This window comes from Misgurnus anguillicaudatus, chromosome 18, assembly GCF_027580225.2.
Source record: "Misgurnus anguillicaudatus chromosome 18, ASM2758022v2, whole genome shotgun sequence".
Lineage (NCBI taxonomy): Eukaryota > Metazoa > Chordata > Actinopteri > Cypriniformes > Cobitidae > Misgurnus > Misgurnus anguillicaudatus.
Window position 1 is genome coordinate 10,427,679 of NC_073354.2, and position 68,138 is coordinate 10,495,816.

Here is a 68,138-nt window from a genome sequence, read left to right on the forward strand (position 1 = left end):
CTGTTCATTTTTACTGTGCGCACCATCTGCATTATTTAGTAAATCACGTGATGCACAAATGCCTGTGAAATCTGTCCTGGCTGCAATTTTCAATCTTGTGTCAGGGTGTGGAGCGTGCAGCAGGATGCAATGATCTGGCACTTAACTGAAAGTTGCGTCATTACTCCACCACTGCATTTAAGACACCTCAATGGTCCTTTAAAATGCTAAAAGTATGAATGATTACAGCACTTCTGTATATGTGCTTGGTAATAGCTGCCATTAACAACAGAATAAAAGATGCACACGTCTATTTTAAATAAAACTGTTTACCACTGCTTTCTGTGGGCGATAAACTTAATCTGCGGCAGGCAAACAAGTACTGTAAGAGGTTTATGAATAAGAAACACTATATAATGAACTCATTTGGAAATCTAAATGTTGATATATGGATTTTACAAATATAAAAATGACTTCATGGCATGTTTAACATATTAAGTTCTGATATACTAAATCTATTCAGCCCAACACGATGCACAGGAATTTTTTCTTGTATTCCTATGGCTTACATAGCTTTGCATTTAAGCAGGGTTAAGATCAGAGGTTTGATTACCAGGGAACATGATTTAACATACCTTAAAGCAAAACACCACCGTTTTCAATATTTTACTATGTTCCTACTTCAACTTAGACAAACAAATACATACCTATCTTTATTCAATGCATGCAGTTAATCTTTGTACAGCGCGTTGTGACTGTGTTAGCATTTAGCCTAGCCCCATTCATTCCTTAAGATCCAAACAGGGATGAATTGACTGCAGAAGCCACCAAACACTTCCATGTTTTCCCTATTTAAAGACCTATTTAAATTTGTAGTTATATGAGTAAGTATGGTGGCACAAAATAAAACGTGGCGATTTTCTAAGTGGATTAAATATGGGAACTATATTGTATGGCGGAAGAGCACTTAGTTTGACCTCGGGCGCAGTAATATTGAGGGAAGTTTGAGAAAGAGGGGGAGTAGTCAGGAGTGATGATGTTACTGCACGCCGAGGTCGAAGCTTGCTGCAAACTAAGCGCTCTTGGGCCATACAATATAGTCCTCATTTTTTATCTGCTTAAAAAAATTGCTACGTTTTGTGCCACCATACTTACCCGTGTAACTACTCATGTAACAGTCTTAAAATAGGGAAAACATGGAAGTGTTTGGTGGCTTCTAAATTCAATCTTATTTGGATCTTAAGGAATGAATGGGGCTATGCTAAACGCTAACACATTCATGACGCGCTGTACAAAGATTAAAGGTGCAGGGTGTAATTTTTAGAAGGATATTTTGACAGAAATGCAAAATAATATACAAAACTATATTATCAGGGGTGTAAAAAGACCTTTCATAATGAACCGTTAGTTGTTTATTAACTTAGAACGAGACCTTTTTATCTATATACACAGAGGGTCCCCTTTTGTGCTGCCATTTTTCTACAGAAGCCCTTAAAGGACTTTTTTTATTAAGTTGTCTTTGATGATGAAATGTTTGTCCGGTGGCGGCTACCGTAGCTTCTCTATGTGTTTCGAGGGGTGAGTTGTGGACTAAGCCGTTGGTTGCAATTCGCAACCTCATTACTAGATGCCGCCAAAATGTACACAGTGCATGCATTTAAAAAGATAGGGGTGTTTTAATTCATCTAAGTTGATGTAAGAACATATTAAACATTTTTAAAACGATGGTGTTTTCCTTTAAATGCACTGTAGGTCGCTTTGGAGAAAAGCATCTGCATACTGTAAATGCTAATTTTATCTGCATTACATTCTTGTGTTACTAAGGTTACGGGCATGCAAACAAAATTCTCTGCATTTCATCTCATTTGCATTAAGCTACTGATCTAAAAACCTGATTCAAACTGAAGAAAATAAAAACCATTTTATTTTAAAGACACATTCGTCAGTTTGATCAGTGGTAAAGAGCTCGGCATGGAAAAGGCATCATTTCAAAAGTCATTTCCCTTCTGGTGTCACATAACACCAGACTGGTCATGTTTAAACAAGAACCTCTTGGAAATTTCCAAGCACATGTTTAACGTCAAAGACTAACTGACCCATCACTGACTCATCTAGTTCCTATTAATTCTTTATTTCAGAGTGTCTGCTTTGAAAAACCCTGGCAGATGGAGAAGTGAAGTTCATGTGAAATTCATAAATGTGAGAAGAGAGGTACTTGTCTTGTTGGGTGAATGTTCAGACAGCATCTTCTAGTAGACCACCAGTGACCCTCTGTGGAAGTAACATCATAATTGTTTCTCTATGTGTGATTCTGAAGACTTTAATGCATATTATCATCTGGTTCTTTACAGCTGCTTTTTCTTTTAGCAAGAGTTTGTCTATTATCTTAATAACCTAGATTCCAGACTTTCCTCCTATTCTCCAGCTTCTTCCCAGACAGTGTTAGACTTCTTTTTGGGACACTTAAAGATCTTTAAAGTTGATACTTTTTCTTCTCTCTTCGAAAGAGAAGGCAATTACCTTGCCCTGTTCGACAAAACAAGTCTTTTAAACAGATGAAGGTTATAAAATCTGATATTTCAATGAATACATTCTGTTTGCGTCATTATAGTTAAAAAAAAAAGATTCTGGATTTAGTATCTTCATCGTGACAAGGCTGAATATCTCAACATTGTGGAAACATCATCCATTATTTTATAATTATCTAATACACAGTCAAAAGCCAACAATTCAGAAATAATTGGTATTGGAATTCTCCCATACATCACATATTTCTACTTTACAGAAATAATAAAAAATCAGGAACTGCTTATTTATGATTACTGGGGCACATCATTCAAAACCTAAGCCAATAAGTATCTAATAACATCCAGCAACATGCTATTATAGCTTTATAATGCTCAGATTTCTGAGGTCTAGAGATCTGATGTGCATTGAATGTCTGAATGAAAGTTTGCCAATTTAGAGCTGCAAATGTGTGATTGTTATGCACGCACTGTGATGATGAAAGATGTTTGTTTTTATTACTGTTGCCATGTTGTCTCACTTGATATATTTTAAAGTGGCAGATCTTTCAGGTCATTTTTCTTATGAATATTTAAGTGTTGATTTGCATGTGATTCTGAATATATCAGGACATTGCCAGACCAATGAATGCTATGCCATTACAGTTTATTTATATATTTAGTATATTGTTAACATCAAAGTTGATTTACATATTTTCAAGTGTCTTAACATAATAAAATGTTTCTGATTTGTCATGTTATGTATGTATGCTGTTGTTAAAACACTTACAGTAGTTCAGACAATGATTATTGCCTTTATTGGAATAGGATAGTAAAGTGAAGCAGGAAACAATGGGAGGAAAGAGAAAAGTGTGAAGCGGATGGGAAAGGATCAAACTTATGTCACCCTTGATGTTACCGCAGGCGCAGAAATCATAGGAGCATAATGCTTTGATCCAGATACACCTAAAATATAGCTCAAAGTATGAATGTCTCTGCTCTGCCTATTTTCATATTCACACTTTGTAGATTTGTCTTTACAACCACAAATTACAATCCTGTAACTTTTATTGTCTGATAAATGTGGGTTATTGGGAGATGAAAGGACCATATAAAACAGCTTCACTGTATAGATGTGCAGATGCTTCTTGAAAGCTGTTATAAAATGTATCCCTGCAGCCCACAGCTAATGCACTTCTGGATACACTTAACATTTTCCACCTGCATGTGGTTAAAAAGGACTTTGGGATCTGTCTGGATTTCTGACCAGAGCAAGAACGAGGAGAACTGAAGAATAACAAATGGAGATGATCTCAGGGGAGCTGTAAAATCCATCTAGTCACTAGACATCTTTGCTCCAATCTGAACCCGTGTCTGACAAAATATGCTGTCAATTGAGTATTGAGTTCTTAAGGGAATCTTCAGGTTGGTGCACTTTTCTCTCTCTGACATTAAGACTGCATGATCATCTCTGTATGACTCAAAAGAATATTAAATCTACTGAGTAACATAATGTGGTATGATGTGAATATCAATAACTAAAACCCTTTCATTCTCATAAAGTACATAAAGTATTCTCACACCTGTTAGTAGAAGGCGTGTGGCAAAAAAGACCAAATATGTTTTTTTATGTTTTAGGAAACAGTTATCTATTTTTTTGTTTGCTGGATTTATAGTGATTTTAAAAACGTATTTTAATGTGACCCTGCTTATTAGCCTGCTTTCTATGAAATGATCCTATTTCATGTAAAGAACATTCTGTGAAAATATAACCTTGATATCTTTAATATTGAGTGAGTGTTTCCTTCTCGTGTCATTAAGAATTTAAATTAAAGTAAAATCAATCTTTGAAAGCTCCTAATCTCATGTTTGTGACTCTATCTGTGACATCCAGGCTAAAATCTCGTAATCTAATTGTATGATTCGGAGAATAATAATTGAATTTTACTTGTTGATTTCATTCACATTGATTTGAATCTTTGTCATGGCCAACATTTAAGATGTCAAGGTTATATTTTCACAGAATGGAGTTAGAAAACAGTAAATCAAAATCTTTATAAATTGGGTCACATTTACATAATACTAGTCTATTACAAACTGGGTTACATATGTCAGCAGGCCCACTGTTAGCAACCTTTGTGCATGGACCCTTAATAAAACCAAAAACATGTCAATCTGCCAATGTAACAATTGTGCAATAACCAATAATTGTACACAGAGAATGTCCTACTCATCATTTGAGTCATGGGCCTTTTTATTGAAATGGTGGTGCTTATATGGAAAGATGTTGTTGCTACAGTACAAACTTTATTTTTACATTTATACATTACATTTATTTATTTAGCAGATGCTTTTATCCAATGTGATGTACAAATGAGACAACCCTGTATCACGAAATTATGTACCTATAGTGACGTAATTTTGTGAGTGTTTTCCGCCTTTTTTGCGTGAACATGTCACATATTTCTGTTTACGTGTCACTGTCACGTATTTGTTACTCAACTGTTCTGTCCTATTTTCAAATCATTGACGCTTCAGTTTAGAGTAGGTGTTTGCGTCACTTTAAGTATTGGTTTCAACCTTTTATCATAATTTATTTTTTATATTTTATGATTTTTAAACCATTGTCTCCTGGCGTTAGGGTTAGAATTGGGTTTGGGTAAGGATGTCAGTTTATGTAAATCTAACCCTAAACTGAAGCGATAATGGTAAGAAAATAGGACAAAACAGTTAAGTAACAAAAACGTGACAGTGACACGTAAACAGAAATACGTGACATGTTCACGCAAAAAGGCGAAAAACGTGTCAGTGTCATGGAAAACCCTCACAAAATTATGTGAATATAGGTACGTAATTTCGTGATACTGGGTTGAATGAGAATATAAGACTGATCTGAAGAGTTGTAATTCATAATGTTAGACTAAACAGTCATACAAATGTGAAGGTAGTCTACACCACAACTTTTTCGATGTGCGGCCCCCTGTGTGCGGTGCATCCCTTCGTGGCCTCCTTAAAGAAAATTGATGACATAAAATATTCTAAAACTTAAACAAAACATATTAACTCTTTCGCCGCCATTGACAAGATATCTCGTCAATCAAGAGAAAACGCTTCCCCGCCAATGACGAGTATTTCCGTCTTTCCGCAATACCGCTATTATCTACCTTCCGCAACTTTTGAAACCCGGAAGTATTGCCCTATGGCAAGCAGCTGCATGTCCGTGTCTGTTTTAAAGATCGCTCTGAATGGGATCTCTATGAAAAGTCTGTCACAAAAATTGAATTATCACTGCTTTTTGCTCAAAATGTGGTGTTTTTGCAGAAACCTACTCATATTCAAAAGCTGATTATAAAAGAACTGCTGAAGGTAGGATGAAACAGTTTTTTTTTTTTTTTTTTTGAAAGCAGAGGGTCTGTTCTTTCATTTGTTATATTGTATGTTTATATATTTGAAGAAGAACATTTTCTGGAAGGCATTTAACTTTTGTGAAAATCATGAAAAACGCTGGCGCTGGCTGGCAACTTTTTTAAAAAACGCTGGCAGGGAAAGAGTTAAATGATCAGTGGCGGTTCTAGACAAATTTCACTAGGGGGGCCAAGGAGGGGCCAGTGTTTTACCAGAGGGGCACATAAAAAAATGGCAAGAAATTATATTTAAAGATTATAGGGGCGGTTACAGGAATTAGTTTAAGACAGGACTAGGCATTAGTTTAATTAGGAAATATAACTAGTTTTAACAAACAAGCCTTACTAAATACATTACTTGTGTGCATTTTGAAGCAAAACAAAGAGCACTGATGTATTTTAAGATATGGCATTGCAAGTTGTTTTCAGTTTGGTCAGCTCTTACATTTATTTTAGTCTAGGACTAGTCTAATCCCTTTCCGGGAAACTGCCCCATAAACTTTATTTTACTTTACAATCATATACATTTTTATTTAATACAAGAGTGAGTGCAGGTGCAAAAGGGGAGCTGGGCTCTTTTCTAAAGCCCCCCAACCGAAAATCATGCGAGCCTACTCAATAAACTTTATGAAATGCAACCTTTTATAAAGACAAACGTTTGTTTTAGTTTACATATAAACACACATTGCTAGACAGTTAGGGACCACAACCTAATCCGTATTTAAAATAATATTTATTTAAAATTGTAAAAATTTTTATATGTAACATTTAATTATATTCCTCCAATTTTATGCACGTATATATAAGAGCATAATTACAGCGCTTTTTACAATGTGTAAACTTTAAAAAGTTAGCGAGATGTTGGTTTTACCGGTTGTTGATGAGTAACAGCTGTGAATGATCACCGCGCTTAAGCAGCCACGTCACAGGAGAACAAGTGAACAGTGTCCCAATATTGTGAAGTGAGCTAGAGTCCTTACCAGTGGCCAAACCTGCATACACATTCACAACATCGGGAGATTGGGAACGAATTGAGACACTCGCCGAGCAGCACCCGCAGCCGGCTACCGTGTAGAACGTTGCGTCACATTAGTTCCGCTTTTGGCGCTCGCGTGTAAAATCAAAATAAATGTATACTTTTTTATTTGGTCAGCACGGGGTGGCCACAGGGGTGGCCAGGGACTTGTCTACAGAGGCACGGGCCACCCTTGGCCTCCGTGTAGAACCGCCACTGTAAATGATACAATGTAGTGCTGTTGGTTATTAGTCTTATTTTCTGAGGTTTAATTACACAGAATTTATGATAGATTAATGTATTTTATAAAATGTCCTAAAACCTTGAACCCCCCTGCCCTGGCACCATTTTGCGGCCCTCCTGGTGTCCACAGATCCAGATTGAGGACCAATTGGTTCTGAAAAAAGTTCTCCGCGATGGCATATAAAAAAAATTTTGGTCCCCAAAGAACCTTTTAGTCATAGATGCTAAATTTATAACATAGAAATACATAGAAACTACACTGGCCAGTAAATCCTATGCCAACGGTGAATCACAGAAAACCTTTTTACTATTAAGGACAATATGCAACATTATATGTTTATAATTCAATATGTATATGGACCAGTTCAAAAGATGTAAACAACACTGGTCCAGAAGCACTTCCTGTTTCCGTTTTTTAACACTAGATAAACATTGGGATAAAATAAACCAACAGAACATATAAACCTGAATTAACTGAAGTTAAACAAACATCTTAAAGATAATAATATATGTAAAATAAAAAAATAACTGTCACAAACTGTAACAGGAAGTGTTTCTGGACCAGTGTTGTTTACATCATTTGAACTGGTCTATACTGTATATGATTCAGTATTGTAATATTATACACTCCCAGAAAATGGTACAAAAGCTGTAACGGTAGGCTAAAGAGGGCAAATGCATATCTGTACCTAAACTGTACATATATAGGACTTTTTTAAATGGTACCATCCTAGTGACAGCTTTTGTTCTATTTTTAAATGCAATTTTATGCAAAATAAATATTTACTTAAATACTTTATTTTTATATTGTTTATATAAATGAGGACAGAGTTTTGGCTCCCCCGGTAATATTTTACCCCGGGCGGGGCAACTATAGGACAGAACACATTTCTGGGTTAAAGTGACCCAAATAATGGGTTGTTTTGGCCAAACTGCTGGGTTATTGTTAATCAACCATGTTGAAGCAACACAGCGGTTGGGTTGAAACGGCCCATTGTTTGGGTCACTTTAACCCAGAAATATGTTCTGTCCTATAGTTACCCAGCCCGAGGTTAAAAACAACCCAATATTTTTTAGAGTGAATGAGTTAAGTACACGAACATTTAACATTGCTACATTCACAGAGACATATTGACATTACAACTATGAACTGAAGCTTAAAAATATTAACTCTGAATGTATGACCCAAAAACAGAAGCCCAGTACGCCACCTGTACCGAGCCAGTATCACACTGAGACAAATAGCAGAGAATTGTCTCACAGCCACATATCCCCACCACTTATCCATACATCATTGTCTGCTCCCATTTACCTTAGATGGTGGGGAAGCTTACCGAATCTGTAATGCATTAACAGGTTACTAAATATTTATGGTTAAGGAATTGATTCAGGATCAGTCTCTGGTTCAAGTACATCCAACAACATTAATTATTTACTATGGAGAGTTTTTTATATATATAATTGTAAGCACTACATGGCAAGGAATTTTTTTCTATGCAAAGACATTAGGACTGGTTTTACAGACAAGGCTTAGCTAAAGCCAGTTTAGGGCTTAAAAAGATCCTATAACATTGCTAAAAACAACATTATTTTGTGTATTTCTGTAATACAATGTGTTCGCCTAGTTTGTGGTTTAAAAAAACACATTATTTTCCACATACCGTACATTATTGTTACTCCTCTATGCCCTGCCTCCCTGAAACGCGTTGATCTTGTACAAAACTCATTGTTCTGAAACAACCTGATCTCACGAATTTCCGTGGCATAGTCTCGGAATTTTGTGCTAATTTTTCTGTGGCATTCTCACGGATCTCCGCATTTTTCCGTGGCCCTGCTACGGACTGTCTTTTTCGTGGCATTCTCACGGATTGGTTACTCAACTGTTTTGTCCTATTTTCTTACCATTTTCGCTTCGGTTTAGGGTTAGATTTACATGAAATGACATCCCTACCCAAACCCAACTCTAACCCCTACGCCAGGCAACAATTGTTTAAAGTTTAGAAAATATAAAAGAATAAAGCAGAAAAAATAGTATAAACTAATAGTTAAAGTGACATATTAACGCAAACACCAAATCTAACCCTAAACCGAAGTGAAAATGGTTTGAAAATAGGAAAAAGCAGTTGAGTAACCAATCCGTGAGAATGCCACGAAAAAGACAGTCCGTAGCAGGGCCACGGAAATATGCGGAGATCCGTGAGAATGCCACGGAAAAATGAGCACAAAATTCCGTGACTATGCCACGGAACTTTGTGAGATCATGTTGTCTGAAAAGTGCAGTGTCCTCCGATTGGCTTGTGATTGGTCTGAATACCTCTGACGTCAGCTGGAAATGTGACGCTCCTTACCGTATTTGGAGGATTCTTTTTGTGTTTTGATTTTGTATAAAATAGAATTAAGATGTGTAAAAAGTAATACAAAATGTGTTGTTTAAATAATTACACAGATATGTGAATTTTGGGACGCATTTAGTGTGTTGTCCCTAAACTAACACTGATGTGTTGTTTTTAACACATCCGTTCTAAGAGTGTACAACATTTATTTTACAGGATGATTTTACAGTTTCTTATTAATGATTTCATGTCCGGGAGCCAATTTGCATGAATAAATTACTCCTCTGAAGTCTTAAAAACTCTGCATAACATAAATGATTTAGAGAGCGAGTTTGCATAACTGTGTGCCCAATCAACTAAAAAGACACTTTTCTTGTTTACACATCAAAAGCTGAGCTGTGATCTACAAAAAAACATTCTGATGCCCTTTGAAGCCCCTGCTGAGAGCAGAATAAAAACAAATAAAAACTGATTAAAAACTATTAGTCAAGTCAGATGTCTTTGGGTTTCATTGGGCACAACAAAGATTTTTCTTTAAATTTCTTTACATTTTTCATTTTCAAACAATTCTGTGAATTGAGGCCAGTTAGAAAATAAGAGGATGAGAAAATATAATGACTAAAACAGCCCAGGTATAGCTGAAGAGTAGAAAGACATTTATATAGTTCTCAGTATTCTGCTTGCGTTCTTCAGACTATATGAAACTCCTCTTTTGTTCTTAGAAACAGGATGAAACAGCGGGGGTCTCTTTGACATCTTTTGCAAACTCACTTTAATAAGCCCGCTGGCTCTAATTTTACTCTGAAAAGAGAAATACAAGCATTTTACTTTTGTACTTATTTTTGGCTGCCAAGGGCAAGGGAGACAGCCGTCAGTGGATTCACATTTCAAAGCTAAGATCACTGTAAAATTCACTCTACATCAGTACCTTTACCCCGAATTTCTTTGAATTCTCTGTTTTGTTTTTTGTTTGCTTTCTTGTTTGTTTTGGCTGATAACTTTCTGTTCTTTAGTAGATAATATTTTACAGTAGCTTCTAAGACTGATACTTTGGTTTTTATTTATTCAATGTCTTTTTCTTTAAACGTATTTCATCATCAATGCCACGCACCGTGTGACAAATGAATATTTACAAGCTCAAGGTATCAAACTGATTTACTTACACAAAATTAGGTTACCTTAATTTAGGTTACTCCCATATTTTGGCTATAATGATAATTAGGTAATTTTGACCGTTTTTTCTTGTGCCATGTTCTCCATTTATGGATTTACAGCGACATCTTGTGGACGTAGCTCATTTAAAACACTTGGGTAGGAATATATATGGGTTTAGTATGGATTCATATGTATACTTGGATTGAAATTTTGTAATTCAATTCTCATCTTGATATTATAAAGTGGCTTCAAGCGGAGCAACTAAACCTGGAAAACTTCATGTAGTACTGTAGTTTTCATTTTTTTGATATGCACAATTTAATTTGGGTGGACACTGTACAATTTTTAAGTCCATTTTGATTCACACTGCAGGACTTCTGACACTGGCAGAATTTTATCAAAGGAAACGTTTAATCAAACTGGTCATTAATTGGCTGTCTGTGAATGTCAAAGGATTCTCAAACTTTGTCTCTGCTAAATCGTGACCAGAATCATACAATGGTGATATCTGCTATTTTTAAAAGGAACAACGTTTAGCATTATAGCACTTTTTGGTCTTACATTCTAAAATCATTGTGGTTTTCGTTATTGATGGTAGATCAGGATTTTTTTATGTTTTATATACACTCAAATAAAGGTACACTGTAAAAAAAAATCTGTAGAAATTACAGTGTTACTTGCAGCTGGTTGCCGGTAAATTTAAATCTACGGTAAGTTACCTGCAACCAGCTGCAAGTAACACTATAATTTCTACAGATTTTTTTACAGTGTACAAAAGTTCTCACTGGGACAGTACCCTTTCAAAAAGGTACACCTTTGTACCCAAAGATATTTGTACTTCAAAGGTACATATTGACAGTTCAAAGATACATATTTGTACCTACATGGTACATATTAGTACCTTTTTTTAAAGGGTACTGCAGTGACAGCTTTGTACCTTTATTTTTGACAGTGTAATACCATTAGCATTTTTAAACGTTTTAACATACAATTATCTTTAATAGGCAATTGCTTACAAGTTGGTGACGGATGAAAATCTAAAACACAATAAAACAATTCACAAAAAAAGACTCCTCCACAAGAGTATTTCCTTATTTAACAAGAAACGTATATTAAAAATATATTTAAGTTTGAAAAAGTTATCTGAAGCTTGGTGGTGATGATGTTGAGGTTGAGTGATCATGGTGTAGTTCGCTTATAGCCTAAGGAGTTGTGCACACCAAAACTTTTGAACGCGGCTGAAAACGCCTGGACAACGCTGAATGCCAGCTGTTTCTTCAGCTGAGATGCTCAGGCTAGATGTCTCGCATGGAACGTCCGCATTTGGTGGCCATCTTACCACAGGGCGCTCGCTCACTCGTAGCATTGAGTTTTAATGTTGCAGGTACTTTTAAATGACCATAACTTTAGCCTTTATACATATCTATGGCTGTAATACTTTAGCTGTGAGACGGTTGGTTTCTGTGGTAATGCCCCACCCTTCCTCCACTGTGATTGGACAGCCGTGTGAGAACTGACATTGACGAGCAGAGCTTTTCACCCAAAGTTGAACATTTTTCAACTCTCGGCGCTCAGCGCTGTGTCCGGAAAAACCGCAGAGCGCCAGTTTTCAGCGCGGAAAAAAAACGCTAGCTGCTGGCTTACTTGAAAAACGCAAAGCTTCCATTGGAAACAACTGAAAACGTCCTGGCCAAAGCTTTGGTGTGCATGCCCCCTAAGGTCAGATTTTTATAAGTAAATGCATTTAGGGGCTGGACAAACCAAAACTTTTAAACGTGGCTGAAAACGTCTTGAAGACACCAAATGCCAGCTGTTTCTCAGTTGAATGCTTTGGTAGCTCTGATACTTCAGCTGTGAGCCGGTTGGTTGCTGTGGTAATGTCCCGCCCCTCCTCCACTGTGATTAGATGACCACGTGAGAACTGACATTGACGAGCGGAGCTTTTCACTCAAAGTTGAATATTTTTGCACTTTCGGCACTCAGCGCTGAGCACAAAAAACCCAGAGCTAGCGGAAAAAACCCGCTAGCTGCTTGCTTATTTGAAAACCGGCGAGTTTCCATTGGAATCAATTGAAAACATGCGCAGGTCGCAGGCGTAAAAGCTTTGGTGTGTCCAGCCCCTTAGGGGTTGTGCACACCAAAACTTTTAAATGCGGCTGAAAATGCCTGGACAACGCCAAATGCCAGCTGTTTTTTTAGCTGAGTGCCAGCTTTTTCAGCTGAGCACTTTGGTAGCTGTGATACTTTAGCTGTGAGCCGGTTAGTTGTAGTGATACTTGTCCCGCCCCTCCCCCACTGTGATTGGATGGCCGTGTGAGAACTGACATTGACGAGCGGAGCTTCTTACCCAAAGTTGAATCTCTTTTAACTCTCGACGCTCAACGCTGAGCGCGGAAAAACTGCTAGCTGCTGGCTTATTTGAAAAACGCCGAGCTTCCATTGGAAACAATTGAAAACATGCGCCGGCCACGGGCGTAAAAGCTTTGGTGTGCACGCCTCCTTAGACTACAAAATTCATAAACCTGTATTAATTTCTGAAGATTATCTTGATGGACATGTGTAGGTATAATAATCTCTTATTCATTAAAAAGCTTTTTTGCAATAATCCAAAGGCTATTTTGTTGAGGGACCAGTGTGAAGCTAATTTCTGGCTTGGTCTACAAAAATACATCATCCCTGCAGCGCTGTATTGCTTACTATTAGACTAATATTTTCATAAAGATGCTAAAACTGTCTTGTAATAAAATAATCAATAGGGCAAAATATGTGCTTAGGTGGTAAAAATAGATGTACTGTAAGGCTTGCAGTGTAAACAAGAATTTGCTTATGATCTCCATTTGCATTCATGTACATTTATATGATTGTTTCTTATGTTTATTATTTTGTGTAAATTACTAAAATTACTCTTTGTTTTATTACTTGGAAAACTGTTTATTTGTTGAAGTAGTTTTTCTTATATCTGTTTTTAATTGCAATAAAAAATCTCATAGGCTATAGTTAGAATTATCTAACTCACTTAAATCCTTACACTGTGCAGTGAGTAGTGAACAAAAATAAAATGTACATAATAACTCAATATAATATGATCTCAGTTATTTGTAAGCAGGAAAGTTATGAACATCAAAAGGTGTAAGAAAACCAGTGTAACCTGGGAGTAGAAATTGTTACTTGTAAGTTGTCAACATTGTATTGAATACAATAAGAGGTTTGTTACAACTATAACTGTAACAGTATTGTAATTATGTGATATTGACTTTATGGAAAATATTTATAAGGTTCAATTTGTTAATGGCATTTATTAAACATGGCATTTATTAATCTTAAATAATTTTATTATTTATTGTAATAGGCTGTTCTTTGCCAAAGCTGAAATTTCTGTTGACTTATTTCCTCAGACAAGACTTTTATTTTGTAGTGGAAACAACCGGAAACTAGTGAATAGCGGAGACTTTTTACAGTACAGCAGAAGCGATGGCTGAAATATTGCTTTATCTCTCCAGCGTCAGTATTACAGTGACACACGGTATGGACGTTGAGAAGGTAATTTAATTACTTGGCTAAAATAAATCACGCGTAATGAAAAATAGTGAATTAAAAGAAATTTCTACTAAGTTGTGTAGGTTTTTATTATTTAGACAGAATAACCATCTAACGTTAGTGCACGATTTAATTTTTGCTTTGATGTTGTGTTAGGGTATTACAAGTAATAATATTAAACGATTTAGATACAAAATTATAAAATGCCACCTGTTATTTAAAATAATAACAATAACTTATTCACATGTTTTACATCAGATATTTAATAATAAGATATTTATTCACAGCATAATGTTGGTTTGTACATGTTTTAGGTTTAGAATCTTCTTATTAATTATTAACAGTACAGTAGTAAAAAGTGTGATGGGATGCCACAACTGTAATTTCCAAAAACTAAATGGTCAAAAGTGCAAAAAGAATCTAAAAGACTCCTTTGCCCTTACAGTGTTTGAAACAAATATCCTACATACATTTATTATGATTGTACAGTAGTTGTGTTTACAGTAACTTGGAGGAAACTACTGCTACCATGATTTCCTCTTATATACATGACACAACCACTTAATATAGATTATTAAGTTATTCAGTACAGATTGTGTGTGTTTGTGTGACTGTAAATAGAGCTCTGGGAACGAGAAAGAATATGAATGTGTGGAGCTTGGTGATCTGGAGAGAAAAGAGAAGAGCCCACGTCGAATTATTCATTTCTCCAGTGGAGAGACCATGGAAGAATACAGCACCGATGATGAGGAGGATGACAAAAAAGGGCATACGAATAAAGACCTTTTGCCTTCCATAGATACAGTATGTGTGCGTTTCAAGTGAAAGACTGAATAAATATATAGACATTTTGTGAATTAGGGAAGAAAATAAAAAATCTAAATAATCAGAAATGTGTTAAGCACTAAAATATATCATTTTATTTTTCAAGTCCAAGCTCACTTGGGGTCCATACGTCTGGTTGCAGATGTGGAGAGCAGCTACATCCACTGTCTCTGGTAAATCATGGATACTTGTATTAATCCCCATATTGAAAGTATTTATTTCTTGAATTTGTATTGTATAAAGTATCAATAAATGGTTTCATGGGTTGACATTTGTGTCGTGGCAATAGGCAGTAAAACAATTGTCCTCAGGCCACTGTGAATGATGTTAAATGTTCACATTTACAAATGCAGTGTCTCAATCATCCTAATATATCCGGCTCTTTCATATTTAAGCTTGTGACTACATGGGTGAGAGAATAGCATCACTTTTTGGCATCACTTCTGCGAAGTACCAGTATGCTATTGATGAGTACAGCAAGTCAAAGAGGGAGGTATGACTTTATTTATATTCATTTTACTGTATGTAAAAGACATACAGTACAGTATTGGTCAAACATGTTTTGACTATTGTTGATCATAGAATGAGCAGGAAGAGGGTGATACTTATCTCTATGAAGAAGCAGAGCATCTGTTTCAAAAGCAGCAAAATGAAGATGAAGATCTGAAGACCAACCAGCCGGAGATCAAGAGCACTCAAACAAACGTTGAGCTGACTAATGAGCTGGACATTCAACCTTTTTTAGTACCTAGTACAGTCCACATACCTGCTTTTGTTACAAGCACTTAACTACAAGTATTTCTGTGGATTTTAAAGTTACCTGTCCTTGAATGCACTTACTACATGAAGTTAATCAGGCATAGATTTTGTATCTGTATGTTACCTTGTGGTTTTGATGCCTAAATACTGATTTATACTGATAATGGTGCTAACGTGAAGATGAGCCAATTCTACAGACGTGGACCAAAATGAAGTTTAGGATAACGGAAATGCTACAACACTAAAATGTGTGCTTTTATTCACAATTTATTTATTTGAAAATTATTTATTAAAATCAGGCTGTATGTGTAATATGTGATGTAATTGTCTGTATTTTTAAGTTTTTTTTGTTACTACGGTATGTCACATTTAACATGAATAAACTACTGTAATGTAACATTGTTCAGCTGAATGAATTCTTGTGTTTTGTTTGGGTAGATGCTGTGCCTGTGTGCTCTCTCCCAACAGATACTGTTTTGTCTTTGGTAACAAAGGTCTCAATGTCTGAAGACCAGTTGAGCATAAGCACGTCCTCAGCATAGTTTTTCATTGAGATGGCAACATTCATTAGGCAATGTTACTAAAGAGCCCTAGTTATTATCTTGAGAAAGCAACTTTTAAAGGTGCTATAAAAAATAAATGTATTATTATTATTACAGTACATAAAGGTATATTTATTATTAATGCTTTATCAAACGAGACTTAAAATTTAAAAAAAACAAGGTGATTTAGGAGACTACAACACAACGTTTCAACAAATATACATATGAGCAGGAGATTTATTTTCTATTAGGTATCCCTGTTTTGTATGGCAAAAGTTTTTTTAACAACTGTATCTGTTTTATCTTTTTAATATTTTAATTAGGACATAGAAATAGTTTCATTGTAGAAGGCTACAGTGTACAGCAGAAGGAAAATTTCATTATCTGAAGAAAAGGTTTTTAATATTTAAGTTCTCCCACCATCTTCAAACATCCACATCTAATTGCTGGAAATCCCAATTGTGTATGGCAAAAGTACTTTCTTTAAACAATGTTTCTATTTTCATTTAATGATAAAATATAAAAAGATTTATTCACAAAAATGAGTCGCAAACCTCACAAGTAACATAAAGTCACCCAGCAGCAATGTAAAAGACTGAGAACATGTCAGGATAAAAGCTATGATTAACAAAACTGAGGTGTGAAATCTTTATTGTTAGTAGTTTATCTAGTTTCCATTTGATGGAAATAAAAGTAAATTAAAAATAATATTTTATGTGGAATTTGGGAGAAATGTTGTCAGTAGGCCTAGTTCACAGACTAAATAAAAAAAATTGTTTTTCCCAAACAGATACCTATAAGTAGTTAATTTAGAAAAACTGAAATTGAAATGATCCAGAGCTATATTACATCTTTAAGTTACATCTTTTAACCACCAGGGGGCGCTCGCATAAAACTTTCCGTTCAATTTTTGTGATACACAAATGCATTTGTATAATACTGTTTTTATGTCAAAATTCAAAATAGCTGAGTAAGCAACACTGGATATAGTTTGACTTAGTATTCCCCAAAGAAACCAAATAGACCAACCTCATGATTTAAACCAAAGATAATAATAACTTCTTGTGTCTGCCTATATGCTAACCAAATCCAAGGAGTTTGAAATAGTAGTTTTTCAGAAAACTCTAAATGGTAGGAAAATGATCATGATGGAAAATCACGAAAAGTCATGTGATGCATTCGAATGAACAAGCAATCAGGAGAAATTATTTTTGTTTAGGATGTAAAAGTTTAAAATTATGAAAGAAATATTGAACTGTTGGTGGGCTAGGTCAATAGGTAAGCGTAATGTCAATACACAAAAATTTGCCAAGATACAGTCAGTGTCATATCCATGCTCCTTGTCAAATTCGTATAAATTATTAGTATATACATAAATGAAAAACATTTATATTTCAAGATATTTTAAGAACAATTATCAAACATCAATAACAATTAAAACATCTTTAATGTTTAAAGGTGCAGTGTGTAACTTTTAGAAGGATCTCTTGACAGAAATGCAAAATAATATACAAAACTAAATTATCAGGGGTGTATTAAGACCTTTCATAAACCTTAGAATGAGATGTTTTATCTACATACACAGAGGGTCCCCTTACATGGAAGTCGCCATTTTGTGCAGCCATGTTTCTACTGAAGCCCTTATTGGACAAACTTTTTTGCTAAGCTGTCTCCAACAATGACATGTTTGTCCGATGGCGGCTACCGTAGCTTCTCTATGCGTTTCAAAAGCAAGAGGTGAGCAGTGGACTGAGCCGTTGGTTGCAATTCGCAACCTCACCACTAGATGCCAGTACAATTTACACACTGCACCTTTAAGAAGTTAACAGTAAATCTTTAATGGTTATGAGCTTAGTAAAAAATATATTTTTCGCTCATTATTATTTTCAAAGCAGGCTTATGCAGGTATTAGCCTAATCTCTTTGATGAATACAGAATGGACATTCTTGAATATTATTATTATTATTATTTCCATGGTTACAGTATATAGTCATGAACGTTCTACTTGCTTAAGTTTACTCTATTAGGTCTGTCACGTTAGGGCCCTTATTTTGTTCTTTGTTTTGTGGCAAAGAACACCTTTGTAGAGAAAGTTCACAGAAAGACTTGCGCCATCTGAACACCTGCCACTGAAATAAACAGGAATACTAATCTGTATATGGCTATTCCTGGAATGTTAAAGGAATATTCCATTTTCTTAAAAGAAAAATCCAGATAATTTACTCACCACAATGTCATCCAAAATGTTGATGTCTTTCTTTGTTCAGTCGAGAAGAAATTATGTTTTTTGAGGAAAACATTTCAGGATTTTTCTCATTTTAATGGACTTTAATAGACACCAATGATTAATACTTAACTCAACACTAAACAGTTTTTTTCAACGGAGTTTCAAAGGACTATAAACAATCCCAAACGAGGCATAAGGGTCTTATCTAGCAAAACGATTGTCATTTTTGACAATAAAAATAACAAATATGTACTTTTAAACCACAACTTTTCGTTTAGGTCCGGTCCAGCGCGACCTAACGTAAATGCGTAGTGACGTAGGGAGGTCACGTGTTACATATATAAAACGCACATTTGCGGACCATTGTAAACAATAAACTGACACAAAGACATTAATTAGTATCAGTTGACATACAACAACAAAGGAACGGTCCTCTTTCAACACACTTGTAAACAATGGGGCGGAGTTTCGCGTTCGTCCTCTGTGACCTCTTGACGTGATGACGTATTGCGTGAGGTCACGCTAGCGCATGACGACCAGATCTAAACGAGAAGTTGTGCTTTAAAAGTGTATATTTGTTATTTTTATTGTCAAAAATGACAATCGTTTTGGTAGATAAGACCCTTATGCCTCGTTTGGGATTGTTTATAGTCCTTTGAAACTCCGTTGAAAAAAAACTGTTAAGTGTTAAGTTAAGTATTAATTGTTGGTGTCTATTAAAGTCCATTAAAATGAGAAAAATCCTACAATGTTTTCCTCAGAAAACATAATTTCTTCTCGACTGAACAAAGAAAGACATCAACATTTTGGATGACATGGTGGTGAGTAAATTATCTGGATTTTTCTTTTTTAAGAAAATATAATATTCCTTTAAGTTTACTCTCATCCATTCATTATAAAAACTTTATGATCCACTTCCAATGGAAAAATCAAGTTTAAACTATTATTTTTCCTCAATTAATATACTGTTTCAAAGCCCTATATGGACGTGAATGGGGCTCATGATCGGTTTGGTTACAAAGATCCCTTCAAAATATCTTCCACATCAGAACAAATAAATTTATACAGGTTTGTAACATGAGAGTGAGTAAATGATGACAAAGTTTTTATTTTTGGTTGAACTATCCCTTTAATATTACTGCACTGCACACCTGTGTGCATTATATTTGTATGTCCTCTAGAGGGAGTTCAAATATTACAGATATGAGTAGTAACAAACTGACTGTAAAGTAAACACAAATGATCTGTCGTGTGTTAACCTTTGGTTGTACAAAGTACTGTATGTGTTGACTGTGTGCACAAAGTGATCATTATCATCTGTTATACTCTGTTGCTCTTTAATCTTTCTAATGAAAGCAAACTTCAGGTTACACATCTATAATGGTAGTTTAAAGCAATATGCAATTGTGTATCTGGGCTGATAGCATCTTTTGTCATTATTCAAAGGATGTTATTTGCAGAGCAATCTGATTTAAAAGGTGCAATGAATTGAGCTGGAAAACACATCTTGTGTGCTTCAATAAAAAAAGGAAATCTGACAACGGCATTAACATGGTTAACGACACAAATTGTGAATATGTGACCCAGGAATAGTGCAGAATCTATTTCTTATTTATTTTGCAATTCAATTTTTTACAATAACAAGCAGTCAAAACTAAGATAAATCAGAAGGCTTTAAACCAAACTGTATACTAGTACGTAATCATCTGCATACATCATTTCATTTGTTGACATCATACTGTGAGTTTAGTGACTGGTTTTGCAACATCCCCCATTCTCTGTGATTTGGTTCACATAAAGATTTATTTCTGAATTATCAGGGGGATTCTGTGTTATTGGTTACTTCCGTCTAGACTCATATTAGTAACTGTTCACCTTTTCCGCTGTGGCTTTGCTTCAAAGTGGGTGAGTATTTTTTTTTTAACTATAGGAAAAAAATAGATACTCTGCAGTTACTCTGTGCTGAAAATAGTCCTGCAAAGTGAATGGCACTCAATGCATGATTAGGACTTTATTTTACTCAAATCACTTGATAGATATAGTAATTTCTCTCTTTTTAATATACTGTAACAATAATATAATATTTTACACCATAAACATTTTTGTTTTGATGCCTAACATTTTTTATTATAACCAAGTTGGCTTTATGAGTTCTTTTAACTTGCTATTTTAAAATGGCGTTTACACTTTTATTTATCAGATTAAGTCAAATTAAGCTTATTATTAGCCAATTTGTTTCGACCTAAAAAATTTAAAGCTGCTAAAACATGTTTACAGTGTATAAGTGCACATTTGATGACAGTTTATATCAACTGAAAGCTGAACAGATGAATCCCAAAGCTTTACTTGTACTGGAGAAACCCCAAAAACTGGTTTTAACAAAAGACAGCTTCCATGTGCCAGTTAAAAACTGCAGCCTGACTTCAAATAGCACAACTGGCTCAGACAGATCTGCTGTGATGGGGATTTCCACCACCCATCCTCTTTCCTGTTGCTTTGCCCAAAAAGCCAGATCTCCTTTTTCAGCGGTCCAAAGCCACAGAATTTTCCTAATCATTAGTATTTAGAAGACTGCAGAACAGATTAAACTCTATTTAATCATTAGTAAACCATACTGCATTGCTAGACTAACCTCACTAATCAGAGGCGTCAGACTGGGGGTAAAACCAGTACTTATTACCAGTGCCCCAAGGAGAGAGAGGACCCTTGGAAATCTGGAATATATTTTTTTTACCTAGATATTTTCATTTCCTAATTAAATTTCATAATGAATGTCAGATGAAATGTAAAGTATTGGCTGAATAACTGACTGACTACATTTTGTATAAGTAAAAACTATCTAAAGTACGGTACCACCCCCAACTTCTGCGATGCGGTTGAAATGTCTTTCTCAGAGTAAAAATGGAAGGGGGCCCATCAGGACTGCCTTTGCATAGGGCCCAGGACCTTGTGCTTCGTCCTTGTCACTAATAACAAGCGTGTATGTGCTTTTTAAATTTAGCTACCAGAAAAATGCAGCTGAACAAGATTATATATTTCTGTTCCACTGCGTACTAAACATTTCTTGCATCATTACTGCTATAGCAATTACTCTACCTTTTAAAAGTTTAATGTCACCTACTCGTCCATCTGCATGAATAACAGGAAACTTGACAAAAAGCAACGACACACACTGTAAAAAGTGTTTCTGTGTTAAAAAAATTCATTCTTGTTTTTTTAATCAAAATTTGAGTTAAAATAACATAAAAATATGAATTATTTGAGTAATTATAAATGAACACTTTATTCAGTAAATTCAGCTTCATTTTATCATGTATAATCCACTTAAATTTGTAAGAAGGAAATTAACTTGATAATTTTGTGTTGAAACTACATAAATGATTTTAGTAAACATAGCTAACTAGGCAGTAGACTCGTAGTTCCCAGCATGCTTTGCATTGGACTGCATTTGGACAGTGGAATTTAAATTGAAACACTATGTGTTTTTAACAAAAAAAAAGACTTTTAAGTGTTTAATGTTCATTTATCTTCGAGATTTAGAAGAGTTTTTGTTTCATCTTTGAGTTGTTTAGAAGACTGGTGCTTGTGCATAGACTGCATACTGAAGTATGTCGCACTTTCCAGCTGCCCAAAACTAAACTGGGTGGGCGTACACAGAAAGATAAAGTCTACATCAATGTTTATGTAAATTAAACTTATACTAGAACTATTAGTTAACTCAACTTAATTTTGTTGCGTTTGTATTAAGTAATATTAGAGTGTTTATTATACTTAAAAAAGGCTACAAGTTGACTCAACTTAAAACATCTAATGCAGCCATTTGCCTCAATTTTTATAAGTTAGATTTTGGTATTACTTTTTACAGTGCAAAAAATCAATCAAAACTATATTTTATTTTAGCAGGTCAACGTAGTAACCCTTTGCATATGTGTAGAAAATGTACTCTTGGATGCTTTAATGGAGTTCACATCTATGCTGGGCTCTTATTGGCTGCTTTTCATCTTTTAGTGGTGTAATTAGGGAAAATGATGTGTTTGCACAAATATGGTTTTTCCACATAATTCCTTTCACCTTAAAAACTTAAGATGAAAAGGTTTTCAAACATTTTGGTCAAGTAAAAGCTAGAGTACATGTGAACTTTTGGTATGGAGAATTCTTTTCTAAGCATATAAAGTGAATAAAATTCCCATAGTTGCATTAAGGAGGATATATCTAGGGAGTTTTTATCATTAAAACCACCCTAGCAATTGCACATGAACACATTTCAAAAAACCTAGCAATATGCTAATAACCCCTCTGAAGACCTTAGAAATGCCCTGAAAACCACACACAGCCCAGATTGTGCAAAAATCTAGTTCATAACTCTGGTGGTCATATATGGTCTGGTCTATTTGAATTTGTGTATATGCATATACTATACAGCCTTTATCTGTTTATCTATAATTTGTTGACATGTTATAATGAATTGTCAATTTGTTGCATGCTCTGAAACGCAAGCGTGTGATACGCGCTCTGTTGAAGCTGTGAGAAAGCTGTGCTAAAGATAAAACACTGTTTCTCCCTGAACATTGGAAAGTCCCTACCAGACGTTGATGCTTTCAGAGTGCAGGGTGAATGTGGTTCTGCAAAGACATCAGCAGCTCTACATACGGGCGCAAACCACAAAGCCCAAATGAGTAGGCATGGTACTTTAAAAAAATGGCACTTGCTTGTACTTAAAAAAGAGTAAAGGCATTTTTTAAAGATTTTGGTCTCCGTAATTTGGGCTAACCATGAATATTCTTGTGTTTTTGCTTGTGTTTTACATCTACGTTGTCTCTTAATTATATGCATAATATGTAGCATGCAATAGATACCTGTAGGGTCAAACAGCACATCTACCAAAGCTAAATTGAGAAAATACTGGCTAAAAATGGTTCCTGAACATCTATTTTGCTCAGTGTACACATACCAGACAAATGAAAACTTCACATTAATGCTCCTTGCATATAGGTGTGGTGCACTGTGAACACCAGCTCCTGACTTTCCTGTCTTTTGACACATAGTCCTTGGCCAGTGACGTCAAACTTAGTCCCTGGAGGGCCACAGAGCTACAGAGTTTAGCTCCAACCAGCTAGTAATTCTGAAAACCTTGACTAGTTAAATCAGGTGTGTTTAAAGGTTTTTAAACTCTGCAGGATTATTGCCCTACAAGAACTGGGCTGCGTTCAGCCCCGACAAAACATTGCACAACGGTTTTTAAGCAGGAACGGTGGTGCGTTGAACACCTGTTCTAATAACGCAAGAGTTGCAACTATGGCAGCTGAGAAGGCCATTCTTTGTTCTTTTTGAAAAGTTTCTGGAGCCTGAGGAAATCAGTATACATTAAATATGTTTAATACTGCAAAATACAGAGTTACATTACCGCCCTTGTCGTCAAGAAAAAAGAGAACATGCCAACTTGGACCCATAGTGCTAGCTCTTGCCAGTGTCTCTTTAGTACCGTGTCGTTTAATTACATGTTGCTGCTGATTGGACTGACATTTTTGACACACCCACCTAACAAGATAAAACCGTTTTGAGCTTGTCCACTTTCGACCACATCAAAAGGTACTGGAAAATGCATTTGACTGGATTGCTTTGCTGTGGTGTAGACACCTGTGGTCGAATGTGTTCGAGCAGCCAAAAAAGACCGCCTATACTTTCCACCTACTGATCTAATGTGATGTACTGAGCACAATGTTTTTACATCGGTCGTGACTTCTAGTGCAAACCCACAGTGTTTGGCGCTGTCTTTAGGCTGTTTTTGATAAGTGGCTACTGTCTTTTATTTTTGTTTTAGTTTCAAGTGTGTCTTTTATTACATCAATTGCTCTGAAATATCTAAGAAGACCTTACGTGTACATGTACAAACCTTTGTGCAGCATGTTTACTAACAACACAAGCAGCAGTACTCTTAGATAATACTAGTGCGCGTCAATTTAAACCCATCATTTGCGTTTTAATGAAAGCAGAGGGATTCGCCCATAGACCATCCCCTCAAAGTAAACAGAACAGATGTCGAAAGTGCACAAAAGAGATGAAATAAAACACCTTGGGCCAGATTTACTAAACGGGGCAAATTAGCGTGAGAGGACAATTAAAAAAAGCGCAGATGAGAGTCAGGGGCGTCATGCACCAATTTTTTTTAAGGGGGCACAGTGTCAACAGCTCACAGAAATTTGTGCATACACAGACATCAAACGAAATATAATAGAGATTTCAGTCCTTTCCAAGGCACTTACATTTCTAACAATCTGAAAACCCCTGCTTTCATGCAAAAACCTCCAAAATAAAAGTGATGACTAACTTTCATATCAAATACTATTCAATCGGAATAATGACACATTTGCATCATATTTACATCTGAAACGGCATATTTTATTTATTTAAGTCTTAATGGCTTGTTTAATTGTGTCATTATGCATTTTGCACAACAACTGTATCATATAAAATTAATGTAATTTTAAATTCATAAAGAATATAAACAACGAAAATGACACAAGCTATAGCCACGTGATTGATTTTAATGTTCAATAATGATTTAAAAAAATATGTTTAGATAAAATTATTAGAGGAACGGATTTTTGCGTTGTGAGCATGTGAGATTCCGCACCCGCGTGAACTCTGGCGAACTTTGGCGTTGTGCCAAGAAGATGAATCTCTACTAATATAACGTTGAGACGGTCACATTTAAAACCATACATTTTCTACACAGAGGAGGTTAATTGCACATTACCGTACTGGGGTTTGGAAATGTTGTGAGCGTTTCTAACACGTTTTAATTGCTCAGATAGCCAAATGCAGCAGCAAGCCAGCAACAGCAGAGAGCTCGTGAGCACGCCCAGACGCTGATTGCGTCTGCGACTGCGCTGACTGCAGCGCCAGCTGCCGCCAGAAAAGTAATGTAACAAGATCAAAACACTATCAAAACGGCGAAAATCTCCGAAAAGTGACAAGAATGCAGCACAGAATGTATAATATTGTGCATATTAAACAGATTATAAGTCAAATAACAGATTAATGGACGCTTATTTGATTTTGAGGTTGGATGCAAAATCCATTGGCTCAAAAAAACCAAGGGGGCACGTGCCCCCTCAGTTTGAATGGGCATGACGCCTCTGATGAGAGTGGTATCTGCGGGTTAATTACTAATGACGCGCAAATAAAATAACACAGGAACAATGTCAAATGTCTTAAAATTAGGCACCAGAGCAATGTTTGCAACCATGATATAAGCTGAATAATTGACTCCGGTCCTTTGAATTATTAGAAAATAACACACACCCACGGTGTAATTGGCAGTCCGCTTCGCGCCGTGCCACATTACCATCTTGGGTGTGCATTATTTTCTTATAATTCAACAGCCGTTGTCAATTATTCCTTAAATAATATGTTGCTATGGCATTCCAAATAAACTGTTAAATGGTAAAACGATCCTCTGCATTGTATCTGTGCTCTCTGTTAATTTTTATTGTTATTAATAATTGCAGCCAGTACAAGCGCAAAGTAATTTAAGACATGCTTTTTTGGCACAAATATCAGTCATAACACATGCGCAAACATTAGTTAATTGGGTTGCGCAAATCTTTTATATACTCTCCTTCAATAAATGTTGGGTCTGAAAGGGAAACTCTTAGAAATGCATATGCAATAAGGTCAGTCAACTAGTTACCAGTAAATCTAGTAATCTAGTCAATCTGGCCCCTTGCAACGGGAATCTGTCCCTCTCATCCACTTAATACCATAAACTTTGCCCCAGATCAAGAAGAACTGAGTGAAAAAATTTAATGTGATTTTCTTGCACAAGATGCATGTGACCGTCAAAACAAGAGTCGAACAGCAAGAGGCAGATCTCTGACCTCATCCATGACAATATCTTCCTCTATTATAGCTGTGGACACAGGATCATCGGCAAAGAAGAGTAAAAAGTGTCATCCTGCAGTATGCCAACAGGAATAAGTTGTTATCATTGTTCAAAACAATTAAATAAGGAAATATATACACAGTTATATAGTCATAAGTTTACATACATCTTGTGGAATCAGAAAAATGTTGATAATTAACAAAAAATAGAGAAATTGCAGTTGGTTTTTAATATAGTGCTGCCTTGAAAAAGCTATTTAACATAACAGAATTTACAACACAGACTTATGTAAGGAATAATTGACGACAGCCCATTGATTATTCGAGAATAATGCACACCTAAGGTGGTAATGTGGCACGACGCAAAGCGGAGAGGGTGTGCATTATTTTAAAATAATTCAAACGACCGGAGTCAATTATTCTGCTTATAACACGGTTACCCAAAAACATTGCTCTGGTGCCTATTTTTGACAAGTTGTTGTAAAAATAATTAACACTCATGGAACATTTCTCAGCCAATCAAAATAGAGCATTCAACAGACCCGTGGTATAAGTGAGGAATAATTGACCACGAGCCGTTGAATTATAGGAAGAATAATGCAGACACAAGGTGGTAATGAGGCCACGAAGCGGAGTGGCCATTACCGTGGGTTCACACCAGCAGCGCTTGAGGCGTTAAATTCGTGTCTACTGCATCTAGTTTGCCGCTTGAACATTTTAAGTTTACTCGCTTCATTTGCGCATGAAATTCTAGTCATCAAGACATTCACTACCACGTTTAGCGCATAGACATTCACTATGCGCTAAACGTCTCATTCGCACAGCGAGACCTCCAGACGCGGGTCAACGCGTCTTCACATTGACTTAACATTTAAATCACCCGTGCTTGACGCCTCTACCGCGGCTGGTGTGAACGCAGCATTACATCTGAAAATCGTCTGTCATGTTGTTTTTGTTAGTCCGTTATTACAGTTAACTGCGAAGTGATATGGATCTGTAATGCGGTCAAGAGAGCTGCCTGGAACTACGTTCACCGCGCATTTCCCAGAAAATAATTGCACACCTCAAAAAGTTCATCAGCCAATCAAGCGATTCAAGCATTCAACAAACTCATAGTATATCTGAATTTACTAAACAACACAGGTCCAAAATTTAAACACATTAATATACACTCGTATCATAATATAAAACCCCCAATCCTAATTTTTATCTTCATCCAAAATCCGAGATGACCAGACATGGATATTTTACAAATTATTAATATAGTGCTCATAACCATCTTTAAATAATATCCTCCATTAAAATGACTAGAGACTGGACCCGGAAACAGTATCCTTATGTCATGACTTAACAAGCGAATTAACAAGTGGTTGTTATAGTTGTTCATGAATCTCTTGTTTGATCTGAGGCAAAACATACAAACACAAAAAATAAGCACATTTGTTGAATTTACATGTATAAGGTGTATATTAATACCTCAAGCGTATATTAGGACCTTTTTAAAGGATATCATGCCAGTGACAGTTTTCGTACCTTTATTTCTGACAGTGTACCACTGAGCTAAAATAGCACCCTTTAGATATCCAATGAGGACTCACATGATTACATGAGTAAATGAATGACCTCTATTCAAGCTATATAAAGAATAAACAGATGTCATTGGTTTTGTTTTGGCTGTATGCTTGTTGTTCTGTGAGATACTTGTTGAAGTAATTTATTTTTAGATCATTCTTTAGCTACTAATGCTGTTTAACAATACAGACTGGTGTGTGTGGTCATACCACATATATATGACTTCACCCACAGAGGCCTATTTGTTAGGGAAATTCATGAAGCTTTTGTATTGCACTAAACACATTCTCTGTCCAGTACACATGACCCACCATTGCACATCATGCAAGCATACTAGGACAGAAAGACTTTGTTATAGTAGATAATCAATGATTTCATTTTAAAAAAGTATTTGCTTTCAAAGAAAGTGTTACTGAAAAGAAGTCAATGTCATCATCAAGAACTCCCCTTATTTTTTGTGGTTCATGCAACTGCTGATGATGAATAAATCCTCTTTTAAAAAAAAAAACGCCCCAAGGACAGCTAGGTTCCTCTTACATAGTGTCACATCTAGCACAAAAAAAGAGACAAGCGTCTTGTTTCACGTATTGGGGGAAATATACGGTGTATGTAACCACAGCAAAGTTTTGTGGTAAATTCTCCTGGCAGAAGACTAAAAACCCCATTCCTATACCTTTGCACACCTTGCAAAGCATACTCAGTGCCTGCTTTTTAATTGACTGTGCAAAAAAACTTTAAGATTTGAACTTGCTACTGGTGTGAATATGTAACAGGAGTAGCAGATGTTGACATCAGAAAAAAGCATTTGCTAGTTTGAGGTTTGGTTCAGCGATGTTATAATATACGTCTCAGTCGTAAAAGCAAATACACACACACACACACAAGGGAATTTCCCCAGAGTAGCTGAACAATTGCAGATGTGTAAATCCCCACTCCATATCCTTTGTGCATCTCCCCTTTAGACTGGAGCACAATATCCTCGCATCGGCCTGCCTTGGAAGCAGATGGCAGCTGATCAAAAGCTAGTTTTGCCATTTTATCAATGTTAGTTTATACTGGAGAAAACACCCTTGATCAGTGCCGTATTCTCTATTTGCACTAGTACTGTTTTCACTTCGCTCTCTGCAGATTTTCATATATTTTGGGATGCACTTTGTCACGCACCTGGGCCAGACACAAAAGGGAAAGTTCAGGGGATTTTATAAAAGAGGAACTACACCTAAAGGAAGCAGATGAAATTAGCAATAGCACTTTTCTCTGTTTTTGGTGTGCTCATAAGTTTATGAACTAACACATGCTGTGCTGTTAATTATTTATATGCCTATTTTTAGTGAAAAAATCTAATTAATTTAAGTTTTACATTTGTCTTCACCTTGAAACAGCACAATTCTTACTGTATGTTCATCTTACTGTAAGTATTTTACAATATTAAAGTAAATTTTTAAGTATCTGTACTTTATCATTGTTTCTCATTAACGTACTTCACTACATATTTTTATGTAATTATTAAATACATTTAATATGAAATGTAGCGGAGTAAAAAGTACGATATTATGCTTTGAAATATAGTGAAGTACAAGTTTTTAACAAAAACAAAAAACACATAAAGTACAGATACTTAAAATTCACTTAACCGTAAGCAAAGTACAAATACTTCACTGTCCACCTGCGGTTTGGGAATTTGGTGCTTACTAGACTTTTTTATATGTAAAAACGGGATAATTTTGGGAGTACAATAGCATGGACAGTTAGTAGAAGACTATCATCGCTTATATGTTTTAAAAAATTCTACGAAAATTCTGTGATACATTCTGCAAACAGATAGAAACCCCTCTTTTTAATTCCTTCAAACTACCTTTTTCCCTTCCAAAGGTTTTACTTTATAAGTGTTGCACATACAGAAGTGACCATGCATCTATTTTTGGCATGGTGACTTTTGTCCATGTATAGTCTACAAAATTCCAACATGAACAACTTCATTAATGACTTCATGTTGAGTGCGTAAGGGGATTTTTGGGATATCCATGATTCACTGCCAGCGCCTTAACCAAGCACTTCAATGTCAAAACATAAATGTCAACATGTTCACTTAAATCCTCAAATAAAGGCGTTCATCTTAAAACCGAACAGCGATAGTATGTTACTTCATACTTGACTCCACCAAAGCATAACAGCATTTGTTATGTTACATGCTTGAAACTTAAGATCCTTAAGAGAGCAAATATAGTTTCAATGTTTGGCTGTCATGGTAAAAACAAATCCATGGACTATCAAAGACAAGGTTTGGTTTTCAAGCACAGTTCAGGTAAATGTAGGATATCAATTAGGGCTGCACGGTTACTGAATTTAATTCAATTTAATTTATATAGCACTTTTCACACTTGTTTAATTGTTTCAAAGCAATGTGTCGTGAATCACATACTGATTATTTAATACGATTACTCAATGACTTTGAAAACATGAATTTATTTAAAGGGGCCATGGCATGAAAATCTGACTTTTTCCATGTTTAAGTGCTATGATTGGGTCCCCAGTGCTTCTATCAACCTAGAAAATGTGAAAAAGATCAACCCAATAACTTTACTAAGATTTGGTAAACTATTCTCTACAAGCACATGAAAAAATAGGTCGTTGAAATTTGGCTCTCCTTATGATGTCATAAAAAGCTCTTAGTGCAATTGAGTTTTAATTGCAACAAACCACCATCATTATGATCAGTGTTTGCACTTCATCTGCTCATTTGCATATGAAAGGACACACCCAAAACTGCACATTTTTGCACACACCTACAAAGTGGCAATTTTAACATGCTATAATAAATCATTTATATGGTATTTTGAGCTAAAACTTTACATATGTGCTCTGGGAACACTAAAGATTAATTTGACATCTTAAAAAAGTCTTGTGCCGTGGCCCCTTTAAGTGTTGTAGGCGTGTCAAAGCAGTGGTGCTTTCGAAGTGCCTTACTGTACAAACACATTGGTCCAGCAGCATGCAATTTATATTTTAATCGAACAATAACTCAATTATCTTGTTTTTGTAAGTGTTCGAATCAAAAATTGAAATTGAAAATTTAATATCAATGGGATAATATTTTTTAGAAACTGTTTTCAGTATCTTCAGATATAATTATATATATACTGTTAATGCCAGTTGTTAAGACATGTTTAAAAATAGGTCTACATTTAAAAATGAACTGCTGGCAAATTTAACAATCTTGTGATTCCTATCGCCAGGGATGTTGCATTAAAGCTTTTTGAAAACTGATGGTCTCAACATGGCAGCCACTATGAGGGTAGACTTACTAAATGTACAAAAAACACTCTTTTAGGCCACCAATATGTCTTGTGTCTATATTGTTTTAATACACATGAAGTTCATTCACTGTTTTGTCTAAGATTATTATCTTATAAATAATAAATATAAGGGGAAGTGGTGACAGGGGCTTTTATTTCAGAGCATAAACAAACCCCCTAGAACAAGGTGCTTACGAAACAATCATTGATCTGTGACATTCTATTTATAGTCATCATTTTCCATTTATAGTTCACGTATTATTTGGACACTGTTAGGATTTTTCTGGTATTTAAATGTGTCCTGACAAAATTTTATTTGTGGAGGCAGTGAGCTCTTTTAAAGTGGTATTTGTGGAAAGGCAGTGCTGAAGGAGGAAACAGCACGTACATACTCCCACAGTTAAACTCTCTAAAGATGAATTAGGTCAAGGGAATTTTACTGTGATAGAAATGGCTCTGTTTCTCACCATTCTAACATTTTATATAAGTTAAGCTCCTCTTGAGCTTTAACCCCTTCCCATAACTTTTTTGCAATCTGATCAATTTTGTATGCAAGTTTGTTGGCAGCAAACTGACCAAGATCATGTTTGAGCTGTAAAAATGCATGGGTTCACTGAAACATGGGGAGCGATTCAACTATTAAAACAAATGTTTTGCTTAAACTCAATTAAACATGAGTGGTCTTAATCAAAACTGTTGGGAGTAGTTAAAAATTTTCTTAGTCAATTTCATATGTGGTGCTAGTACGTAGAGTTAAAGTCCCTTAATGCTTATGATGCTAAAAATGCACACAAATAACCTCTCACAGGCTATTAATATCAGTATGACTAAGGACCACACATAAATTTCACATTATGTTGCACATGCAAACATGGAAATATTTGTTATGCTATAACACAAATAAATCAGACATTGAGTATCCCACTTTCTTTTGGGCAGAAATCTCCACAGCTTAAAGCAATGTGATTTCTTTGCATAAATGATGTGCTTCTAAGAATCACAATCTAAAGGAAGTGAAGATATGTTTGAACCATTTTCTTTGAAAAAGTATTCTTAAAGATAAGACAGAGAACATTCAGAACAATGTGGTCACATTTTGTGGTCACTTTAGTGGCAGAAAGTCTTAGCTGAATTATTTGTAAGAAAAACTCAAAAGCAAAGGTTCCAAGTCCCAAGCAAAATGACTTTATTCGCTCGAGCCAACAAAGTGAGCCCCTCAAAGAGGCGCTCAAAGATCATCTGTCCTCCCAACATCTGACTCCTTTCTTTATACCCTGGACTTCAAAAGCACTCTTATCCAGACGTACACTTGGCCTTGGCCTACAACAATTAACTTATTGTTCGGTTTAGTAAAGTACAGCTGGACTTTCTTAGAAAAATGAAACCTATAAACAAGAAATGAAACTTTTAGTGCTTCTCTGTGCTCTGTGAGACAGAATATAGGCTATAAATATGCACAATCAATAATAAAACCAATGAAACCCACAAAAACTACCATATCACATTTTGTTGTTTACATTTTAAGAGCATGCAAGTTAGGAAAATTGGAGATGCCAAATTGTCCCTCCCACAATGTGTATGGATCAACTTGTCTGACGAAAACTTGTGTATGGATTAACTGGTTCTCGCCATGAATATACCTGTATGCTGGAATGGCGTAAAGAAATAAAGGAAGAAGAAGAAGGATTTCTAAGAGTTTTCTCCTTTACACTGGATGATTTTTATTTGCTACAAAATATGATTAAATTTATGAAATATATTGTTCAATCATAATTAATTTACTTGTTCGTTTTAAGCAAACGTTTGTCAATTATAAACTTGGGCCTACATTTATTGATTAAACCCAGTCTGTAAAAACCCAATTTAAGTTCTTTTTTTTTGTGATTTACCGTTTTATACACAAAACCATCCTTGCTAATGTAAAGAACATTCTGTGAAAATAACCTTGATATCTTTAATATTGACTATAATGCCATATCGAAAATTTAAATAAATGTTGCGAAGTCTATGACTGAAATAAAACCTTAAAAGTGACAATTATAAGAAAACAAATGTAAAAAAAAAACTAGAACAAAATCATAGTATTACAAGCTTAATTTATTTTATTCTTTTTTCCTCATTTGTCTCATTAAAGCGCATTTGCACATAGATATGTATATAAAGGCTAGATGGCTCAAGGCGGAGTCCCTAACGGCATCACCTGGCGGCCATCTTACGACAGGGCGCTCGCTCACTCGTAGCATTGAGTTTAATGGTGCAGGTACTTTTAAATGACCATAACTTGCTCAATTTTCTACCGATTTTCAAACGGTTTGGGTTTTTACAAACGTTATTAACGTGGCTATAATTCTGGATGCTTTAACATGTTTCATGAATTTATTTTTTATTTTTAGTATAGGTATGCAGTGTCATAGGTACATCTTTGACGTTTATAACAAACCAAACCGTTTAAAAATCGGTAAAAAATTAAGCAAGTTATGGTCATTTAAAAGTACCTGCATCATTAAAACTCAATGCTACGAGTGAGCGAGCGCCCTGTCGTAAGATGGCCGCCAAAATGCGGACGTTGCACTCAATTGGCCAGCAGCGCGGACGAGCCATCTAGCCTTTATATACATATCTATGCATATGCACCCTCGTCGCTTTGTTGACCCGGAAGGACAATGAACGCAGCTTCCGGGTCATTCTGCATGTCGCTGTTCACTCATGATTGTAACTGTTTTTTATTTTTACGGTTATTAAATTTCTCATAAACATGTCCCGGGGTTCCAGCGCAGGATTTGACCGTCACATTACTATTTTCTCTCCGGAGGGAAGACTTTATCAAGTAGGTAAGTATGGAAGAGTTTATTTAACTTTATAAACTGTTGGTGTAAGTGCACAGTCATGTCGCTGTAGTGCCGCTCGGATCTCCTCTCTCTTATATCAGCGATAGTGTTATTATCCTTTATCTCTCATATGAATATATCGCCCAAAATCTTTTATTTTGTTTTCTTATTTTTTTTTATTTAAAGCATTTATGGTGTGGCATTAGTCTGTTAGCGTTAGCACAGAGTGAATGATGGATGGATGAATGTACAGTATGTGCAGTATGTGTAAATTGCGATTATATTGAATTTTATTTAAGTTACCCTTAGGATGCCCAAACACTATAATAAGCTTTTACAGCCTGTCTGTATTTTGTTTTTAATAATACGTTTAGTAACTAAGGTTAACATACCATGATATAAAGGTTTGGTAGGTATGTAATAACTTGTGTTGTCATTGTAAGAGTTAAGTTGGTTTAAGTTGCGGTGGGATTTTAATATGTTCTGTTGTTTGGAAACAGAGTGTTGCAAATCACACTAAACTGCATGTATTAGTAAATTAAATGCATTGCTTACTGAATAACTTTTCTGTCTCATTCATACAGAATATGCATTCAAGGCCATAAATCAGGGTGGTCTTACGTCAGTTGCTGTTCGGGGCAAGGACTGTGCGGTAGTCGTCACACAGAAAAAAGTCCCAGTAAGTGTAGTCTCGTGTTTTGCATTAAATGTATGTATTTGTCAGAGCTCTAGTCCAAAGTTTTATCAGTATGTGCTTTCTCTGGGGCTTGACTTTGGCACTGCTAATTCAGTGCTGTCAATTAAAGGGATAGCTCACCCCAGAATACAAAATGTGGCATTAATTACTCGTCCTATGTGATTCCACACCTGTAAGACCTGAAGTCGACCATCTTAGGAACACAAATAAAGATATTTTTGATAAAATCCAAGTGCTTTATGACCCCCGCCCCCCTAACAGATAAGCAACTACCACTTTTAGGGCCCAGAAAGGCAAGCTGACAATGTTAAAATAGGCCATGTGCCGGTAGTGGTTCAATCAAAACATTTGTGCAAAAAAAAACAAAAGAAAAACTCCATGTGCACTGATAGTCAGCACCATGTTCATGCACCGTGATGCTCTTGTGAACGTGCAGCGGAATACAACACCAAATAGAAGAAAATATAGAAAAAAAGTTGTGCTTTTTTGCGCAAAAATTATTATTGTCGCCTTATGAAATGAAGATTTAACCACTGCAGGCACATGGATTATTTTAATGATGTCTTTTCTGCCTTTCTGGGCCTTGAATGTGGTAGTTGCTTTTCTGTCAATGGGTGGGGGGTCAAAACACTCCCAGATATCATCAAAAATATCTGAATTTGTATTGCGCAGATGAACATGTGGGTGTGAAACAACATTAGGGAAACGACTGGGGTGAACTGTCTATATAAGCTGCAGGAAGAAATTTTATATAAATATTATTGGACAGTTCGGTTTCTGTGGTACATATAAACTGTGATGTCTCTCGTTCAGGATAAGCTTCTGGATGCATCCACTGTAACTCACTTATTCAAAATCACAGAGAACATCGGCTGCGTCATGTCAGGAATGACAGGTACAGAAATGACTTTCCCTTATGTCACCCTGGACCAGAAAATGTGTCATATAAGGATCCGTTTTTTTTTAAGCTGAGATTTATACATAATCTCAAAGTTGAATAAATAAGCTTTGTATTGATGTATGGTTTGTTAGGACATGTCTTACCCCAATTATGCTTAATAAACTGATAATGTGTGAGGTCATGTACATGCGTAAAACGGTTTTCTTTTATCTGGGAAAGCCCATAAACGGGGTAAGCAAAAAACAAAACGATCGGCACAGGTAATTTTTTTGCTCATTACCCCGATTACGCATGGCATGTAAACACCTTAATCAGCTTTCTCGCAGTGTTGTTCATGTGCGCATGTCTAAGTATACTGAGCCCCTAAGGTGACATTGGAGTAAAAAAATCAAAAGTCTAGTTTCATGTGCTCACGCGAAACGTTCATGTGCTCACGCGAAACGTTCATGTGCTCACACAAAACGTTCATGTGCTCATGCCAAATGTTCATGTGCTCATGCCAAATGTTCATGTGCTCATGCCAAATGTTCATGTGCTCACGCGAAATGTTCATGTGCTCACGCAAAACGTTCATGTGCAGAATTTTTTTTAAAGTTTAGTTTCACGTTCGCACGCGATAGATTCACGTGCGCATGCATTAGATTCACGAAACTAAACTTAAATTTTTGCTCCATGTCCCCTTAGGGGTTCCGTATAAGTAAGCGCAAAGTAACGCATAAAAGTCTCAGCTCGACTAAAGCAGGTGGCAGAAAAACTGTGAAAATTAAAGCTGATGTTATGTTTATAGGTTCTAACAGTATAGCCTAAGACAGATATGGTGTCGGCTTTTTGAACGACTATTATGTACTATAGGCGATGACGTCACTGCCTTTGAGAAATCTGACAAATCTCCACAATCCATGTAAACGCAGTTTTCTGCATAGCTTGCCTTGTTTATTTATTTGCATGTAAACGCATAAAAACTGTTTTCTATAATAAGCAGATTTTTCATAGTTATCCGCTTATTTTGTGCATGTAAACGCACTCAATATTTGGTAAAGACTTTGAAAATCTGGAGGTGCATAAATATTGAGAAAATTGGCTTTTAAAATTGTCCAAATGCAGTCCTTAGCAACTGCATCCACTAAAAAGAGTATATTTACGGTACCAATTTTACAAAATATGGAACATGATCTTTATTTAATATCTTAATGATTTTTGGCATAAAAGTAATGGTCGACCGATATGGATTTTTCAGTGCCGATACCGATTTTTGTTTCATCAGCCTTAGCCGATGACCGATACAGGCTGACGATTTGAGTCGATATTTGGAGCCGATACTGCTTTTACTCACTCAATTTACATCATAAAAATGACACAATGATGATGCCAAATGTTACAAGTCTCAATTTTAAAAAAGTAACATTTATTGAGCTTAAAAAAATATATTTAACAAATAGTAAAAACAGGTGAGGGTGCTAATGGAATCTTTCGATGTTGTCATGGAAGGGTTGGTTGTTTTAAGTCACATGACCTGCAATCGCTTGCGCTTCCAGCAATCTGTCTGTAAATAACACAGCAGCCACGTATCGGCCGATGCGGATACACATAAAACTCGCAAATATCAGCCCGATATATCGGCTGGCCGATATATCGGTCTATCACTACATAAAAGAATAATTCATAATTTTGACCCATAAAATGTAATGGCTATTGCTACAAAAATTCCCATGGAACTTAAGACTGGTTTTGTGGTCCAGGGTCAGATATGTGACATCCACAGTTCCCTTACTATTATACTTTATGATGTCTGTATTAAGCATGCTGTTAGAATTGACACACTAACTGATGTCTTGTGTTTTACATTCAGCTGACAGCAAGTCTCAAGTGCAACGTGCTCGCTATGAGGCGGCGAACTGGAAGTACAAGTATGGATATGAGATTCCAGTTGACATGCTTTGCAAAAGAATAGCTGACATCTCTCAAGTTTACACACAAAACGCAGAGATGAGGCCGCTCGGCTGCTGTAAGGATATACACTATGGGACAACAAGTGTCAAGCTCTTAAAATTATTATTCATATTAAGCTCAATCTAAGCATTTGTGGTATTATGCATTTTGATTAACCTTGAATTAGTGCTGGGCGTTTGACGGTTTCAAGGCCTCTGGATTTTTTTGTTTATTTTGTTGTTCATTATTATTTTTAATGAAAACACAACAACAACAAAGTAGTACAATGACAAATTTTCTTAAATTAAACAAGGAAGCTTTCTCTTGGGCTTTTTAATAATTTTTGTCAATCATCATCAGGTTTGTCACGTTACATGTTTGACCATTGCACTTACCTTCCGTGTCTTTTGCAGCCTTTTGTGCATATGCGCCACGCTTTAGGATGCTGTGTCTAAATAGTTGTAACATTTACATGAGTGTGCAGCTTATAAATGTCATTTACAGAACAGTGGAACCAATCAGAAGCCCCTGCAGGCGGGGCAAGCGTTGCAAGCTTTTGTTTACAGTAGCAAGTTGCAAGCATGGCAACAGTTTTTGATGAATGTAGCACTACTTTAAATGGGGTGATGATCAGTGAATGTTAAAAACACAGTTTTAAATGTAAAGTTGTATAAGAGATTATATCAAAGTTAATATGCAACATTATGCATGTGAACATTTTAGTTTATTGAAATAGGTATGCAATACATAAAGTAGGTTATTTAGCTATTTTTTCATATTAAAATAATTTTAAATTTGAAAATTTAAAATGTATATAAAGTTTCATTATTATGGGTAACCGTGGTCTACAAGGAGAAGCCTCTGAAATAAAAGTAGCTAAATTTGACCAAAATTGGTTCAGTAATAAAGGAAAATTAAGTCCTCCTGAGTGCTAATTGAGTTTCCAGAATACAGCTTCAGGTCAAAGTTGCATCAAAATAATTCATGTGATTATGCTTCATAACTTCTCTGCAACATGATAAAGCAATAGTCACTTTCACACATACAGTCTTTACTGGTAATTTACTTGTAATACATGTGTGAACAGAACCTTTCTGGTAAATCAGTGCGGCCAATTTACCAGTAAGGGAGGATGTAAGATTACCAGTAATTTACTGATAAACGCTATGTGTGAACAAAAAATATAGATTATCTGCATTTAGAACGAACAACGTCAGACCTCGCTGACAGCTTTGGGCCAATCAAAACGATTTGTTAAAGGTGTTGCGTTTACCCCTGCACTGTTTACGGATGTTTCCACGCACACGTTGCTTTAACATCGAGCACACCTGAAGTTAACATCCACATTTTTTCACCAAGGTTGTTTGGAACAGCTTGCCATCTGTTTGCCGAGTTGCCGACGTCCTTAGCACACCCTCTGTGAAGCCTAATGTAGAAAAAAGTACTGTTTTTAAGACGCAGGTTTCATTTGACGTCGCTCAATGAAATGTTGTTTGGTCACAAGCAACTTTGCGACTGTCAGCTTTTGGCACATATGTGAAAACACCAAAATACGGATTGTGGATATGAAGTCATAAACCGCCATTGTTTACATGTAAAACACTGAGCTCGCCTCGCGCCACAGATAACTTCCCCTTTCTCTTTGAGTTTACCGGTATTGTGATACTGATGTGTGAAAGATGTCTTACTAGTAAAAGACTCAACGTCACTGGGTGTGTAAAAAGCACATTTTTGTATTTACTGGTAAATTCATTCTTGTAAATTCATGGTAATTTACTGCAATTACTGTGTGATCGAAGCTAATGAGAATGATGACACAGCAATCATTATTAATTTATTTTTATTGATACAAATATCATAACTTTCCATTCATTTTTTTTTCATGTAGCATTTTTTGCTTTTTCGTGAAAATAGCATGCGACTGTTCTTTGGAAATGTTAGGCAATGACACTTTCGCAAGCCACCAAATGTAACTGTGTGATGCGTGCGTCAGTCTGGCTAGGACAAATGTACTCTGCAATAAAAGACTAATGAATTACAGTTAGGTTATAATCTTTAATCTTTAGTGAAGATACATTTATAAACTTTTATATGGTTCCATTAACATTGTTACCGTATTTTGTCAAGAAGTTACAAGGCATCATGATCATCACACCCCTCTTCCTTGTAGGCAAACATACTTGCCTCTGTATAGATAATTATAAAACTTTATTGTTAATTATCTTGAAAACTTTAGCCAACCAGCCCCTTTATCGCATATTTTCAAATTCATCTTATTAAAATATGTACAAATGAGCGCTGTCAAAAGATTAATCGCGATTAATAACATACAAAATAAAAGTTTGTGTTTGCATAATATATGTATAAAATACACGCATGCATGTATGAATTTAAGAAACATTTAATTTAGATATATTTTTATTTATATTTATAATAAAAATATATACATGTAAATGTTTCTTAAATACAAACATTAATGTGTGTGTATTTTTATTTATAAAATAATTACACATGGTACACGCAAATAAATGATGCAAAAACTTTTATTTTGTATGCAATTAATCGTGATTAATCTTTCGACAGCCCTAGTACGAATCAACACTTTTTTTTCCGGAAGTCGATAATTTCTCAAAATTTGTGGACTAGTGATATTGTTTGTGTATAATTTTTATAGACTGGTCCCCTTTACATACTTTCCATATTATGAAATACTGAATCTGAGTTTTTAAGAAACAGGTAAAAAATATCTTTATGACAAATAAAATTGTCGCAAATGCTGTAGATTAAGTTTAACTTGCATTACACCTTGAATATTTCTTGTGTCAACCATCGACTTGTTAGCAAGACCCACATGCAAACCTTAATATTGCATGTTGGTTAATGTTTTAACTTGACATTCAATGTAATTGTAGTTCATTTTGTAGAGTCTATCAAAACCACTATATTTTAATAATGAAAAGCATTTTTGGTTTATTGTATTATTGTGTTGTTAATGGCATGTATTGATTTATCTCTTATGTTTTTAGGCATGATTGTAATTGGTGTAGATGAGGAGCTGGGGCCACAAGTATATAAATGTGACCCAGCAGGTTATTACTGTGGGTTCAAGGCTACGGCTGCAGGCGTGAAGCAGACAGAGGCAACCAGCTTTCTGGAGAAAAAAGTGAAGAAGAAACTTGATTGGACGTTTGAGCAGGCAGTTGAGGTACAATCTCGACCTTAAAGCGCATAGTAACTTGTCAGGATCAGTATCTTTATAGCCATTTTTGAGAATTGTGTAAAATCTAGCAGTCAACCATTTATCCAGATACATGTATCTATGCAGCTTCCAATTGGTCTGAACTGAACTCATTCATTTAATTTGAACCCTTATGGGTTGTTGAGACCATTTTTGTTTTTTATGTCTTAATTTGGCCACAACTTTCTCTGTGTTTCAAATGGAATGATTTTTGGTGACAAATCTTATATTTACACATATTTTGAGAAAATGCTTTGAAATTTTTCAAAAACTCAACAATATACTGATGGCAAATTTACTACCCTTTCGGGTTGTTCGTGTACAAAAAAGGCCACTAAATTAAACGGGTGTAAAATGTACCAGATGAATATTTTTTCCAATTTTTTTCCATAATTCTGTTAATCACCCTCAGTACTGACCAAAACTACCAAATGCTTAAAAAAATTCCATGATTTTAACTCTTTAATTGCCAAGTTCATAAGTGGTGTCACTGATTTGACGGAAAAATTTTTTTTACTGATTTTTAATATAAAACGTAATTGTGGACTATATTTTTTTAACCTTTTTCACATTCTTGGGCTTGTCAAAAATTAGTAAAAACATTGGCTTTGATACATTTTTAGTTTTTGTGCCGCATCTGTTTTTTCTCCCTTATTAGTTGTTTGTGGCTTTTTTTGCCCCATTGACTTCCATTATAACACCATTTTTTTTTAATTGCAAAGCCATGACACCATATAATCATGCATTCTTGATTGTTGGCAAATGCTAAGAGGTAAATGTTGCAATCAAAAAAAAATTCTTATAATGGAAGACAATGGGGCAAAAACAGAAAATGAGGGAGAAAAGAAAAAGAACTGATGCTGCACAAAAACTAAAAATGCATCAAAGCCAATGTTTTTACCGATCTTTGGCATGCCCAGGACTGTGAAAAATGTTAAATAAAATCCTATCCACAATCACTTTTTATATTGAAAATCAGTCAATTTGTGTCCCCCCCCAAATCAGTGACACCACTTATGAACTTGGCAATTTAAGAGTTAAAGGTGCAGTGTGTAAATCTAGTGGCGAGGTTACAAATTGCAACCAACTGCTTAGTCCACTGCTCACACCTCGCTTATGAAACGCATAGAGAAGCTACGGTAGCCATCACCCAAAAAACATGTAATCGTCGGAGACAACTTAGTAAAAAAGTTTGTCTGTTAAGGGCTTCTGTAGAAACATGACGGCACAAAATGGCGACTTCCACATAAAGGGACCCTCCATGTATGTAGATAAAAACGTCTCATTCTAAGGTAATGAAAACATAATGGTTCATTATTAAAAGGTCTTTATACACCCCTGATAATATAGTTTTGGATATTATTTTGCATTTCTGTCAAAATATCCTTCTAAAAATTACACACTGCACCTTTAAATCATGGAAATTTTGTAAACGTTGCAGTGGATGTAAATATCATTACACTTAAAATTACGTGAATGTTATAGCATGAAAAATGACAGCCGCAAACAATTGATGCTAGAATTCATTTTCACTTTTCTGAGCCATGCTGTTACGTTGAACTAGCTGGTCCCATCGTAATTTGGTATGGATTATGTTTGTTGCCAGAGCAACAAGGAAGTAAATGAAAGTTGGTGCACAATGGCGTCCTTCTTCTCTTAAAATAGAAATCATAACTTCCTGTAAATTGCTGCAAACCAGACCCATAAACCAGGGTTTGTTTAAAAGGGTAAATTTTGTTATATATTTATATCCTGATTGCACAGTTTGTAGGCACCCCACAAAGGCTGGGGTGTCCCAATCTATTTTGAAATCTATAAAAGTGGAAAACTCTCATCTGTAAAAAATGCATACATGTTCTCATGCAACATTTCCATTCACAGACCGCAATCACCTGTTTATCAACAATTCTGACAATTGATTTCAAGCCATCTGAGTTGGAAATTGGTGTCATCACGGCAGAGGATCCGAAATTCAGGTGGGTTGCATATGCATATTACACAAAGATTTTCAGGCTCTATGCTACATTTTATTATAAACTGTATACATTACCCAGAGCAACTGTGACAGAGTTTAGCTCACACACCATATTTCCCTGTTCCTTTATTCCCTGCGGAGGCGATGTGGGTGCACGTGCACGCCATAAGATGGTTTTACACACGCAAACATACCCACACCACTTTCATCCCCCGTACCAGTGCCTGTATACGTGTGTGTATGTAAATCAAGTATTGGCAGTGTTTTAGTTTTTGTGTGAGATTTGCCCAACCAGATTTGTCCCCCAAGCTGGACCTGTTGTCTCACATCGACCTACATTATATTAATTTGTGTGGGTAATTATAAAACGGTTAGTTCCAATCCTTGATTCTGATTGGTCAATAGGTGTGCGATATTCACAATAAAACACTGCTATGACCGCTACACCCAACGGTTCTATTTAATATTACTGCGCCCTTAGCAAAACCCTTAGAAACACATAAACATCGAATGAGACAAAGTCTGAGAGCACTTTGTTGTTTTTATTTGAGCTTTCATGTTGTTGTTTGCATTCAGGGACTATTTTTTCTATCGGAAGGATTGATTTTATTGATTTAACTTCATGAAAGTTGCACAATTTTTTTTTTAACTTTAATATTGTTTGGTAACCGTTTTATAAAAGCAGTGGGGTGCTCGAGGCAAGTGCTGTGTCGTGAATAAGTAACGGCTGAAGGGGTTGCAGGCACTCCGCTTCGCGTCGTGCCTAACAACGCCCTTCAGCCGTCACTTATTCACGACACAGCACAGCCTCTCGTGCCTTATTGCTTAATTATAAACCCATGATGTTTTGGTTTCTAATGCTGGTTTCTAAAGATGAATTGTAATAATAGCATAATTTACAGATTGTATGTTTGTGGTTGTAGCACTTGTTGAATTAATCATTTCCTCTCGGTTTTAGGATTTTGTCAGAGGCAGAGGTGGACACTCACTTGGTCTGTTTATCAGAGAGGGACTGATGTGTCCATTGTGCAACTCTGAAAGTTCAGGGATGTGTAGGATTCCGGTCAAAGCCCTTGTTGTCATGTAAATTCCCCCGTTTCATTAAATACATTTTGAGAAAAAAACTTTAAGACTCCAGCTGCTTCTTTTACTTTTTTCTTTCATATTTATCAGGAAGTACGAGGAGTAAACTTTTAACTGGGCAATCACCAAGCACACCCATCTTTCATTTTCATTTATTCTGTGTTTTCCCTAACCAGGAAGTATATTAATATTGTAAAGAATTCTTTCTGAATGTAGTTATGTCTTAAATGTACTTTGAGTTAAATAGGGCTGACTAGAGATGATCACGTAAGGAAAGTTAAACACATGCTTTTGTGGTTTATACATACTGTATACTTAATCATGTGACTCATTCATATTGCTTAGTATAAAAAAATTGTAACTCTCCATTGTAAGTTTCTGGTATGAGGTAATATGAAAAATTCCACAAATCAACTTGGCTATGTTACTAAAAATCTAAACAAATTTGGATTTTAATGTTGTTTGTGTAATTTCCATATTAAATGTTATTTATGGTCCTAATATATTTAGCTATCATGGGTTAAACTGTTGACCTCAAGTTATTGCGTGTTTGTGTGTATAATATCTAAAATGTTTGTATTATAATAATAAGAGTTGGAAATCACCCTTCTCCATGTGACAGGGATGATAATGTCCGTCATACTTTTAGTCTTTCCAAAGGATCTAGTTGTATTATACTCATTCTTAGGAGAACAAAGCAAAGGAATTTCCCTAAAGGTTAAAATTCCCAGCTGTTTATTTTATTAAGGTCTTAAGATTTATAAATCTATAAAAAGATTTGTAGATTTATTTACTTTGTGTTAGGTTTTTGGTTAAGCTGACATCTGACAAATCAATATTTTTTTTGTCTGGATATGTGTTTATTATACTTTTAATAGACATAAATAAAATCCCAGTACTGAATACAATGATTAAAAGCTTTATAGATAGCAGTTATGAGTTCTGTTTTCTCTCTTTTGTCTGCAACGTAATAAAAAGCGTGAGTCAATTAAACATGACTGTGCTTTAGCAGACATGAGGAATTTTATATAGTGACACATCTCATGAGTCACAAAAAGGAAATGATACCATTTACTGTACATAAGGAGGGCCTTTTTCCCTGAACCTTGGTATTGAACCAGTACATGGGTTAATGTTCTTTCACACATTTCACAACTCGGAAAATTCCAAGGGTTATGAATCGGTTTAGTACACTCAATACAAGAAACACTCAGACAAAGATTCATTAGTTATTCACTTATTTTTTTAATGTAAAAATATTTTCACAGTGTTATATAATCTAGGAACATTATGTACAATATGTTATTTGACAAATTTACAAATATAAAAATATATATCTCTGTGTATTTACACAATATACAAACTTTCTCCCATTTCTTTGGTTTCAAAAGTAGATTTCAAAGGCATTGTATTTAAAGGGTCTCTGTCCAGCTTTCTCTGGGCTTTCTCCACGTTTAACAGCACCATCACGATCGTGTTTCACCCGGAAATGCTTTTTGCCATTCTGGGTCCGGCTGGCTTCTTGTGACGTGGCACACCCCGGCAATAGCGTCCCGAAACAGCATCTACGGCTGTTGCTGCTGTGCGTTTAGTCTTAAGTAATGTCGCTCTGACAGTCATTCTATCTCCCACAAAACTGGATGTCATCATACATCTGCAAAAGAACAACATATTCATGATTAGAAATCTGTAGGCACTTTAAACATGAAAGTGTCTCCTTGAATGCATTTATCCAAAAATTAAACATTTAATGTAAACATACACAATCATCATCAGATGCAAGTTCCTCATCGCTCTCCTCCGACTCACTCTCTGGCATTGGAATGAGTTCTTGGGCGGTCCGATTAAAAAGCTGCCTTTGGATCTCACAGTTCGTTCGGCCAAACGTCAAGTGGTAGGGGGTGTAGCCGCCATAGGTAAGGCTATTGACATCAGCTCCCAAAGCAATGAGTGTGCGCACCAGATCCAAGTTCTGCAAGTCCACTGCCAAATGCAACGACGTACGGCCACTACACTGTTCCTAAACAAGACAACAAAGCCCACGTTAGTCCTCTTTACGATCCAATGTGTTATCCCAAATAACTTGGAGAGTATATTAATGAATACCGTACCTTTGCGTTAATGTCTGCCCCAAGCTGGACCAGAATCTCCACCATTGACAGGTAACAGTGAATGGCTGCTATGTGGAGACAGGTATGTCCTGCAATAAAAAGGACAATTCTTCACAAACCACTCTTAAAAGTTACACAAGCAAAAAATAACTTTAATAAAGCAGCTATATTGTGTTGGATCTTCACTTACCGCTGTAATTTGGGAGGGTGAGGATGGATCGCAGGTGCTGGGTCTGGATCTGAGTGAGCACTGAGAAGCAAGCTAGAGACCCTCTTTTGCAAGCAATGTGGAGTGCAGTGTTTCCGCTTTGATCGACTAGGCAGGGGTCACATCCGGCCTTCAGCAGTCTCTCCACCATTTGTGGCTTTTCCATGATCACGGCTAGATGCAGAGCAGTCTGAAGATTTAAATCAGACAGATTTTCGATTAAAAAAAGCAGTCAAGATGTAAACAACAAAACCTATATTTTCCTAATACGTTTTTTTTTAGCAAACATTTACGTCAATTACCTGTCTTTGGTTGTTTTGCCTGTTCAAGAACGAGTCATTCTGACACTGTTTGATGATCTGGATGGCATAGTCCTCAGCCTCGTGAATGATTGCAAGGTGAAGATACCTGGAAAAAAATGTGGGAGTTTTTTTTAGAAATCAATATTTAAAGAACTTTCTCAAAGGATGTGGTTTAGCAGAGACACGGTGCAAGCAGGCGGTGTTGCGCAAGAGTGGATTTTTTAGGGTTATTTCCAACCAGTGCGGCTTGACACATTTGATGCATTATCTGCGCTTGGCCGCGTGCCAGGGACTTTCCTGCCTGCGCACTTTGTGTTTTAAGCTCCTCCCACTTTTGGTGCCGTGCCAAAGTGCGGTACACTATTTGTTTACTTCCGAATTGTTGCAGGAGTTTTAAAAAGTTGTACTGATTTAATCATTTTCTGCGTTTCACACGTATTTACACAAATAATTTAAACCAAAAGCGAACTGTGAGTTAACTTCGTGCACATTCTTGCACATTTTCTTTTAGCTGGATAAAACATTGCATTGCGTAATATTTTTAATTGTAAGTAAAACATGTTAAACTTACGTGTCGCCATCTTCCGTGACTTCTTGTTTCCAAGGTTCGTATGTATTTACACTTTCACGCGGCATTTCCAGCATCGCCATATCCTCCAGAAGTTTGGCGTACTCGTCCTCTTTTAACGAATCCACGCCACTATCAACGCGATCCTCGCAGTGTTGCACTTTTCTGTTTTTCAAATCCATGTCATCAAAGTTAGGATCCATAAAGTTATTAATGGCATGTGTTTGTATATCCATTGCGTTCGTTGTGGACGATGCGCTCTCTATCGCACTCAGCAGTTAAATGCTCTGAGAGGGCGGCGCAAGAGCTTTTATATTGCATTGTGAGGAGGATGGGGATTTCCGTGTGAAGTTATCTTGACTTTACGCTGAAAAGGGGAACTCGTAGCGGGCTTTTATTTAGAGAATTTCCCTCAAGATGACTCCGCGAAGTAAGAATGAAAATCTGAATTTTCCTATTACACATTCAAATGTACCTTGCAGTACCGCACTAAAGGCAGGGTAAGATGAATGAAAAAGGCGCGTGAATGAAGTCAGGAGGAAATCAGGCATCATAAATAAAGAAAGACCCTTTATTTTAGTCAGCTGGAAATAGCACAGATATTTCTGCAACAAGTCTAAAGGTTTTTTTGCTTGTTTGGTTGTGCGCAATGTTGGCCCCACACATATTTGGACATTAAAATCATATTCAAAATAATAAAAATTAATAGAAAATATTAAAACAAGTTACATTCATTTTCAATTAATATTAAATATACTCAAGAAAAAAAAAATATATATATATAAATATATATACACACCCTTTGTTTTGCCTCAAAATACACACTGGTAATGTTTTAGTCAGGCATGTTTTTTTTTAAACTATTTACATTTCCTAATTAAACTAAGGCCTAGTCCTGTCTTAAGCTAATCCCTGTCCGGGAAACCACCCCAAAGTTACCTTTGTGTCCACATTTTGGTTGTCACATTTTGTGAAACATGTCCATATAAATGCACAGTCACCAGGAGAATGCAATTCAGACATCCACTAAAAATGGACCTGACACTATCTGGTTAAAGTATCTGCAAAAAAGTAGTTAAAATTGCATCCTTTGTTTGTATGGTCAGTGACTTTAGACACTTTTAACATGTCTAGGCACTTAATATCAACCTTTGTGTATCGGTGAATTAAATAAACCTCAAAAAAGTGCCTTAACTAAAGACCATTTGATATGCTGCAGTAACTGTAAAGGTATGTTTTTAAAAGAAAGCATAAAAGAAATATATCAATATGAATAAGATAAGAGCTGAGTCAGTTTAATGTAAAACTAAAGTGAAACATCCCACATGGAAGGCCCCTCAAACTGCTGAACGAAAGCGGGGTTGGGGGGTTCATGGTATAGTCCCCTGCACTTTTTTGCTGGGGCTCCCCCTTTAAAGAAGTCAAGTAGCATTAACCAACGTTTTTAACCCTTTTTTTTATTTTCCATGAGATTCTGGCTGTAGGGCTTTGTCCCCTTTGAACATCACCTTAACTACAATCTCAAATATGTGTGCAGTTGTGTACATTACAATGACATTTATTTATTTAGCAGACTTACAAGAGCATTTAACATTATATCAGTTTAGTTTACAAAGTCAAGTTTACGACTAGAGTTGAGTACTGCAAGCATCATATAATCAAGTAATCAATTATTATGTTTGTGTTGCTTTGCATAAATATGTGTGCGTGTGTGTATATATTTTTTTTATTTGTCAAAATGAGACCACTACAAAGGAGTGAATTGTTAGTATCTGTCTGGTTTCAAATCCACCTCTTTAAACAAAGCCAGGGACGGACCGTGTAAATAAACTTGATGGAAACTCCAGCAATTGAAGTAAATCGTGCATTAACTGGTCCTGTCTGTACCTGTCCTGTCATGACACTTGAACTGGAAACTACTAAAGCATTGTTTGCATAAGAGGAGGGGCATAACAATAGCAACCGTTTCTAACAACAACATGCTCTTATGTCACCATGGCGATACTGTGACGTTGGTCAAGATGAAAATTGAGATCACGCCGTATAGTGTGGCGTGTTGTAATACTCTGTTATTAAGCAATCAGAAATACATAGCTGAAGCGAGTGAAAACCGTAGTTTCCATGGTTATGAATTTCAAACATTTCCTTACTTAGACTTCAGAGAAGGGAGATTCACAAGAATTGGAACATTCCCTGAGTTGTAACACACACAAGTTTGAACTTGAATGGTTTTGAACTCAGTATGATCTAATAGCAAATTTAGTAGACAGTCTTAATAGCAGAATTTACAAGTGGCTAAAAAATTCTAAACTTACTATATTGAATATTGCAGTATGTGCCTAAATGGGGAAAAATGGTGTCTTGCAAAGATTTTATTGCTTTATGAATGGTGGGAGTTTTTGGAGGTCAAGTTTGATTTTGTATACATTTCTAGCCCTGTGTAGGTCGACAGTCTGACCCACTATTATAAGTCTGGCAGCACTTTAAAGATCAGTGTGTGGGTTGTGTTAATCTGGGGTAGACCTATACTTGAGCAATGAGTCATGATCCAGCTTCGGTTAGTAGTTGTATTCAGGTGTCTCCGAGACGCCACACATTGCGCAAATCTGTAAACAAACAAAGAGCAGGAATCCTTAGAATGTTCAAGTGTTCACATACCAGGAAAACCCTTAAACGCTTGTTCCAGAACTTGATGTTCGAGGTTCAACCCACGTTTCATGTTTGTCTCCTCCCCATAAACCACCACCAAACAAAAGTAACCATGTGTCTTAGCAGAAATACCTGCGTCTCGTGCGATAATGCATTTAATAATGTGTGTCACATATGCTATTTATAGAATGTCAGTCCCACTATATTTTATAACTTTTTTGTAACACTTTTTTTTAATGAAATATACTTTTTATTTCCAGGTATACATGTGTTAAATGTGGAGATTTTGGATCCCAACCAGTTTTTCTGTTACATTATTACACTGCACCTACCCACCAAATTACTTTTAAATATGTACCTACTATGGGTTAGGGTTAGGCTCAGAGCTGGTAGTATATCATAATAACTTCATGTAGAACAAGAATCTAATATAAAGTGCTTCCCAAGTGTTCATTAACAAACATTGGTAGTAGTTAGTATATACATTCCTATTCCTTTAAAGGGACACTCCATTTTTTTTTATTAAGTTAAACAGAGTTAAACATTTGATTTTTACCATTTTGGAATCCAGTCGATCTTAGGGTCTGGCGCTACCATAACTTAGCATAATCCATTGAATCTGATTAGACCATTAGCATCGTGCTCAAAAATAACCAAAGAGTTTCAATATTTTTCCTATTTAAAACTTGACTCTTATGTAGCTACATCGCTTACTAAGACAGACGGAAAATTAAAAGCTATTGTACCAAGGGTACTATTTTCTGGCGCTTCGTAATATCAGTGCGAAGTGATGTTACGGCAGCAAAGTCCTCGATTATGACACCGTAATGAGAGTATTCCTAGCCATATCAACCTGGAAAATCTCAACTTTTAATTTTCTGTCAGCCTTAGTACACGATGTAACTACAGAAGAGTCAAGTTTTAAATAGGAAAAATACCAAAACTTTTTGTTTATTTATTTTTAAGTGGGATGCTAATGGTCTAATCAGATTCAATGAATTGTGCTAAGCTATGCTAAAAGTGGTACCGCCAAACCTGGAGATAAACTGAATGGATTCCAAAACGGTAAAAATCAAATGTTTAACTCTAGGGGAGTATGTCTTATCTTTGTACTACAACATTGCATGTGATAAAACCAACCATAGATTTTTTTCCACATCACAGCCCATATTTGAGTCGGCAAGACTAAATCTCATGATTTATATAACAAAGTAAGTGCAATACATTGTGGAGTAATCATCAAAAGGTGTGATCAAGTGTAATTTCATTTTTGCATTAGCACTTGGCAGGTTCAACCTGTAAGCGTGCATACCACCCAGAAAAAGAATATAAATGCTGCTACTTTTGATTTATCGTAACAAATCTTAAATGAATAGATTATAAATTTAAATACTTTAATAGTGTTTCTTTATCAAGGGTTGTGAATGAATCCTACAAAATATCTGTGCTAATAAATATATTTTATTATTTATAAATGGTTATATTATATTCTGTCTTATAGCCAGCTTTTGCATGCAATGCAAAATTTTGTTAACTATAGCCTATGCACTAAATTTTCATTCCTCTGAAGCCATTTGAAAGTGTTGCGTAAACAATAGACTTAAAATTTGTTTGGTTTCGAATGATATTTCTGCCATTTCTTTCAAAATGATTTTAATGGCTTTTTAACTTTTATTGTTTGTAAGAAATGCAAATGGATTTAATCTTCCTCTTTTACCATTGATGTAAAACTGCGCCCTCTGCTGGTTTGTTTCAAGTGTCTTATTATAAGACTAAAATTGTCTTTCAGGTTTCCTTAAAGAATGAAAATGAAAATACGACTTTATCCATGTTTAAGTGCTATAATTGGGTCCCCAGTGCTTCTATCAACCTAGAAAATGTGAAAAAGATCAACCCAGTAACTTAGTTTTGGTAAATCATTCTCTGCAAGCATATTAAAAATTTTATCATGGGAATTTGGCTCCCCTGTGATGTCAGAAGGGGACAATACCGCCCCTTAATCTGCACTATCCAACCATGACACTGCCATTTAGTACAGAGATCAGCTAATTTGTATTTTAAAGGACACACCCAAAATGGCATTTTTTAACATGCTATAATAAACGATCTATGGGGTATTTTGAGCTAAAACTTCACATACTCTGGGGACTCCAAAGATTTATTTGAAGTTTTGTGAAATGTCCCCTTTAATTTATTAACATGTAATTTAATATATTGGTACAAGTAAAATGTACACTGTAAAAATTATAATTTATAAAATTGTTTGAATTTTTAATTTTTACTACTTAAACAAGTACATGTACTTTGGACATAAATGTGTAAATCCGCTGCAGCAGTGATGATATATAACAATTCTCAAGGTTTACACCTTAATAATCACACAGAGGAATTCAATATTTCTTTAAATAATTAAAGTTCAAAAATATAACTGTTATTTGGATAGAGCACACCTTACATTAACATTCTATATTTTTGCTTTTCTATGGGTCGAAACATTAAGAATGACAATGGACTACAGATACCAATATTCGGTATATATGTGCGTCAACAGAATTTGACCAATGAATTTGCAGATTTAAGGTTTGTTCGATTTCATATGGTGCCACAAGATGACAAGAAAATGACATCAAAGTACCGCGAGAGCGATTCTAGAAATCATACGGAGAAGTCTGATTTTGAATCGCTCTCGCGGTACTGTGATGTCATGCGGCGCCGCATGAAGTCGAAAAACCTATCATGAAATCACGTGTCTAGAACGCCTCTGATTGGTTGTCTACGAAGCCATGTTTTAAACGTGGATATTCCTCGCCGGTCGCCGTCTGGTGGTTTTGTCCTCAACGCAGTGGGTTGTTTATGTTAACTGCTTGTTATGATGCCAGTGCAGTCGCGTGATAGAAAAGAGAATAATCACGAAGAAATGGACGTGGATTATCCTGAACATGAGGCCAGTAGCTCAGATGAGGAGGATTCAGTCATCTCGTCCGCATCAGAAGATGGAGATACTTCAGGTGGAGATGCTAAGTTACACATACACTATCGGGTAAATTATAGCATTTTGGCTGTAAATATGTACGGTGTTGATGATGATGATTTTCTTGTAGATATGGATGATGAAGACTGTGAAAGAAGGCGAATGGAGTGTTTAGATGAGATGACAACCCTTGAGAAGCAGTTCACAGACCTCAAGGATCAGTAAGTGGACATTATTTAAAACAGTGGGGGTAGTTACAACGATGCAAATAAAAATCTAAGTAACTGTAACCGTCCTACTTAGCAAAATTGGCGTATTAAAGTTTAAAACATCCCACTGCCTTTCCATTAAACCTTTATATGTACAGTTTTGGATGCTGAATTATCTGTCACTTGCTAATGAGGGCAAAACTTGTGTATAATTCAATATTTGGCCTAGTGCTTGTTCTTTGAGTCTGGTGTATCACATACTACATGCACACACACACACACAATTGTCCGTTTCTTTTTTAGCCAGTGTAATCACCCCAAAACTAGTCCATGTTTTGCTCACCGTCAAGCCATCCTAAGTGTATATGACTCTTTCTTTCAGCCCTACACAGTCAGAGTTATGTTAAATAATATCCTGATTTTACCGGGTTTTAAAGAGCACCTATTGTCTGATTCGCATTTTACATTTTCTTTGGTGTGTAAGTGTGTATTAGTACATGTTAACTATATGCAAAAGGTACAAACCCCAAAGTAAACAATGACGCGAGTTATCGTCTCCAACGTAAATCTCTTTTTTTGGACTACATCAAACACACAGATTGTAGGCAACAGTTTACTTCCTGGGATTGGTGATGTAGTAAAGACCGAAATTATCATAATTCCTCCCGCTTGGACTCACAGCCTGTAAGTAAACTCCTGTTGCATTGCATTGTGAGCGAATCTTTCAAACATGGTAAGGAGCGTCACGTTTCCGGTATTCAGGCAAATCACAACAAACAGATTAGCTAGCCAATCATGGACACAGCTTTTCAAATCCATGCGTTTCAGGAAAAGAGTGAAATCTGGAGATACAAAAGAGTACTGTATGTGGAAAATAATGTGTTTTTAACTGTAAACCACGCGAACACATTGTATTATAACCAAATACACAAAATAACATTGTTTATTAGCAATGAAATAGATGGATGCTCTTATTTGGGCTTTAAAGAGCACCTATCAAAAACAAATCTATATGGTTATAAAATGTTTAATGAAGCGAAGCAAAGCGTTTTATGTTTACTTATATTTCAAACTTTATAAACGATGTAGCCTAAACTTTATGAAAAAGACAGTCAAATACACCAAGGATGGCTTGAGGGTGAGTAAAATATGGGCTAAGTTTTATTTAAGGGTAAACATTTACAAATCTATTTAGAAATCTAGATAAAAATAGTTTAGTCTTATGCAGTTTATGTAGCAGTAATATATTTCATGTTCAATTTAAGACAGTTTAAACTTGAATTGTCTTGAACTCAGAATGATCTATTAGCAAATTTAGCTAACAGTCTTAGTAGCAGCTTGCAGAAGTTACAGAAAAAAATCTGTGCTTGCTATACTATGGCTATAAACACAACAATAATGTAGTAAATAAAACTTCGAAAAATGTCACATACGCATAACAAAAGTTGTGCGTTTGCACAGATCTGTGAAGATGACTACTGTAAATTAGCTGTATTACGTGTGCTAGTGCCAGATGATGTTTCATCAAATAAAATTAGCTATTTCAGCTATAGCATATAAAAGGCTGAAATAATAAACAGATGGCTCATTAATTTAAAGGCACTCTGTTGCATAATCCAGCGTTTTTCTCTGCATAAAATAAATCAATATTTGCCTAAACAAAATGAACTCTGTGAAACATGTTATTATTAGCCTGTTGAATATTAAATGGTGTTTGCTAATATGATAAAAAGCAATCTATTTTAATGAAAAGTTCAATTGCCAAATATCGGAGTCAGACAATAGTTGTTTGTCAAAACTGTATCAGCTGTCGCGGTAAACAAGGCCACAAGTGATATCCAGTGTGAAATCTGTCTTGAATCAAAACTAACAACTACTCACTTTTGATTGAAAGAATCCAGCCTGTTTTAAATGAAATTTTTTTAGGTTGTATAAAGAGAGGCTCAGTCAAATGGACCTTAAATTACAAGAAGTGATAGCGGGCAGTGCTCCAGAATACCTTGAACCCCTGGCCACCCTACAGGAGAATATGCAGATCCGAACCAAAGTTGCAGGCAGTACAAGACAAAATATTGTTAGCCCATGAAAGCCCTTTCTGGAATTACAGCAGTGCATGTCTATTTACATCTGATGTTTTTACAGGCATCTATCGTGAGCTCTGTTTGGAATCTGTCAGAAACAAATATGACTGTGAGATGCAGGCAGCAAGCCAGCACTGGGAGGTAGTGTATAGCCTCAGTCTAAAACTATAGCCTTATAGTGCATCTGACATGTCTTCTTTTATCAGACTGTTCAAGGAAAACACCACCGTTTTTCAATATTTTATTATGTTCTTACCTCATCTTAGTTGAATTAATACATACCTCTCTTTTTTCAGTGCGTTCACTTAATCTTTGTACAGCGTGCAATGTGTTAGCATTTAGCCTAGCCCCATTCATTCCTTAGGATCCAAACAGGGATGAATTTAGAAGCCATCAAACACTTCCATGTTTTCCCTTTTTAAAAACTGTCACATGAGTAGTTACACCAGTAAGTATGGTGGTACAAAATAAAACGTGGCAATTTTTTAAGCAGATAAAAATAGCCGCTTTTGCATCTGAGCACCTGATATGCTCATTATAAATGCACTTTAAATGATCATTTGGATGATGCTTGTGTTCACAGAGTGAGAAGCTCTTGCTTTTTGACACGGTTCAGAGTGAACTAGAAGAGAAGATCAGGCGACTGGAAGAGGACAGACACAGTATAGATATAACTTCAGGTTGAGTTCAGATTGAAGCTTATACTTTATAATGTCTATTCTCCGTTCATACAGTGGCGGTTTCCAGGATAAGGTTTAGATGAATCCAGGACTACGCCTTAGTTATTTTGGGACATTTAAGTAGTTTTTATGAACAACCCTTACAAAAACAATATTGTTTGCATCTTGAGACAAAACAATGGCAATGATATAAACTGAATTAAAGGATTATTAGGAACACCATATTACTACAGTGTTTGACCCCCTTTAGCCTTCAGAACTGCCTTAATTCTACGTGGCATTGATTCAACAAGGTGCTGAAAGCATTCTTTAGAAATGTTGGCCCATATTGATAGGATAGCATCTTGCAGTTGATGGAGATTTGTGGCACAAAGCTCCCGTTCCACCACATCCTAAAGATGCTCTATTGGGTTGAGATCTGGTGACTTTGGGGGCCATTTTAGTACAGTGAACTCATTGTCATGTTTAAGAAACCAATTTGAAATGATTTGAGCTTTGTAACATGGTGCATTATCCTGCTGGAAGTAGCCATCATACATGGTGGTCATAAAGGGATGGACATGGTCAGAAACAATGCTCAGGTAGGCAGTGGCATTTAAACGATGCCCAATTGGCACTAAGGGGCCTAAAGTGTGCCAAGAAAACATCCCGCACACCATTACACCACCACGCCCAGCCTGCACAGTGGTAACAAGGCATGATGGATCATGTTCTCATTCTGTTTACGCCAAATTTTGACTCTACCATCTGAATGTCTCAACAGAAATCGAGACTCATCAGACCAGGCAACATTTTTCCAGTCTTCAACTGTCTAATTTTTGTGAGCTTGTGCAAATTGTAGCCTCTTTTTCCTATTTGTAGGGGAGATGAGTGGAACCCGGTGGAGTCTTCTGCTGTTGTAGCCCATCCGCCTCAAGGTTGTGCGTGTTGTGGCTTTACAAATGCTTTGCTGCATACCTCGGTTGTAACGAGTGCTTATTTCAGTCAAAGTTGCTTTTCTATCAGCTTGAATCAGTTGGCCCATTCTCCTCTGACCTCTAGCAGCAACAAGGCATTTTCACCCACAGGACTGCCGCATACTGGATGTTTTTCCCTTTCCACACCATTCTTTGTAAACCGTAGAAATGGTTGTGCGTGAAAATCCCAGTAACTGAGCAGATTGTGAAATACCCAGACCGGCCCGTCTGGAACCAACAACCATACCACGCTCAAAATTGCTTAAATCACCTTTCTTTCCCATTCTGAGATTTAGTTTGGAGTTCAGGAGATTGTCTTGACCAGGACCACACCCCTAAATGCATTGAAGCAACTGCCATGTGATTGGTTGATTAGATAATTGCATTAATGAGAAATTGAAAAGGTGTTCCTAATAATCCTTTACGTGAGTGTATGTTATGATATGTCAGTGCAAGATGTTTTTTTTTTAAATTAAGGAAGCTCAAGTATGAATTTTAGCCTGGGATTAGGATAAGCTCTTTCTGGGAAACCGCCCCATGATGTTTAATGTGTTTATTTCTAATATATTTGTATGTTCTCGCACCAGAGCTGTGGAGTGATGGTATGCAGTCGAAGAAAAATAAAAAGAAAGATCCTCTCAGTCCCGGAAAAAAGAAAAAACCTGTTGTCGTGTCAGATATCCTTTGTAATTTTGCACATCTAAAGTTATACCAGACTTCTTTATATTTCAGTTTCGTTATGGATAGACTTTCTTGTAGATTACATTGCTAAGTAAAAATACATATATAGGTAACAATTGCAACATAAGGTTAAGTAGTCAAATAAAATGAATAACACAAGTAAACGAATAACTTTTTTTTAGGAATTTTTAACCATAATAATAATAATAAAGTACCATCTCCATGTGCTCCAAGATGCTGGGATTGGCTCCAGCCCCCCACAATCCTGCAAGAACAAACGAGTTTAGAGGATGGATGAATGCATGGATGGATGGAGTACCATCTGTTACCATCTTTGTAAGAGTTCATGCTCAGAAATGAGAATTTAATTGCAATAGTTTTTAAGTTTTGTAAGATATTGTTATATTATATAAGATATTATTTTCCTGAGCTGTCCTACGACCATATATTGTTTACATGTTACAAGACTTGGATATACTTGAAGACTGGACAGCCATAAGAAAGGTTTTTCTTTCTTTCTTTCTTTCTTTCATTTTTGAGCAGTGATCAACTTTTGAAAGTGGTTTATTGGATGCTCGGTCACATTATAATCAACTTCTTTAAAATAGGCTATGGCTTCTATGGGTCCACACAGAGTGAAAGTGGATGGTAAGGATTTTTTTATTTTAAGCTTCACATCTAATTCACCTCCTCTGTAACAAACATACAGTAAAATTCAATATATATTGAATGCACTAAGAAATATTTTTTAACTAAAAGAAAGAAATTAGCACCTAGAAAGTGCAAAATATGACTTTGGCATTTAATCAATAGTTTTAAAGGAGGTCCCATGGGTTCTGTGTTCGTATTTTTCATTATTTTGTTATTTTTGCACAAAAGTTTAGGTTTGCAATGAAAGGAACAAATATGTTGGCAGATATATTTTTGCTATCAGATCAAAAAGTTTTTAGGATCATGAGAAACATTTCACTTAAAGGGGACATTTCACAAAACTTTAAGATGTGAAATAAATCTTTGTGAGTACAAATGTGAAGTTTTAGCTCAAAATACCATATAGATAATGTATTATAGCATGTTAAAATTGCCACTTTGTAGGTGTGAGCAAAAATTTGCTGTTTTGGGTGTGTCCTTTAAAATGCAAATGAGCTGATCTCTGCACTAAATGGCAGTGCCGTGGTTGGATAGTGCTGATTAAGGGGCGGTATTATCCCCTTCTGACATCACAAGGGGAGCCAAATTTCAATGAGCTATTTTTTCAAATGCTTGCAGAGAATGGTTTACCAAAACTAAGTTACTGGGTTGATCTTTTTCACATTTTCTAGGTTGATAGAAGCACTGGGGACCCAATTATAGCACTATAAATAGTCAGATTTTCATGATGTGTCCCCTTTAAGTGACCCAGCCTAAACTTTCTTGATCAATTTTTTTGGTGTATGTTAATAAACAAACTTTCTTTCTGTCAGTTCCTCTAAAATCTGAGAGACATCATCACGTGGCCCGATCAGAGGATGGACGTCTGTTCTATGACAACAAATGGTACAGCCGAGGTCAGGCCATTTGTATCAACAAGAAGGATGAGTTCCCCAGCAGGTGTGTATACATACAGTAGCCTATGTGTACACGTGTGGTTGCAGAAGTGTCTAATCTTTTAATTACTTTTTTTAGTGCCATAATAACCACTGTTAACCACGATGAGGTTTGGTTCAAGCGTCTGGATGGCAGCAAATCAAAGCTATATATCTCTCAGCTCCAGAAAGGCAAATACACTATAAAACACTCCTGAACTTTAACCCTTATCTACCTACGGTCCCTCTGTTTCCATGTGTGTTCAACTCTGCGCTCTGTTTGTCACCATGACCTGTCATTAATGCTGATGGGACTTGGGTCTTACATGCATGCACGGCATGTTTGCACTCCATGAGTCAGAGCTGCAAAACAAACAAAAAAGCAGCCCAAGTGATATTGAACACATTAATGTTTCTATGCCTTTTATGATATACAAACCGATTCAGTGTTTCATTTGATTTATGGTGCATGAATTTCTGTTCTGAAACTGAGTGCCATATATCCTGTGTGATATGTGTTTTACATTCTTAACAGGATTGTTTGCAAAGTCCTTATATTATTATTATTTTTCTACTCATCCTCAAAATGAAAGACAAATACTATGAATTGTTAGAATTTATTCTTAAATATTGTGTGTTATCATATCTGTATAGTTCGGTATTAATGTACACTTTCTTTATCATGTAAAGGATCAAATCATTTTAGAAGTACTATCTTCAGCCAAGCAACGTATATGTAGTCTTTGATTAAATGCATGGTTTTGCTGGGCATGTCATGTGCGTTGTGTATCAGGGAACTTGCAACTCATCATCTCAGTATTAAAAAGGAAAAATTCGCTTTTTCTGTTTAAATGTTGGCGTTTACGAGTGTCCAAACGAACTTCAGCTAGACATTGCACTGAATGTTGTTTGATATTTTTTTCTATGTTCTGTATGTTTACATCCATTTCACAGTGTTTCAGCACTACAGTTGTTTGTTACTTGTGTTGAATTTTAAAAAATAGTTAAAAAAGGGAACTTAGATGTATCATGCTAGTGTTTTTAACTGATGAAAATGTTGGAAAAGGTGAAGTGTGTAATTTCTGCTAGCATTGCCAAACTGATTTAATTGATTTCTTTCAAAGAAAAACAAATCCCGCCCCAATCTTACACCATTGGTTGAGCCAGCATTGATGTCTTTTGTTGGTTGGGATCTTAAAACAAGAACAATTTTAGATCAAACTTTAAGAGATAATCAATCTGTGAATGACTTTTATTTTGTTTCTGAATATTAATCTGGGGTCAAATAAGTATCTTGTTGTTTAGAAATTACACGCATCACCTTTAATTGATACAGTATTTAACACTACACAAATCCTGCCAAAAGAACCTTGTCTTCCACAATCCATAGAGGCCAAAGGTATTCGCACATCCTTAATGAAATGTACTGCCTTAATATAAAGATCATATTAACAAAGTAAATCTGTGTGGAGTTTTTTTTTTTTTATTGAATTGTGTGATCAATTAGATATCATTTTTATAGCAGATAAAGAATTTAGGAGAGACTTTGTATTAACAGGTACTTTTAACAAAAGATTTTAAGTGGCTGCGCTTGTTGTGAGAGAAATTGCCATTTTTAGTTCAGTTTTAGTTCTCTGCTAAATCCTCTTAAATTCTGATTATAACTAAAGCCCCATCCAAACTCAAACACTTGATACAACAATACATTTTATTTTTTTATATAAGTGCAAAACATACAACAAATAGTTAAGCAGCAAAACAACACAAACAAAACAGACAACAAAAACAAAACAACAATTGTGACGATGGTTTTGTTCTGAGCAATGATAGTAAGCAAAATAATAATAAAATAAACTGATAATAATACAGATGATGATATTGTTATGAAGCAATGATTATAAGCATAATTATAATAATAAAACAAAATAATAATAAATTAAACAGATAATAATACATATTTGTGTAATAATAATATAAAATAATATATATAAAATAATTATAATATGTATACTATGTAAAAGAGTATGTACAATAATGGTATTAATAGCAATAATAATTCTAGGGATTGTTATGATTTCATGGATTTTTTAAATTTTTATTATTATTATTATTGATACTGTTGCCGTTTTTATAAAATATCAATATCATCATCATCCTTTTATATAATATTATATTTTTTGTTGTCAGTATTGTTACTATTATTATTAATAATAATCATTATTTTTATTATTCATTATTATTAAGTTATTATTACGGGGCATTAAACAACAAAACATTGCAGTGACTTCCTATGACCATGTAGTGGCAGTAGAAACTTGCCATAGAAACAAATTCTATTGACTGAGTGTATTGTTCAGTTGTCCTTCTGTATGAAATATCTTAATGCTGCATTACCTTTTTCATTTGCTGTCTATAGTTGTTTTTTATCTTTGTAATATTATAGTTTGATGGTTGATCAGAATGTTCTCTCTGTTAGCAGGGGAATGATGGTGTCAGTCACAATGAATTGTTTATAAGAACCTGATAGTTCTTCACAGGGGCATGAGCTTCAGCAAAAGACAGAAAACACCTGGAGGATGATGGAGGATAAAAGCTGCCTGTGTGTTTGAAACCAAGCATCTGCAGTCTTGCCAGCTTACTGATTAGGGTCAGAAAATATGGAAAACACCACTGTAGTAAAAGTAGTGTTTTATTCAGTTAACAATTTTGTCTTTATCTTTAATCCTAAAAATGGCTGTGTTATTTTTGACTCATATTTGACTAAACACATGCTGGGTTAAAATGACCAAATGTTGGGTTGTTTTTATGCAACCATGGGTTATAATAAACCAGCTGTGTGTTCTGTCCGATATTTACACAACATGGGTCAAAAATAACCCAGACATTATTAGTGTTATTGTTTACAAATATATACATTATATATATATATATATATATATATATATATATATATATATATATATATATATATATATATATATATATATATATATATATATATATATATATATATATATATATATATATATATATATATATATATATGTATAGGGTATAAAGCTGTAAATTAACATTCGTAGCATAACTCAGGAAATATGAATTAGATGAAAAATTAGAATACATTTTATATCCTTTGCAGATTTAGAAATCTTAAATAAAAATAGTTTATTTTAATTGTATTTATTTATTTTATACATTTTATTTTATGAGACTTTTTAAGATGTAAAAATCGTCTTTGGTGTCCCCAGAGTGTGTATGTGAAGTTCAAGCTCCAAATAATTTATTATAGCATTATGTGCTGTTTTTGGGTGTGTCCCTGTAAATGCAAATAAGCTGATGTAATGCAAACACTGATCGCCATAATGGTGGTTTGTTGAAATTGAAACTCAATTGTCCTGTCAATTATTTTCTCTCTCCCTCTCCGCACTAAAGGTCAATCCTGTGGTTGGATAGTGCAGATTCAGGGGCGGTATTATTATAATAAGATCCCATTTTTACGTCACAGGGAGCGAAATCTAAATTACCTATTTTTTACATGCTTGCAGAGAATGGTTTACCAAAACATAAGTTTCTGGTTTGTTCTTTTTTGTGTTTTCTATGTTGATAGAAGCACTGGGGACCCAATTATAGCACTTAAACATGAAATGAGTCAGAATTTCATGATGTGTACTTTTAAGACTAGTCTTCTTTACTGTAGACTCTTGCCAAAGTCTCAGTTTTCTCTTTATTTATTAAATTTTTTAGGATAAAGAATTAAAATGAGTTCACATTTGTGATTGCTTGCTGTGGGTAGGCCTATGTGGTGAAATGTGTTATTTCTACATCACTAAACAGAATTGTTAAGTTTTTTTTAACATTATATTACATTAGTTTGACAAACATAAAAAGTAACACTACAAAAAGTTATTCAAATCTGTTTAAAACGTGTACATTCACATGAGATGAGGAATCAAAATAAAAGTTATTTTTACATGGAGTAAGGGCACCTCATGGAGGCAGACATGTTAAGATCATATGACTAGCCAAAGATACTTTATCTTAATAATGTCCTGTTAATGGAGACCTTCACTCACTAAATACCTTAACGGAGTGTCTATTTACACTAAGTGCAAATAGTGGCCCTTGTTGGCATGAAAAATCGACAGCTTCAGTGGCGCAGACTTTAGAGCGTATGGCTCGTGGAACTGGCTCTTTGATTTGAAAAGGCATTTATTTTCAATAAAATAAAGAAAATGTTTAAAAAGTGGAAATAAATTGCCTAACGAGTGTTTATTAAGAATGAAACTATTTGTTGTGTAGGTTTAGGGCAGGCACGGTTTAATCCAAATATTATTCCAATTATTGAGTTATATAAACTTAATTCAATCTACACTGTTAACCTGTACATGTGTCTTAATATTTTTCAAAAAAATATTTTTGGAGTTTCTAGATTATTTTAAGTCATAAAGTGAGATTAATAGGTTTGGAAATTGAGCACATGGCTCGGTTAGTTACTGTATGTAATGATCAAGCAGAGAGGGGAGAGGCTGCCTCTATCCTCCTGAGATCTACAGCGCCCCATATTTTTTCCCATGTAAATTTGTGGTGGAAAAAGGAATTGCAGCAGGCCCTAATAGAGACCCATATGGGCAGATTTGAATCTGCCCCTCTAGCTTTTTTTGTAATAATGTAGAGTTTTTATTAACATAATTCATTTGAGAGAATGTCAATTAATGAGAAAATGGACATTAAACAACTTCCCCTAAAAATTGTGCAACAGCCAAACGACAAATAGTAGTCATTCGATAGGGCATTTAAAAGGTCGTAGGATGACATAAAGCTTTGGCTGTCTAGTTGTAATAAACAGAATAAAGTGTTTTATCTCCCCTAGATTACTTTATAACTTTTCAAGCACCTGCCTGAAACGCTAAAACCAAATTAATGAGCATTAAAGCACCCACGTCAGGCTGAATTATGGAAGGACACAAGACCTGTGCTCAGTGTTCTGCATTATACCACTAGCAGTTAAAGGTACATTGTGTAACTGTTACAAATATATCTTGTCAGAAATGCAATATAATCTACATAACTATATTATCAGTGGTGTATAAAGACCTTACACAATGAACTGTATTGTCTTAATTACCTTTGAATGTGTTGTTTTTGTCTACATACACTGCGGGTCCCAATACACGGAAGTCGCCGTCATGGTTTTACAGTAGCCATAAATGGACAAACTGCTCTACAGAGCGCATTTCGTCCCTATACGTTGTCTCAGACGATGACATTTTTGTCCTTTGGTGGCTACCATATGCGTTTTAAAATTAATTGGTGAACCACTAGATGCCGCTAAAATTCACACACACCACTTTTAATTATAAGTTAGTCATATAGCCTATATGACCCAGAATCTGCCCCACATAATTTTATAGTCAGGAACTGGTTTAGGGGTCCGTGTAGGGAGGGCTTTTATTCTTTCAATAATGCAGCATCCATTTAAAAAATGTAATAAATAATAATATACACTTTATGTTAATTAATGCATCCAAAATAATGAGGTGCAAATAGTATCTGACAATATAGATAGAATCTAATTACTATTTAAACTTATGGCAAATTTAATACTTTTATTTATTAAATAAAACATATTTTTTCTACTGTAATTAGCATAACGCTAAGAAAATGTTAACGTTGTATCTATTTGAACCGCTTCAATTAATCATAGCTAACTGATAAATTTGGTAACTGAAACCTTTTTCTTTTTGTGATACTACATCCACACTGCTAGGTGTCAGTATAAGTTCAAAATAACATTACATATTACTCAGTGCTTTACAGCAGTCGTTCTCAAATTGGGTCTGGGGCCCCCAGGGGGGGCGCAAGATGGTGCCAGGGGGGCCCCAGTTTTATGACATTTTATAAGATAAATTAATTTATCATGAATTCTGTGCAATTAAATCTAAAAAATAAGGCTTCTAACCAACAGCACTACTTTGTATCATTCAATATGTTTTGTTTAATTAAAAGTTGAGTTTTAAAAAAGTTTTTTGTCATACATTTTCTTTGTGGGGGCCGCGAAGGAATGTGCCGTACACAAGGGGGGCCGCACGCTGAAAAAGTTTGAGAACCACTGCTTTACAGGAAAATAAAACCTACTTCAAACTTTTTAGTTCACAGTGAGATAGAAAAATGTGTTTTAATGCACATTAAACTGTAAAGCGTCGCCGTCCCGAATGCGGGACACCTACGTTTGCATTAATATTGTTGATGTAAATTTTAATCCATCACTACAAACTAGCTATCATTGGAAAGGTCTAAGCCTCCAGAATAGACATTTCAACAGTGTTTTATAAAATAAATTATGTAGGGAGAGTAATTGATTCATTTATGAAGAGAGTGTGCCTCAAAACATTTATTTTCTGCTAAATGTCACTGTCCCACCAGCAGGACGCCTACATTTACTTCAGTGTTGGCATATGAATTCTTATCTAATCATGACAAACTGTATATTGTTTGAAAGCTCCAAGAGTGTAGATTTAACTCAGTAGGGTGGGGTGACGCTTAAAAGGTTAAAATTATGTAACTGCATTAAATCACACGTTACCTTTTTAGAGAAAAAAATAGTTTGAAATGGCAGTGCTTCATTTGCATACATTAGTGAATGACACCAATAATCGACTAATGTGATAATTAGCCTATTTTCTATCTAATCATTTTATGTTACAGATCATTTTGACTCAAAATTTGCCATTGATCATGCGATTGTGGTTTGCGTCCTGACTCCAGCGTCCCACACAAATGAGGTGAGATGGTATGTAAAGTAACACCTGTCCCAGCATTTAATATCCACCAGGCCAGGCATGTGGAGGTACTCCCACTGTTATGCTATGTAGAGAAATTGATATGTAAATGATATTGAAATCATCAACGGAAACAGCCAACAGTTTTTTGGAGCTTTCTTTGAAATCTTTTGCTATGGTACTACTAGATTTCCTTCTCCTATTCAGGACATATTAAACAGAAAGTGACGTCACATTTCAGTCTGTTTTAAGCAAGCAAACTATTCAAAATATCCATTGTTCTTTGTTGTGTCCTGCATGCTATGCTTAAAGAAAAAGAAAATGTTCAGTCCTTAATTCAAGCTGTTTTATTTACAATAAAATCATCCAATGGGTGTGTACCGCAACCATCCTTAGAAATGGAAACATATGTAAAACATCTTCTTGTTGTTCACAGTCAGCCATTTTTCCAGCGGAATGAAAGCTTTTAGTGATTTTAATTCATGAAAGTTGTTAATACTTTTTTTGCTTTAATATTTGAACGGTGTGGTAATTGTTTCATCAAAGCAATAGTGCCTAAAAACTTATTTCACGCTATAGCACAGCCTCTTGTACCTTATTGCTTACTTGTGCACTACTTGACCCAGTTTGGTGGTGTGTAATTTGTGTGGCAGGAGAAAATTCAAATGCACTTTGAGGTACTATGACAAAGGCTTTGAATTCAGCCTCAGTTGTTTTTGTGAAATCAGGCACTACTGAGTTTGGTATGATTCAGGTTGTGGTTTGCTTCCTTATTTTTTATTTCATGGGTTATTTTCTTATTTTACAATTTTATGATTTGGTTATATTTTATATTCTGCCATCACTTATATCTCTAGTAAGACTGTTTGTGTCTATTCCAGTCTGAAATAATCACGCCACAACTTTAAGGGCACATGCAAATCAAATAGACCTGGCCTAAATATTGGTGCTGCAACCAATAATCAGACCTTGACAACTGGGCCATGGGATTGTCCATCAAAAAATTATAATTCTGTATTCATTCAGTCTGCCTTATGTTCCTGGAACCTCTTATGATATTTTTTTTTTTTTTTTGCTGTGTAATGTTAAAGATGTTTAGTCAAATGTACAGGCTGCTCTTTACCATACAATAAAAAATAAGGTGACAAGTAGTTTAAAGAGTCTCCATGGCCTTTGCTTAACCCTAAACCCTAAAATAGACTTTGTGCTCCATTCAGTTTTATTCATTAATGTGATAAATTGACCTGCAAATGCATACAGCATGGAACTTATTCGACCCGCAGTTATTTTTTACCAAGTGGCTTAATACTAAGAATGCACACTTTAGCTGTGTCCCAATTCAAGGGCTGCAACCTTATAAGCATGCGACCTTAAAAGGTCTTTCAAGGTGGAAGCCTCAGAAGTTCGCGAAGAGAACTGAAATGAGACGTCACCTTACCATAATTGGCGTCACCTTCTGCACGCGCCCATCGCGCCTGTCAGCAGGACACAGCGGAGACGTTTCTGACTTATTAAAATAAATATGAAATCAGAAAAATATTAATTTATTTGAGAAAATATGACACGTTGATGTAGATTAAACTATTCAATAGAATATCAAATTAATCAACCTCAGAAATATAAGCAACATAAAAATAATAATATTAACACAAAACATAACTTAGAATACTTCAACAGTGACAAGAAATTTTTTTCTTATAAATAAACTTATTTAATAAAGGTTTTAATTGTTTATTTTAGAATATCCAGCCATTATATGCGGCCGTTGCAGACGCGCAATGAATCTTGGGATATCCTCGGCTGTTAAGGATCCATTTATTCTATCCTTACCAGCGCGGAGAGATGAGGACGCATTTTTAAGGCTTCATTCTAAGCATCCTTTGAATTAGGACGGCCTTACTAGTCGCGCTGCTGTGACGCAATCGGACTTAAAATACGTCCTTAGAAGGTCGCAGCCTTTGAATTGGGACACAGCCTTTGACACACTTTGGCTTGTATAGTAAAACATGGTTGGCAGTGTTGTTGGAAAGTGGAGTAGATGATATATAATCATTCACAGTGCTCTCTAGCGCCTCGCTTTTCCAAATGCGTGTTGCAACTACGGTAGCCGTTATATACTCACTGATCTCCTTGTCCGCTTTAGCTAGTTCACGTGTTCTGAATGAAAAGCGATGTGGAAATGTGTTGGTAGGCAAGTGCTTTTTGTCCCTCTTGCTATTATAGTTTATCAATACGGCGAAACGACATAGAAGCCTCCTTGGACTTACCCGTTCAATGTAAGTAAAGAGAAGAAATTCTAAGCTTACAAAGAAAAGTCAAATCACGGCAGAGGTCATTTGACACCAATGAGGACATATTTATGAATAAAGACATTGATTTTGATTAATAAAAGACTTAAAAACCTACTTATTGTCCCTTTAAGTATTTGTCATTTATTATTTTTTTTAAATGT

The 68,138-nt window shown here is 35.5% G+C and overlaps 4 protein-coding genes across 5 annotated transcripts; 3 read left to right on the top strand and 1 right to left on the bottom strand.

Moving 5' to 3' along the window:
* Positions 1-14,039: 14,039 nt before the first annotated feature.
* LOC129429539 (protein FAM177A1) lies at positions 14,040-16,158 on the top strand. Its single transcript, XM_055186297.2, has 5 exons — positions 14,040-14,173; positions 14,792-14,974; positions 15,102-15,168; positions 15,391-15,488; positions 15,578-16,158. Exons 1-5 carry the CDS (start codon positions 14,105-14,107, stop codon positions 15,782-15,784), a joined length of 624 nt encoding a protein of 207 aa, XP_055042272.2. The 5' UTR covers positions 14,040-14,104; the 3' UTR covers positions 15,785-16,158.
* A 17,761-nt stretch (positions 16,159-33,919) lies between these two features.
* psma6b (proteasome 20S subunit alpha 6b) lies at positions 33,920-43,967 on the top strand. 2 transcript variants are annotated; one of them, XM_055186290.2, is made up of 7 exons: positions 33,920-34,106; positions 34,688-34,782; positions 35,614-35,695; positions 37,551-37,706; positions 40,657-40,835; positions 42,750-42,844; positions 43,802-43,967. In XM_055186290.2, exons 1-7 carry the CDS (start codon positions 34,031-34,033, stop codon positions 43,857-43,859), a joined length of 741 nt encoding a protein of 246 aa, XP_055042265.1. In that variant the 5' UTR covers positions 33,920-34,030; the 3' UTR covers positions 43,860-43,967. The 2 variants fall into 2 exon arrangements, with proteins under 2 accessions (XP_055042265.1, XP_055042266.1); XM_055186291.2 differs by having other exon boundaries at positions 33,963-34,102.
* A 1,184-nt stretch (positions 43,968-45,151) lies between these two features.
* On the bottom strand, positions 45,152-47,409 carry nfkbiaa (nuclear factor of kappa light polypeptide gene enhancer in B-cells inhibitor, alpha a). The gene is made up of 6 exons (XM_055186289.2): positions 47,119-47,409; positions 46,548-46,653; positions 46,228-46,435; positions 46,038-46,126; positions 45,689-45,946; positions 45,152-45,580 (listed from the first exon to the last, which is right to left on the bottom strand). The coding sequence occupies exons 1-6, from the start codon at positions 47,349-47,351 to the stop codon at positions 45,548-45,550; spliced, it is 927 nt and encodes a 308-aa protein (XP_055042264.1). The 5' UTR covers positions 47,352-47,409; the 3' UTR covers positions 45,152-45,547.
* Positions 47,410-52,542: 5,133 nt separating this feature from the next.
* Positions 52,543-60,368, top strand: brms1lb (BRMS1 like transcriptional repressor b). Its single transcript, XM_055186522.2, has 10 exons — positions 52,543-52,772; positions 52,866-52,956; positions 54,871-54,998; positions 55,087-55,166; positions 55,609-55,705; positions 57,249-57,338; positions 57,782-57,846; positions 57,951-57,990; positions 58,806-58,932; positions 59,008-60,368. Exons 1-10 carry the CDS (start codon positions 52,634-52,636, stop codon positions 59,123-59,125), a joined length of 975 nt encoding a protein of 324 aa, XP_055042497.2. The 5' UTR covers positions 52,543-52,633; the 3' UTR covers positions 59,126-60,368.
* The last annotated feature ends 7,770 nt before the right edge of the window (positions 60,369-68,138 follow it).

Bases quoted from the DNA above. Each gene is read 5' to 3' on its own strand.
- LOC129429539 (XM_055186297.2), top strand. From the start codon at position 14,105: ATGGCTGAAATATTGCTTTATCTCTCCAGCGTCAGTATTACAGTGACA. The intron at 14,975-15,101 runs GTATGTGTGCGT...TTATTTTTCAAG, and splicing joins TTTTGCCTTCCATAGATACA to TCCAAGCTCACTTGGGGTCC. The intron at 15,169-15,390 runs GTAAATCATGGA...TTCATATTTAAG, and splicing joins AGCTACATCCACTGTCTCTG to CTTGTGACTACATGGGTGAG.
- psma6b (XM_055186290.2), top strand. From the start codon at position 34,031: ATGTCCCGGGGTTCCAGCGCAGGATTTGACCGTCACATTACTATTTTC. The intron at 35,696-37,550 runs GTACAGAAATGA...TTTTACATTCAG, and splicing joins CGTCATGTCAGGAATGACAG to CTGACAGCAAGTCTCAAGTG. The intron at 42,845-43,801 runs GTGGGTTGCATA...TCTCGGTTTTAG, and splicing joins GCAGAGGATCCGAAATTCAG to GATTTTGTCAGAGGCAGAGG.
- nfkbiaa (XM_055186289.2), bottom strand. From the start codon at position 47,351: ATGGATATACAAACACATGCCATTAATAACTTTATGGATCCTAACTTT. The intron at 46,436-46,547 runs GTAATTGACGTA...TTAAATCTTCAG, and splicing joins GGCAAAACAACCAAAGACAG to ACTGCTCTGCATCTAGCCGT. The intron at 45,581-45,688 runs GTATGTTTACAT...GTTCTTTTGCAG, and splicing joins TTGCATCTGATGATGATTGT to ATGTATGATGACATCCAGTT.
- brms1lb (XM_055186522.2), top strand. From the start codon at position 52,634: ATGATGCCAGTGCAGTCGCGTGATAGAAAAGAGAATAATCACGAAGAA. The intron at 57,847-57,950 runs GTTTTTCTTTCT...TCTTTAAAATAG, and splicing joins ACTGGACAGCCATAAGAAAG to GCTATGGCTTCTATGGGTCC. The intron at 57,991-58,805 runs GTAAGGATTTTT...TCTTTCTGTCAG, and splicing joins ACACAGAGTGAAAGTGGATG to TTCCTCTAAAATCTGAGAGA.